Genomic DNA, 52,898 nt, shown 5'->3' with positions numbered 1-52,898 from the left:
TTAAGGTGATTAAGAATCAAAAAAATGTCTGTTATATTTACCTTTATTTTATCCATTGCCAGAGACCTTAATTTCTTTATGTACATCCAAGTTTCTCTTGGATAGCATATTTTTTCTGCCTACAGAACTTCCTTTACCATTTCTTATAGTGCTGGTCTGCTGGTAATAAATTTTCTCGGTTTTTGTTTATCAGAAAAAGTGTTTGTATCTCCATGTTTGAAAGATATTTTTCCTAGGTATAGAGTTCGGGTTAACAAGTCCCCCCTGCCCCAGCATTTTAAAGATATCATGCTGTTATCTTCTGGTCATATAATTTCTGATGAGAAATCTGCTGTAATTGTCATCTTTGTTCTCTGTAGGTAGCATGTCTTTTTCCTGTAGATGCCTTCAAGATTTTTCTCTTTGGCTTTCACAAGTTTGAATGTGATATATTAGGTTGTGTTTGCATGTGCTTATTTATTGTGTGTGTTTATTTATTTAATCTTCTTCAGATTCTGTGGGTTTCTTGGCTCTGTGGTTTAATATCTTTCATTATTTTGGAAAATTATTGGCTATTATATCTACACATATATTTTTTCCCCTCTGTTTCTTCTCCTGGGATGTGAATTACTCACCCATACGTTAGTGCTTGGTTATTTTGTTGTGTTTTTTATTTATTTGTTTCACTCTTTTTTTCTCTTTTTGTTTCAGCTTCAGTAGTCTCTGTTGACCTATCTTCAGTCTCAATGATTCTTTCCTCAGCTGTGTTGAGTTTACTGATGAGTCTGTCAAAGGCATTCTTCATATCTCTGTGTGGATTTTTTTTTAATTTCTAGCATTTCCATATGACTCTTTTTTGATAGTCCCCATTATCTCTGCTATAATTCCCCTTCCGTTCATTCATGTTGTCTACATTTTCCATGGGAGCCTTTCATATTAGTTAAAATCGTCTTAAGTTCTCTGTTAGATAACTATAACATGTTGGTCTGACATCTGGTCCTGCTGATTGCTTTGTCTCTTGACTGTAGTGGTTTTTTGTTTTGTTTTGTTTTGTGTTTTTTTGGTATTTTAAAATATGTGTGTATTATAATTTTTGATTGATATTTGGGACATCGTAGGACAGTAGGGACTGAGTTTCCTATTATTTATGACTGGAAATTGTCACATTTCTTTTTCTGTTAGGCCATGAGTGTGGAGGATTGAGTCAATCTTGTCAGGAGTTGAACTAGGTTTGGGTTTTGTTGTTTCCATGCTTACTACAGTGTCTGTGGCTCCTATGGATTCTTTACTCTCACACTAGCCACACTGGGCCTGTAGCAATCAATAAAAATTTTAGCTGAGCTCCCCTTACCAACTTGGGTGGAGACCTTGTCTCCCTCCTGCTTCACAAGTGAGCCAGTGTCTGCATCCCACCTCTTTTTGGAGGTTCCCATCCTTTGGAATTCAGGTTAATTGGCTGCTCTGCAACCTTAGCTCTCTGATGGGTTTGACAAAAGTTACCATTTTGTAGATTGCCCAACATTTAAAAGAAAAATTGTTATTAGTGTGGTAATGATGCTCTTCCTAGATTTCTCCATCCTAGTCAGAAGCCAGAAGTCTCAAGCCATCTACTTTTTCACTGCTCTTTTCAACTCCTTTGGCCATCCACTTCTGGCCTGCTGCTTGGGTCTTTCTCTTGGGTAACACCCTTCCAGCTTCGCGGCCCTAATTATTTTCAGCTTGGATGTTCCCCCCTCTCCACCATTCTGGTGGCAAATATCTGGTGAAGAGAAGGGACAGAGTCCTAATCTTTCTTCAGGTTGAGCTCAAAATAATCCGTGGAGTCCCATTCCCAGGGATGTTTGAAAATGGGGGAGATGACTTTGGGAGCTGAGCTCTCATCCACTGTACTCCTGATTTGGCCTCATTCTTCTGTGCTAGAAAATGGGATGAAGTATCTACTCTATCCATAAATGAGAAATAAGAATTTCACTGACTAAAATATTTCTTGGAATATGAAAACTACAACAGGATAAACGGGGGCAGGCTGGGAGTAGTGGTTATAAGCACGGTCTCTGGAGGCAGCCTCCCTGGGTTCAAATTCCAGCTCCATCACTTACTGGCTATAGGGCTCTTCCTTTACTTCTCTGCATCTTCACCTTTCTGTATCTATAAAATGGAAATAACAAGAATGACTGGTACATAATAAGCTCTGTAGAAGTGGTAACATTCAGGGCTCACTTCCTTTAATTTCAGAAATTCATGGAAGAAAGCAGTTCCCTCCTTTTCTCAGAACCTATTACAATCAAAACAGCTAATGTTCATTGAGCATATCAAAGTGCCCAAGTCCTGTACTAAGCATTGCATATGAATCTCCTCATAAGAGGTAGGGATTAATTATTCTTATATAATAGGTAAGGAGATCAAGGATCAGAGAAGTGTTTACCCAGCTGGCTAGAGGCAACAGTAGGTGTACAACCCAAGAGGGTCTCACTACAATGTCTGTGCTCTTAACCATCACACTTGTTGCCTCCCACAAACTAGTTTCCAGGCTTGTGAACTAGTGGGAAAGCTGCTTGCTGTATTTATCTCACAGCGTTGTTTTGAGATCCCAATGATATAATGTAAGAGCCAGTGCTTTAGGTATTTGTACACAGTGTTGGTTCCCTGGCAGGGAAACCTGAATGTGTCATGACTTTTCACATCCTCATCCCTCTGCACGTGCCCTTCCCCCACTTCTCTGCTTGTTGAACTCATTTCTTCAAGACTCAGCTCGGATATCAGCGCCTGGATTTTGTTCTAACAATGGAGGATTCAAGCAGCTGGTGCACATAAGACTTGGGTTCTGAAAAGACGGCTAACCACTGTGTGGGGAATGGAGTGTAGCCGGGCCAGAGTGAGTACAGGAAAATCAAATAGAAGGCTACTACAGTGGGAGCCCAAGCGAGAGACGGTGGTGGAAACGGAGGGGAATGGTGGATGCAAAGATACTTAGGAAAGAGAATCGACAGGAAATGGAGGTGTATTTTAATGTGGGCGGCGAGGGAGAGGGAGGTGCCAAGGATGACTCCTAGTTCCTGGCTTGCTCACGGATGTTTGTTGAGTGATCTAGTGACCCCACGACAGAAGCATTCTCAGACAGACCCCGCGCCCCTCGCGCCGGTCCCCGCGCTGCTTCCTGAGCTATGACCACCAGGGGATGGGTATGAAGGGAGGAGGAAGAGAATAGGCACGGAGTCTTGGTCCAGAAGCTGCTAGATTGGGCACTTCTAGCATTGGCCTGAGCGAGGAGGGGCTGGGAAGGGGGCAAGCGTTTGCCCTCTCGGCCTGCAGTTTCCGCCTCGCCCCTCCACCCTCGCCAGGCCGGACCTGCAGCGCCCCTCTCAGCACTATTGAGGTGCTGGCTCCCTGCCAGCGTCTGGGGGCGCGGCGCAGCGGCCCACCCCTTTGGCCCTGACCCGCCCGGTCTCGGCGCCCACCCCGCCCAGTGCGCTGGTAAACTGGGCGGCGGCCCTGCCTAGACCCGGAGCCAGGAATCAGGGGCAGCCGGGTGAGTCCCGGGCTCAGGGGGTCCTCCACCGCAGTGCACCTGCCCTGCTGGCCGGCCCCGGGTCAGCGCCCTGCCGCTCTCCGGCGGGTTCCCAGCGTGCGCCTTCTCCGGCAGTGCGCGCGTACGCGTGGCGAGTGTGGCCGGGAGTCCGGGTGCCGGTGCGGGGCCGCTGCGTGGGCGCCACCAGGACCGCGAGCGCAGCAAGTGTGCGCGGGCGGAGAGCCGGCGCGGGTGCCCGCCGCGGGGCTGCGCGGGGCGGGGGCGCAGCAAGTGCATCTGAGCGTGCGGAGACCAGCGCGCGGGCGTCGGCGGCGAGGGTGGTGTGCCGAGGAGTCGGGCCGCTCCGAGGGAGGAAGGATGCGTGCGGGGAACTTTTTGACCGCCCTGGAAGTACGCCTCGTCGCGCTCCCAGGGGCTGCCTTGGGCCGCTGGGCGAGAGGCGGGCGAGTGTGCCCGCCGCCGCCCCTCCCCCACTTCCGCCTCCCGCCTCTTCCTCGTTCCCGGCTCCCAAGGCCCGTCGGTCCCGGGGGAGACCCGGAGGCGCAGCCCCACCCCGGCCGGCGCGGCTCGCTCCCACGCCCCCGCCGCCGCCTCGCCTCAGCGGACAGTCTGAGTCAGCGGGGGCGCCGGGCGCTGCAGGTAGGGGCTCTGGCGACGGTGGGCGCAGGTGCCGCGGGGGACAGCGGAGGGGACGGGAGCACGAGGGGAACGGCCTGGGGGAGCGCCCTTCTCCGCGCTCCTCCCTTCCCCCGCCGACGCGGCGTGTCCCTTTTTAGGGAATTCTTCCCTCTCGCTTGCTCCAGCGCGGGTGGGGCCGAGACCGAGAGGGAGTTCTCCATTTCACCGGCTCCTGCCCGGGCCCCTGGCAGCCTCCTGCCCCCAGATCTCTTGGCCCCCCTCCCCAGCACCCATCGCCTCGTAAACAACTCCCTTCCTTGCTCCAGCTCGGCTCCGCGGCCCCCGGGAGGGCAGCCCCTTCAATCTCTGGAGACCGGTGGGACTAGGGGGAGGGGAAAAGAAAGGGGGCGTCCCCGAGCCCCTGGTCCGCGTCGGCTCCCCCCACCCTCTGTCTCTCCCTTCCCCGCCCCCCTGCTAGAGCAGACTGCCCCAGGGGCCCTGGGTATTTTTAGCGTTGTGACCTGGGCGGCAGCTCTGAGAGCCTTTCCCAGGAATCGGCGTCAGCGCCTCCCTCCTCCACGTCTAGTCCGCGGCCACACGGTCTCCCCACATCTCGTTTGGGTCTCTCGGGTTTGGGTCCCTCTCGACTGCCCCATCTGGGGCTGGCCAGGGTCTGGGATGCGCCGAGTCTGGATGAGGTGGGGAAGGCAGCAGAGGATGACGACCAGACCCTCAAGCTAGAAACTCCCCTGCCTCTGGCGATGGGCTCAGAGCAGAATGCCAGGAAGGAGATGGAGCGAATGGGAGTGAATGCAGAGGGCCTGGCCTGGCCCAGAGCTCTCGTGTTCTGGAAAGCTCTCAGCACTGGGGTCAGGAGATCTGGTCTGAACTGGACCCAGGACCCGCCCTTCCAATTGTTCCTCACTGACTAATGGGGAGATAAAACAGTGAGATGTGAAACAAAGAGCTCAGAGAGATCAGGGAAAAGATGGTCATCCCCTAAATAGCTCACCTTCCCAAGCAGCGTCTTGTGTTTGAGGTAGGTAGGACGATTATGCCATTTTCAGATGGGGAGACTAAGGCTAGAAAGATGATTTCCTTAGGGGCAGAGCCCAGTGTGGAAGTCAGGTCTGTGACTTCAGAGCAAGGGTTGGAAGGGGATGGGGGGAGGTGTGTTTGCAGAGAAAGAACGAGGAGGAGGAGGAGGAGGAGGAGGAGGAGGAGGAGGAGGAGGAGGAGGAGTTGCTCTAGCTTTTGTCTGAGTTTTGAAGGATGAGGAGGAACCAGAGTTGCAGCACTAGAGGAAGAGGACCCTCCACTCCAAAATCTCTATCCCATCCTCCTCCCTGGCCCTCTGAAGGGAGCTGGATCCATTGAGTGGAGAAAGTACCTCCCCCATTTGGGCTGAACCAGCCCCACCCCTCCAGCCGCTCTTAGAAGGGTAGGACACTGAGAGTTGGCCATAGGCTGTGTTTCCTGAATACAGAGGACCTCTTTTGCGGTGCCTGGAACTGACATCCCCTTTGTGAGGCTAGGGCCAGCTCTGCCTCTGCATGAGATTTGAAGTTTGTGGGATGAACTTGGTTTCAGGGAAAGGGAAAGAGGTAGCCAAGGCCAGAGGTGTCCAGGCTGGAACCATAGGTCCCACTGCTGGGATGCTGGCTGCAGTGCGGCTCCCTATGCCCAGACCCCCACTACCTTCTCTCTTAACTTCACAGCTGCACTTGTCTTGTTTATTTACCCTCCAGGAGCTGACATGGACCCAAATCCTCGGGCAGCCCTGGAGCGCCAGCAGCTCCGCCTTCGGGAGCGGCAGAAATTCTTCGAGGACATTTTGCAGCCAGAGACAGAGTTTGTCTTCCCTCTGTCCCACCTGCATCTCGAGTCACAGAGACGTAAGTCCTGAGGCGAGGGACTGGGGTAGGGTGGGAAGGATGTCTTGTGGGTCTTGAATCTTGGGAACCCCCTCCCCTCTTATTTTCTTGGCCTTCTAAACTCGTCATTTGGGACCTGACAGGTAACTGTCACCATTTTGTTGGCTCCAGCCTGGGTCCTCCTGACTTGCCCCCTTCTTGATCTATAGCCCCCATAGGTAGTATCTCGTCTATGGAAGTGAACGTGGACACGCTAGAGCAAGTAGAACTCATTGACCTTGGGGATCAGGATGGAGCAGACGTGTTCTTGCCTTGTGAAGATCCTCCACCAACTCCCCAGACGTCTGGTATGCCCCTCTGCTTTGGGGACTTGGGCATTAGTCAGCCAGAGCCGGATGTTGGGGCTCTGAAATGAGGCTGCAAGGCTGGGCTGGGGAAGTATACAAGCAGGCGCTGGAAGTGGGTGTTTCTACCAACAAATCAGCTGCCTGCTCTGATTTTAGGGAAGTTGACCCTGAGGGGGAACTGGGTTACAGATCCCCAATTCAAAGTTCTGGCAAGGGTTAATCCTAAGCCTTTTAAATTTTACATTTGTGAAATTAATATATTTGCTTACTGTAATTAAAATAATACAAAAATATAATTTTTAAATTTACAATTTAAGTAGTTTTAGTCATCATAATGATGTTAATACTTACTGATCACTTTACTACGTTCCTTATGTTGTGCTAAAGTACTTTACATATATTATCTCAATCCTTACAATGTCCTCTCAGGGTAGGTGGTATTATCCCCATTTTATATAGAAGGAAATTAGGCTCAGAGAGTTTAAATCACATAGCCAGAAAGTGGAAAAGCTGGGATTCAAATCATGTCTGTCTGACTCCAAAGCCCATATACTTAACTTGTAAGATATTCTCTTATTTAAAACTACAACTCTTTATTGGTAGCCTACTATGTCAGACATTTTCTAAGCATTCTTAGATTTTTATCCTCAAAACCCTTTGGGAATGTAGATACCCGCCCCCCCCCCTTTTTTTTTACAGAGGAGGAGCAGAGTCCTTGAAAAGGAAAGTGACTTGCTCAAAGGTACAAAGCAGCAATAAGTGATGTAGGTAGAACTTGAACTCTTGCATCGATTGACCTGACACAGACAGTGTAGTGACATGGAAGGAGCTGGGATTCAGGAGGCGGAGATCTTAATCCTGGCTCTTTGCTGGGCTGGCAAAATAACTTTGGACAAGTCCCTGCCCCTCTCTGGGCTTCAGTTTCTCCTGGCTGGGTAATCTCTAAGAGTCCTCTGAAGTGCTGTGTTGGCCCTGATCAGTTCTTTTCTCTGGGCAGGGGTGGACGACCATCCAGAGGAGCTGAGCCTGCCAGTGCCCATGTCAGACAGGACCACATCCAGGACCTCTTCCTCGTCCTCTGACTCCTCTACCAACCTGCACAGCCCAAATCCGAGTGATGGTGGAGCAGACACGCCCTTGGCACAGTCGGATGAGGAGGAGGATGGGGGTGATGCAGGGGCAGAGCCTGGGGCCTGCAGCTAGCAGTGGGCCCCTCCCTACAGACTGACCAAGCGGGCTAATCTCCACATGAGGCTGAAGGAGAAGAATTTTCTTCGGGAGCAGACCAGACTCTTTACTTACAGTAGGCACCAAAGGATAGGGAAGGATGGCCGGAATGTGTCTCTCTCTGAGAATTAACCCTTTCCTGCTTTACTGCTAACCTTTTCCTGCTGCAGCCCTTGCACTAGTTTTTGGCTTACTCCTGAGGTAGGACTTGCAAGTAAGGCGATGGAAGATGAGGTAGGACAAGATGCCACTGCTTTTCTTAGCACTCCTCCCTCCCCTGAACTATCCTGTAGTCTTCTAATAGAGTTTCCTAAACTAGTGTCTCTAAGTGGACGTGAACTCTTTCACACGTCGAGTGAGGTGGTACTCCAGCCATCCTGCCTCCTTTACAACCTTTCTGGAAGAGAGCACGGTATAAATAATAAACAAATAATAATATACCAACCATTCCATTTCATTTTTCACATCACAGAGCCTTTAGCTCTCTAACCAACACCATGTCCTCATCACTCATTCACTCCACTGTTGCAGAAATACTTATGGAACATCTATGCTGGGCATTTGGAATGCAGTTTTGAACAAGACAGGCTGATACAGACTCCTGGCTTCGTGGAGTCCACTGTCTTGAAGGAGAAAATCAAGTAAATACCACCGTTTGCAGTGTAAGCAGTGTGAGGAGGAACTAACTACTCCTGTATTGGAGAATAGGGGCATCTTAACCTAGCTTGCGTGGTCATTGAAAAGCTGGTTTTTAAGCTGAAGGATGATTAGGAGTTAGCCAGGCGGGGGGCCATAATCCAGACAGAAGGAGCAGCTTGTGGAGACTTTAAATGGAGAGAACGTAGTCTCGAGGAACTGAAAAACACCGTTTGGCTCAATTGTTGGATTTGAGGAGGAGATGCAGGGGTAAGACTGACAAAGCTCAGGTTGTGAAAATGCTTTGAAGCCTGGATCAGGTTTCAGTCTGACTGCCAGTAAAAGATCAAGACTTAAGATATAAATTTATTTCCTCATATAAAAGAAGCCCAAAGTACAGGCTATATGCAAGCTCCGTAGTTACTGAGCACCGGGCTCCTTTGTGGCTCTTTTTGCACATGGCTCGCGTTCTTTTTGATACTTCATGTCTAAGGTGGCTGTCAGAGCCTCAGCCACCATGACCTTGAAACTGGCAGAAAGCAAGTGGGGGATGGGCAAAGAGGGCACAGCCAGATGTCTGTTCCCACTTTCAGAAGCATTTTTGGAAGTTCTAATTAATAGCACCCACTTTGATCTCATTGGCCAGAACTTGGTAGCATAGGAAATGTTTCATTTGTAGACCTTTTATAGACACAGGGAGACAGCATTATTTAGAAGAAAGGAAATTCTGGCCTTTGGAAAGACCATAACCTTTTCAAGTCACTGAATTATCAATGCATCTGATTTCTGAATACCTGTCAGACCTCTCAGAAGCACCCTCGCTACTGGGGCGACTGAGATAGTCATTTAGAAGGGCACACTGCTGTCTTGTTAGATTCAAGGTTTTGTAATATTAAGGAACAAGAGAACAGTAGTCATTGGGTAGGTAATTAGCAGTTTACATGTTAGAGGCCACGTTAAAGAGTTTGAATTTATTGGGAGTAATGAAGGATTACAAGTGGTTAGATTTGCTTGTTAAACAGCTAATTATGGCTGCTGTGTAGAGAATATACTGGAAGAGGATAGGCTGAAGACAGACAAGTAACACAGTAATCCATGCAAGAGATAATGATAGCCTACAAGACGTTAGTGGTGATTGGCTTAATTGAGTCAAGGCAGAGTATAAACTGATAAATGACATTATTCATTGAATAAATGTCAAATGTAGGTATTTAACATGTGTAAGACACTGAGCATGGCCTTGTGGATGTAGTAGCAGCAAAGAACACAGTCCCTCTTCTCATGGAGTTTACAGTCTAGTGGCAGCCCAAATGTAAAATTGCAACTATGACTAGTGCCAGGAAGGAATTAGTCTATTCGGAGGGGTCACGGGGGTGTTTCCCTGGAGGAAGTGGCATCTGAGCTGAGATCCTGATGAGGAGTGGGAGTAAACTAGGGGAAGAATGACTGGAAGGGCTTCTCGTGGAGTCCTGATTGAAGGGACCAGAGTGGATTCGTGGAAAACAGAAGCTGATTGCAGCCATCTAGATAAGAAATAATGGATGAGGGTGGAGGTAGAGGGATGGAGAACCCTGGAAGGAATGAAGAGGTATTTAGGAGGCAAGTTCCAAAAGATTTAATGGGTGGGTGTGAGAGGAAGGGATCAAGGGTGCTGCCGTTGCTTCTGTCTCCTGCAGCAGGGTGATTTGGAGGGCTCTTCACCCAGATGGGGAGTTTTGGAGAGAACCAGGTTTGGGAAGGAAGACATAAATTTGGTTTTGGTTTATTTATTTATTTATTTATTTTTCTTACAGAGACACTGTTCTTGTACATACATGTTGAGTCTGAAGTGCCTTTGAGACATCCAAGGGGACATGTTGAGTAGGCACTTGGACCTATGAGTGTGGTATTTAGATGAGAGGATTGGGCTTGAAAAAGAAATGATGAGTTATCAATGTATAGATTATAGGTGGTAAGTGAAGCCATGGATGTAAATGAGCTTGCCAAGGGAGAGAATGTTGAATGAAAGGAACATATACTCACTTCTCACATTTAAAAAAAAATCATTCAACCTCCCTTCACACATCAGATAACACCCATGAGATCAGTGACCTTAAGCCTAAGTCCTAAACTGTTCCTGAGTGCTTTTCCTATGGCTAGTGAGAAACTTTTGGGAGCTCCAGGTAAGTAGCAGTGTCCATTAGTCTTTCCCTGTCTCCAGGAAGCTTGTGGAGTAAATACCAAAAGCCCTGCGTCCAAGTTGAAGTCATCCACTAAGCTGGGCCAGGGCCCAGTCTAATGTAAACCTCTGGGGGTTTTCTGGGTTGCTTGATTTCGCTGCACACAGAAGACATGATCTCTGTCCTCTTGTGCCTTCTCCCATTCCTTCCTTTAGAGTAGCAAGGCTCTACCTCCTGTCTGACCGTGGCTGAGTCTCCTCTTGGGCAGTGGCCCACGACCCCAACAGCTTTGCTATGCAGGGCTTCTGAACTCCCGAAATCACCCCACTTCCTTCCAGGGTGAATGATGGGAAGCTAGACTGGCTTGGTGTCAACATGTCAATAAATCTCTTAGTACCCCCGGCACACAATGCTAAGATTGTGGGGAGCTTGCCTGGGGAGAGGGATTTACAGCCTTCTTAAGAAGTAGAATTGTTTGTGAGCCTATGGGGAGCCTTCAGTTTGGCTGCTATGAGCCCCGGCCCTGCCTGGAAAAGTCTAGGATCAGCTGAGACCCCGGGACCACTTCCTGTTTGGGACAATGACCTTTTCTCCTGCCAAACCACAGGGGCTTGGCTGGCCTTCAGTGCCACCATCTCCAGCTGACAATTTTTTGGTGTTTAAACAAAGTAAAAAACTTATTATGAGGGTTTCAAACATAAAACAAATATAGAAAGAAAAATATCCCTTGTTCCCATCAAACAGCTTCAAAAATTATCAAAACAATACCAATATTGTATCATCGATCTACCACATACTTTTTTTTCATGGAAAGATATGATAATTATTGAGAGAAAAAGTAGATTACAAAGCAGTGTATCCAGTATGGTCACTTTTTATAAAAGATAATCTGAGTATCTTCAGGATTCACCATTTGATTACAGTGTCACATTAAAATTAAACAATGGTTTATGCTGGCCCAGAGTCTAGCTGTCTGTTTTTTGAGGCCACACAGTCCCCTTGGAGACGGGAGGATGATTTGGAGCCAACTCTGAGTCAGGAAGCCCAACTTTCAGTCTCCAGGCCACAGTGTGGCTTCTGACTATTGCATAGACTTGTCACAGGGTGGAAATCCTGACAGACTCTGGAGAGGAGGAGAGAAGACAAATCCATCCCGGTAGAACCCTATGCTGCGGAAGAAATAGGAAGGACCACAGCTCAGGAGAAGATTCCCTGGGAGGCTCACACTGTAGCATCCCCAGGAATGCACAGAACTTGACACTGAACAGCATGGCAGTGTGGGGACAATATAGAACTGTTCTATGATGTTGTTAGTTTGTTCATATATTCAAACACTACTGAGCACCTACTTATGTGCTAGCCACCTTGCTTAGGCAACAGAAATAGTAAGGTGACCAAGAGCTCTTCCAGGAGCAGACATAGCCACAGATAATGGCAGTATAATGTGATGAGGGCTGTAGCAGAAGTACACAAAGGACTGTAGCTTCCTAGAGAGGGAGAAAGTAAGTCTTCACAGAAGGTGGCTGGGTCTTAACTGATGGGGACAGGCAATTCAAAAGCAAAGCATAGAAGTACAAAATCACAATCATAACGATGGAAGCTCTACCTTTTAAAAAATTATTTTGAGGTCAATAGTGTAGTGTAATCTTAGGAAATTATCTCAGTTTCTGTACTTCAGTTTCCTCCTCTGTAAACTGGACATAATAGTACAACATGATGGAGTTGTTTGAGTAAATGTTATTATTTGGCACTTACTACATTCCAGATTCTACATATACATAATTTCTAATCCTAACAACAACCCTGAAAATAGGTTTCTCCATTTTACAGATGAGGAAAAGTGGCACTTGGATTGCTCAGGTTCACATGGCTTAAAGGCTGGCACAGGGATTTGAACTCATGTCTTTCTGACATCTAAGCTCATGGCCTTCCTACTATTCCATGTCTAATGAGGCAGAAACACTGAATTTAGGTAGAGTGAAAAAAATGAAATAAAGACATCTTTTTGACATTTCCTTTCTGGTTGGTTGGAGTATACCTTGGCAGACCTGCCTGACACCAAATTTGGCTCTTCATAGAAGTATGGCTGTTTTACCAAGAGACTGTTCATGAAATCCTTCATGAATGTGTTGCCCATAAGGCAGGTAGAAAAACCAGAGCATAAATGTAACATTGGAACTCCTACAACTTAATCATAAAAGGGCAAACAAGCCAGTTAAAAAAGGGGGTACAAAAGATTTTAACAGACCTTTCACAAAAAATATATCAATGGCCAATGAGCACATGAACAAATGCTTAACATTGTTAGTTACCAGGGAAAAGCAAATTAAAACCATAATGAGACACTACTACATACACACCCAAGTTGTAAAACTAAAAAGTCCAAAAAAATTAAAAACACCAAATGTTGACCAGGATGTGGAAGAACTGGAATTCTCACACGTTGTTGGTGGAAGCACAAAATGATACATTTTGGAGAGATGTGTGACAGTTTCTTATAAAATTAAACATACACCTATCCTCTGACCCAGCAATTCTACTCCTAAATATTTGCCCAAGGGATACAGTAAGTATGTCTTCAAAGTAATTTGCGCAGACAGCAGCCTTGTTCATAATAACCAAAAACTTTAAAGTACAACAGGAGAATGGATAAACTAAGGTATATTCATACAACATAACACTACACAGTAATAAGAAAAAACTGCTGATACATGCAAGAATGTGGATGATTTTCAAAAACATTTTTCCTGTGAAGAAGCCTTACACAAAAAATATGCACGTAATGATTTCATTTATATTTAGTTCTAAAAACAGATTAATCTACAGTGGAAGAAAAATCAGAAGAGTGGCTGCCTCTGGAAGGTGGTGTGCGAGCAGGGATTGACTGGAAAGAGTTACTAGCCAACTTTCTGGGGTTTTAGGAATGTTATGTATTGTGACAGAAGTTGGGGTCACATGGGTTGGGTGCATTTGTCAAAACACAGTGAATGTGCATTTCAGATTTGTGCATTTCACTGTATGTTAATTTTACATAAAAGGTAAACAAATATCGAATTCTAACGATATATATGCTGAACTATTTAGAAGTGTACAAACTACATCTGCAATTTACTTTGAAGTGCATCAATACATAAGATGGATTGATGGACGTATGGGCAGGTATGTGATAAAGCTCAAGTATAGTACAATGTTAATGGTAGAATCCAGGTGATTGGGAAACAGGTGATCATTTTTTCAATTTTAATGTATGTATGTTTGAAAATTTTCATAAGTGGGCCAGTTATTTGAAGGTTTTGCAGGAAAGCCCTGCCACTAAGAGGAGCTGGATAGCCTAAGCAAATGGAGACACCAGAAGCTAAGGGAGGCACGAGCCCCGCTGTGTGACTTCGCGAAAGTAACTGACCTCAGTCTCTGTTTCCTCAACTATCAGATGGGCAAATGGCAGTGGCCGCGCTCCGTATTATTAAGCACTTTCTGGTGGGTGGAATCACCTTGAACGGGGTGAGTCGTCAAGGCAGCCCCTCGACCCGCCACACGCCCACTCCCTTTAGTGTCCTCTCCGTGCCCACTTAGCCCCACCAGCCCTGTGCAATATCCGCGGCCAGGGCGGACAGTGGCTCTGATAACAGCACCTCGGCTTCCGGGACGTATCGGAAGTCACTTCTCATACGCCCTTCCTATTGGATGCCGGCCTCTCATGGGGGCGGGCGCCGCCGGGGGCGCGGAAGCAGCCGCAGGCATGGCGGCGGCCGTGCCGCTCGGTCTGGTGGTGCTGCTGCTCCTGGGCCCTGGCGGCCCGGCCCGTGCAGAACCCCCGCGCGACACCCTGCGAGAAGAGCTTGTCATCACCCCGCTGCCTTCGGGGGACGTAGCCGCCACATTCCAGTTCCGCATACGCTGGGATTCGGAGCTGCAGCGCGAAGGAGGTCAGAGGGCGGGATCTCACGGGAGAAAGATTTCTGTGGCACCTGCTGGGGGGAGGGTGGAGGCAAGTCGGGGGGGGCGGGGCCTGATCCCCGGGGGGAGTTCTGGACCCTGGGAGCGGTTCCCAATGAGGTGGGGATCATAACTCACCTGCTCCCTCTTCCCCAGTGTCTCATTACAGGCTCTTCCCCAAAGCTCTGGGGCAGTTGATCTCCAAGTATTCCCTACGGGAGCTGCACCTGTCATTCACACAAGGGTTTTGGAGGACTCGATACTGGGGGCCACCCTTCCTGCAGGCCTCATCAGGTGCAGAGCTCTGGGTCTGGTTCCAAGATACTGTCACTGAGTGAGTGCCCACCGTGGGTCCTGTTCCAACTATGGAGGGAGTGTGGCAGGGGAAGGTGTAGTCAACTTGACACTGCCCTTGGGGGCAGCAGTTTCAGTAGGCAGCGATTCCACCGTGGGTAAAACATTGTAAGAAAGAAATGATATTACCACTGAGTGGCATTCAATTCTAGTGCTTATTAAGTTTTATGCTTCCTATTATTAATACAGAGGCAAATCTCTTTGATATTTCTCTGAAAAATGAACATCTAATTTAATTTGATATTTTTTGTGAAGTCCTAGAATAGTTGTCTTTCCCTTTTTCAGTGAGCTTTTTTTGGTTATAAGACTTCCCACCGTAGAACCAGGACTTACCTTCACATCCAGGGTATTCATGGGGCAGTGTGTGTTGCTTTGCCCAGCTGAGCAACTGAGGGAAGATCAGTGAGCTCATCTCAGCTCCAAGGTATGGGGCACTTTCCATGGTGTTGTGGGAAGTACATAAATGACCCAGACTTGTCCTTGTCCTTAAGTTGCTCATAGCCTAGTTAGGGGGAAAAGGTGCTTAGGACAAGATGCTGCCACTACCTAGCAATCTCCCAGGACAGACCTAATGAGTGGCTTGGATGGTCAGAACCGCAGCAGCACAGAGGAGGCTGTGCTCAAGGAGGGCAGGAAAGGCTTCCTGGAAGAGAGGGCAAGGACTGGAGCTGGACCTTGAAGGTGGGAAGAGAGGAGTGAGCAGAGCTTCCCCAGGCAGGAAGAATCACCTGAGCCAAGGGGACGCAGGGATGTCTGGAGGAGAGTGAGGAAGAAGGGGCTGCATAGAGTGAGACCCAGGAAGTGGGGTGAATGGGAGCAGTGATGTTCCAGTCATCAACTGCCCTGTCTTAAGGTTAAGAATACAGCCTCCTCCTACCGTGGGTTTGGTGGCCAGCTGTGGGCTTTGAGGGAGGAAACAGAGGCAGTCTCAGTGAGTGGTTTGTGTCTCCATCCAGTGTGGATAAATCTTGGAAGGAACTCAGTAACGTCCTCTCAGGGATCTTCTGCGCCTCTCTCAACTTCATCGATTCCACCAACACGGTCACTCCCACTGCCTCCTTCAAACCCCTGGGGCTGGCCAATGGTGAGATAACCCCTTGTCTCCTTTTCCCCTCAGTTTCCTTCCTCCTCAGCCTGGGCTAGATCCTAAATCCCCTGGGTGTGCAGGCCTCAAAAAAAGGTTTCCCAAGGCTGTGCTGTCTCTGCATTGCCTTCTCCCACAGGGAGGAGGGAGCCCCACCCCCACCTGGGAGTGTCTGGGCAGTGGTGCCAGGGAGTGGCGCAGGTCATCCCTGTCTCTGGAGTGTGTGTCCTGAAGGGTGGGGCCCCAAGGCCCACCCCAGGCAGACCTCTGTCTCCCTCAGACACCGATCACTACTTCCTGCGCTATGCTGTGCTGCCGAGGGAGGTTGTCTGCACTGAGAACCTCACCCCGTGGAAGAAGCTCTTGCCCTGTAGCTCCAAGGTGAGGCCACACAGCCTGGCAACCAGGATGCATTTACAGAGATCCTGTGCCCCATGCCAGGTGCTTTACACAGGGTGGTGACCTGTCATCTCTCCCCACCTCCTCCAGGCAGGCCTCTCTGTGCTGCTGAAGGCGGATCGCTTGTTCCACACCAGATACCATTCACAGGCAGTGCATATCCGCCCTATTTGCAGAGTGAGTCATGGGGAGTAGGGGTAGGTGTGATCCGGGGGCTCAGAGAGAAGATACAGGTAAAGCTCATAGCCCAGTGTCTGGCTCAGGCTGAGTGAGTAGTAAGTGGTAGATGACGATTATTCAAGGCATTGGCCAAACACCAAGGAAACTGAGTGGCTGCCTGGCGAGTACTCAGTAAATCTTTGTCATGGAGCAGAGTGGTTAAGAACAATAGCCGTGCGGGTACAACTGCTAGCTCAGTCACTTGCCAGCTGGCATGATCCTGAGTGAATCATTTTATTTCTCTGAGCCTGGTTTCCTCATGTGTCACATGAGGATAATAATAGAGAGTCAGCTCCTAAGGTTGTTGTGATGATTTATCAAACTGATGTACAAAAAGTGGTTGGCACGGAGCATGGCACAGGGTCAAGCGCTCAGTAGTAAGTGGTAGCAAATCGATGGGTGTGAAGATTGATAGGTGAGGGATTGCATCCAGGTGGGAGTCCTTGAGGCTGTGTGGTTGGTGAGCATGATGCTCCTCACTGCTGCCATCTGGCCTCTGTGGTAGAATGCACGCTGTACCAGCATCTCCTGGGAGCTGAGGCAGACCCTTTCGGTTGTATTCGATGCCTTCATCACGGGGCAGGGGAAGAAAGGTAAGCTGCCTTGGCAACCCATCTCCACTCACCTGCCCCGGCCCCTCCCTGTCTGTGCGGATCAGGCCTAGCCCCAGCCCCTGCTCTCTGCTCCTCAGACTGGTCCCTCTTCCGGATGTTCTCTCGGACACTCACAGAGCCCTGCCCTCTGGCGTCAGAGAGCCGAGTCTATGTGGACATCACCAACTACAGCCAGGTACCAAGGTCTCCAGCCACACATGCACCCCCCTCTTCCCCAAGGCCAGCCTGCCCCTCTGCTTGCTTCTCAGCCCTGCTCTGTGTCTCCAGGACAATGAGACAGTAGAGGTGAACCCACCCCCAACCACTACATACGAGGATGTCATCCTGGGCACTCGGAGGACCTATGCCGTCTATGACTTGCTTGACACAGCCATGATCAACAACTCCCGCAACCTCAACCTCCAGCTCAAGTGGAAGAAGCCCCCGGAGAATGGTGGGTGTGGTGAGTGGATAGGTGGGTGGGCTGCCAGGGTCACAACGGGCTACCGAGATTTCTTCTCTTGGGAGAAGACTCACGATCCTATGTCTTTGCGGTACGATCATGGGGTTGTGTTCCGAGCCAGATCTCTGGAGTCATGGGCTCCTTGTTCTGACTCTACCTCTTCTAAGCTCTGTGACCTTGGGCAGGTTCCTAACCCCTCTGAGCCTAGTGTCCACATCTGAAAAACAGGGACAGTAATATCTCTGGATGAGGTAATTGATGTAAGAAATGGAATTTGTTCATGCATTTACTTCATCCATCAAATATTTTTGAACTGGTACTATGTGCCAGGCGTAGAGTGGTGAATAAGACAGAGGACACTGCATTCAAGAAACGTAATGTCTCCTAGTTGAGGCAGGTATCAATTAATTACAGTTGTGTTCAATGTTACCGAGGGAAAGGGCAGAATGTCCTAAGAGCACCTGGTTTGAGTTGGGAGAGGGCATAGTGTTGGGCACATGAGCACTTGGTAAATAATAGTAATCCTACTATCATTGTCATTGGTGGGCTGGGAAAGACAGGGGCGATTCCAGAGCCCAGGTTGCCCAGGTCTGATGAATGGCAGGACTTTTCCCCTCTACTCACGGGCTTGGGACTCTGAACATGGCCCAGGGAGTTGGCGTTTAAACCCTTTCCTTTAGCAGCAGCTAACCGCTGACTTTTCTTTACATAGAGGCCCCTCCAGTGCCCTTCCTGCACGCCCAGCGCTACGTGAGCGGCTACGGGCTGCAGAAGGGGGAGCTGAGCACGCTGCTGTACAACACCCACCCCTACCGGGCCTTCCCCGTGCTGCTGCTGGACTCCGTGCCCTGGTATCTGCGGCTGTATGTGCACACCCTCACCATCACCTCCAAGGGCAAGGAGAACAAACCAAGTGAGGAGCTGAGTCCTGAACCAGGCCCCCCGGCCCACCTGGCTCGTTCTCTCTCCAGATCCCCCAAACTCTCATTTTTCAGGATACTGCCTGAGTACCTCTGAAAATCTACATAGGCATAAAGAGTAGGAATAGTTTGGAAAATGGAATGGGAAGACTCACCATGCCAGATTCAGAAGTAATTTATAAAGCAAAGATCATTAAACACAAAATACTGGTGACTCTTAATAGGCCTGTAGGAAGGCAGTAGCTTTCTGATCTTTTTCACTCACCTTCTCCTTTCTGGAGCCTCAGGCACAAGCTCGTGTTTTGTGATGACTCATAGACTCTTTAAGGTAGAGAAAGGGTTGGTAATTTTGGGTTTTGGAAGCTAAGCTAAGCTTAGCAGAGCTGGGATAGACAGTTTTTTTGCTTCCTTGGGAGGGGTAAAGACATACAGTTTTTAAAATTTATTTTTATTTTCTATTATTTTTCTAAGGGGAAATTAATATTTACTGAGTACTTTCTATTAGCATAACACTAAAGCACTTATTTTTCTTTGGTGTAGGGGGAGACAAATAATAGAGAAAAAGATATTAGGAAGGTGTTATGTGACATTCCAAACAGCCGGACTTAAAATTCTTCTTTGCATACCTCTGTTGTTTCCCATGTTTTCAAGCCTGTGGTTAATCGTTGTACTTATTTTCAACACCATTATTTGTACCACCTTCAAAATCTCTATTTCAAACATCTTACCTATGTATTCTGTAGGCTTTTCTGTTTGGTTTTGTTTTTTTACCTTTTTCTTTGGAAAATTTCAGACACTAACCCAAATAGAATAGTGTACTAAACTCCCATATGTATACCCATCCTGCAGCTTCCAGTCTCTAGCTTCCTGTCATTTTTGTTCATCTCTCCCCTGTTTTTTGCTTTTTCTTTTTTCTTTACTGGCTTATTTTTCTGCTGGAGTATCTTAAAACCAATCTTAGACATTGCATGAGTTTGCCTTTAAGTATAGTATATATGTCTAACAGAAAAGGAACTTTAAAAAAATATAACCATATCATTATCCCTGCATGTTCATAAAAATGACTTTTTATCATTGGTTTGTTTGAATTGAGATCTAAACAAGGTCCTCACATTGCATTTGCTTGATACGTCTCTTAAGTCTCTTTTTTTAAGATAAATAGACTTTGTGTTTTAGAACAGTTTTCAGTTTACAGGAATGTGGAGCAAAAGTACAGAGTTCCCATAAACTCCCCCTCTCTCCTCCCACAGTTTCCCTCATGATTAACGTCCTACAGTTGGGGTGCTGCTCTTCTTCAGTCTCTTTTAATTTATGACAGTTCCCATTTTTTGATAAGCTATTTGTTGGAGAAACTGGGTCAGTTGTTGTGTAGAATGTTCTACCTTCTGGATTTGTCCTTGTGCTGGTTTTTAACATGTTCCTCTGTCTCCTATATTTCTTGTGTATTGGTGGTTAGATTTAGAAACTTGATTAGATTTATGTCCCGTATTTTTGGCAAGGAAAATTCCCCCGTGGCTCTGTGAACTTCCTCTTGCATCACATCAGGCACTTGGTGTCTGGTGCCCCAGTTTCAGCGATGTGAAGATTGATTAGTGGCCTGTAGCACTCTGACAGCCTCTCTGGACCACGTCCTGGGATCACTGCCCTGGAAACATCCTCTCCCTTTCCTGAGACCCCATTTCCTTTCTTAGACTGCCTGACTTCTGTGATCCAGAGCCCACCACCTAGGCACCCAGATTGAGGCCCCAGGGCAAGGTGGTAGGAACCCGAGCGGTAGGTAGTCTGACCCCAGGAAAGAGGTATGAGTGGCCTTTGCCTGTCTCCAGGTTACATCCACTACCAGCCTGCGCAGGACCGGCTACAGCCCCACCTCCTGGAGATGCTGATTCAGCTGCCAGCCAACTCGGTCACCAAGGTCTCCATCCAGTTTGAGCGGGCGCTGCTCAAGTGGACCGAGTATACCCCGGACCCCAACCACGGCTTCTATATCAGGTGGGCTCCACCCCCACAGGCTGCCCCCCACCCTCCTGATCCCCCCTCTCTGCCACTGATCCCTCGGTGGGGGAGCCCATTGGGAACACTGGCCATCTGTCTGCTTTTTCGCAGCCCATCTGTCCTCAGCGCCCTTGTGCCCAGTGTGGTGGCAGCCAAACCAGTGGACTGGGAAGGGAGTCCCCTCTTCAACACCCTGTAAGTGTAACCGCACCCTCCTGAAAGTACATCCTCAGTGGCCCTAACACAGATGATCCGGCTCCTGCGGGGTGGAGTGGGGTGTATGTCACCTCTTCCAAAGCAACGTGTGCATTTCACTCACTCCTATTGAAAGTCCTAGTGGTCTATGATATTTGTAAAGACTTTATAAAATGACTTTAAAGTGCTTCTAGAAAAATAAATAGGTGAGAATAGCAGTAGTTACAGCCTACATTTAGTCAGTGATACTCTTAAATATTTAATCGAGCACTTATCAATGCCAGTGCTTCAGAGAGCACCGGGTATACGAGAGAAAACACAACAGACTCATCCTGTCCTCCCTGTGCTTACAGCTAGAGGGAAGTTCTGTTCTAGAGAGTAACAGAATGGTGATTTGGGTGGGGTAGGGAGTAATTTAGTGGGTCATCTAGGAGTGCTTCTTGGAGGAGGTGGCAGAGACCAGGGGAAGAAGGGGCAGCCAAGCGAAGACAGGGCTCCTTCTCTCCACTTCAATGCAAGGCTACTCTACTTTTATCGGGTTTATGTGTTGAGCTTTCATGTAAGATGCCTTCTGTTGAGAGGTTTTGAAACTAAGAGAACGTTGCAAACTCTGACCATGTAGCAGTGGCCCAGTGCAGCCCGGGAGTGAGGACAGGGGCGCTGGGGAGGAGCAGCCAGTGCTGTGTCACCACTCCTTCCCTGACCCCCAGGTTCCCAGTCTCCGACGGCTCTAGCTACTTTGTGCGACTCTACACGGAGCCGCTGCTGGTGAACCTGCCGACACCGGACTTCAGCATGCCCTACAATGTGATCTGCCTCACGTGCACCGTGGTGGCCGTGTGCTATGGCTCCTTCTACAATCTCCTCACCAGGACCTTCCATATCGAGGAGCCCAGCACGGGTGGCCTCGCCAAGCGACTGGCCAACCTCATCCGGCGCGCCCGAGGTGTGCCCCCACTCTGAGGCCCGTCCTCTTCAGCAGCTGCTGTTTCTCTTTGACAGGCATGGTGGGGACCCCAGGGGGCTCTTTCTGCCACTCACTGTCCCCAGAGTTGGCTTTTGAACCAATTGCCCCTGGACCACGCCAGGGCCTAGAGCTGTGTTGTCTAGTCCAGTAGCCACAGGCCAAATGTGACATTTGAATTTAAATTAATTTAAACTAGAAATTCATTTCCTCAGCTATGGTGGCCACAGTTCAAGTGCTCAATAACCAAAAGTGGTTACTGGCTACCGTATAGGACAGTGCAGAAAAGCATTTCCGTCACAGCGAGAGGTGTTACTGCACAGCAGTGGCCTGGGTGAGAGGGTGTGCTGAAGTCTGTGTCGCCGTGTGGTAGGTGGGATTTACTTGTTGTGGAATAAAAAACAGCTGCTTCCTTGGTTCTTTGCCTCCTGTCTTTGAGGCCTGGGAAGAGTGGAGGACTAGGGCCTGTTTGCTGGGTGCCTGAACAGGACCTCCGAGCCTACCTCCCCACCTAAAAAGACACCCAGCAACTCCTTTCACCCCTGCCAAAAATTCCTTCTCTGCTCCTCCCTCCTCCCCTCCTCCCTCCTCCCCATCCTCATCTGACTGTAATTCCCAGAACTCCCTTGGTTTGGCTGGGAGTGTTTTCTGTAAGCAAAATCATGACCATGGAAATGAATCATCCTGCCTTTTGGGGTCTCTGAGAACCAGTCCACATCACCGAAGGGAGAGGGGAGAGGCAGGAGAGCTTGAGCTTATAGTTCTTTAGCTGTAGTGTGCATCAGAATTATGGTGGGCACTTATGAGAATAATGCAGATTCCTGGGGTCCAGATCCTATTAATTAATTCAGTTGTCCAGGTGTAGCCCACTTTCAAATGTTTAGCAGGCTCTTCAGGAGCCTGTGTTGCAGGTGGTCCTTAGACCACCCACGGGCTTTGAAGCCAGGCCCATTGGATTGAAGCCTGCCCCTGCCTACCTCCCCTGCTTGTTATATAAGCCTCATTCCTGTAAAACAAGCCCTTGGGCTGATGTCTCCTGCTACCCTCATCTCCCGTCTTTTCCTCTCGCAACTTGGCATCGACTATGTAAGTTATTTGTGGTTCCCCCCCACCCCCCAGCCCACTCAGTTCTGCAGTAGCGGTTTAGCCTAGAATGCCCTGTTCCACGAACCACACACACCCTTGAGCTGCCTGCTTCATTACAAAACCAGACGAGAAGTTGCTTCCTCCAGCAAGTGTCTCCTGACACGCCAGGCTGCTGTAGGTGCCCCTCCTCCAGCTCCCTGGACTTACCATTACGTGTTCCTTATCACCTGGCTGCTGTTGTCCTTTCGCTGCCATTAGACTGTGTGCTTCCTGGAGGCACAGGGGCTGTCTTCCACCGAGGCCAGACCATCTCAGGACATGTAAGTGCTCAGTCAGCAAATGGTACTGTGACTGGGTGTGGGCTATTCCGGCTTGGGATCTGGGCTCCAGGATAGGGCTGGGGCGAGGGGCACCCTAGAAGCTTCACATGTCAGAGTGCAGCAGACTAGCAGTAGCGGCATTGGTGGTGTCTGTACAGCCAACACGGGGGATTTAGGTTGCCTCAGAGGGTTTTCCGAGAGCTTCCAAAATATGCAGGTGATGTGTGTACATGCATAGGAAGGAAAGGTGGTGGGCTAGTCTAGACCATGGACAAAAGCAGCTTGGTCAAGGTGCTTCACTTGCGTTTCCTTCCAAAGCAATAAATAAGCAGGCTGAAAATGAGACAAGAACGCAGGTGGGTGGACGTCCGAAGCTAAGCGGTCTACACGGCGTGCCATGCATGAGATGCAGCCGGCACAGTGCAGGTTGTCTGCCGAGTCAGAAGAGCAAGGAGTTGTGGCCTGGCTGTCTTTTGTATACCCAGCCATGTCCGTACCTAGAAGTGACCTCCACTGCCATGCCATATGAAACCTGTGACAACACCCACTATCTCTCCTCCAGACCTCCGCCCTGAATTCTGGATTCGTTCCAACTGCCTCCTTGCCATCCCCGTTGGGATATCTCAAGGCATCCCAAATTTAGTATCTCAGAAACTGAGCTTCTGATGTTCCCACCCCTATGCCAAACATCCTCACCCATAGTCACCTCATCTCTGTTGATGCCAACTCATATCTTTCCAGGAGCCCAGGCTCACAACCTTTGAGTCATCCTTAATTCTCTCCCACACCCTGTATGCCACCCATCAACAAATCCCACACCCTGTGTGCACCCTACCTTCAAATAGATCCAGAATCCCACCCCTTTCCACCTCCACTGTCAAGTTATTCATGAGGTCGAATTGCCGGCCTGGCCACAGGCTTCCATCTTTCTTGTTCTGTTTATCTCTGTAGCTCTTATCACCATCTCATGTACTGTGTGTCTTACTTATCTTGTTTATTTATTATTCCTCCTCACTAAAACATAAGCTCCATGGCCGGGCGCGGTGGCTCACACCTGTAATCCTAGCACTCTGGGAGGCCGAGGCCAGCGGATTGTTTGAGCTCAGGAGTTTGAGACCAGCCTGAGCAAGAGCGAGACCCCGTCTCTACTAAAAATAGAAAGAAACTATATAGACAGTTAAAAAATATATATAGAAAAATTAGCCGGGCATGGTGGCACATGCCTGTAGTCCCAGCTACTCGGGAGGCTGAGGCAGTAGGATCGCTTGAGCCCAGGAGTTTGAGGTTGCTGTGAGCTAGGCTGACGCCACGGCACTCACTGTAGCCCAGGCAACAGAATGAGAGTCTGTCTCAAAAAAAAAAAAAAAAAAGCTCCACAAGGGCAAGGATTTTTACCTTTTGTAGCTGCAGTGTCTAGACCAGTGCCTGGCATGTAGTTTGCATTCCAGTGATTGATGAATGAGAGAAGGAATGTATGACCATCACAGTCATTTTGCTGCTAGGCAAGACACGTCACCCAAACGTCTAGGTTCTGAGCCTTGAAATTCTAGCTGTGCCAGCACTGGGACAGTCGTGCCTTATCTCTGCATTCAGGGCTAGAGCAGTTCCTTTATGCTTGGTTAGGGCTTCTCTGAGTGGAAGCCTGGGATGGCCTTCTCCAGGAGCATTGGCACGAGGCAGTGGCATCTGGGGAAGGGCCAGAGGTGCTGAAGGCCAAGTCAGTCAGCCTCCTGGGGCATTGTGAGGTGGGCTTTCCATTCACACAGCCCAGGCCTGTCCCCAGCTCCGGTGGGGTGGGAGTTGGGGTGGGAGGGGGGAACTTCTATCCTCTGAGGGCTGCCAAGAACAGGAAGTGAGTAGAGGAGGGGGCTTGGAGAAACGGAGTTGCCAGCAGAAGAACTAGGGTCTCCATTGGAGTCTTCTCTCAGCACCTGGGACAGTTCTTGTTTGTGACTAACCGCTATCCTATTCACCGGCCAGAACCTGCCAACACTCGCTGCATGGCTACGAGCACACTGCAGAGGGTGCCCTGTGGATTCTAGGAGCAGATGGAGAACCGAACCCTTGGGGAGCCCCTACAGATTTAAGAACATGAGGCATGTTCGTTGGTAACAAACCTGGGGAGTCTGTTATACCCGAGACTGTGTGCCTAGGAACAGGAGAGTCGGGCAGGGCGCGGCAGTTGGCGAACACTGATACCTACTATTTGTTGAGTCCTCACGATGTTCCCAGCACCGTGTGCCAAGCACTTTGCTAAGCATATAGCCTTTGTCCTCACAACAGCCCAGTGATGTAGCTGTCATTCTAATATCCATGTTACAGATGAGGAACCCGAGAGTTTAAGGACACTTAGCTCGTAAGGGATGAAGAACCTGAGGCTCAGAGAGGTTTGGTAATTTTCCAAAAATCATAAAACCTGCAAGTCGGGACCTGGGATTTAAATCCAGATCCAATTTCATATCCCAAGCTCTGCAGCCTGCTGCCTCTCCTAACTTAATAGCAGGATGTTTCTTGTAGCCTTGTTTATAATTTAAAAAAGGAAAAAATGTAAGTGTTCACTAGGAGATTGACAGACTACTGTGCAGGTATTGAAAACCACAGTGCTGGTCTATGTACATCAATATGGCTCACATATTTGTTGAATAAAAAATCAAATTACAAAAAAGGAGCTGTAGTGTGGTCCTATTGATATAAAATATATGTGTGAACCCATACAGTGGCAACTTGAAGGTTGGTCCCCAGTATATTTAGAGTAGTTATCTCTGGGTGATAGTTTAGGTGGTCTTTATTTTCTAAAAGTTATCTTTAGTGTTGTTTAAATGACAATGAACAAGTATCACTCTTATAAATAGGAAAAAGGTATTTACATTTTAAAAATCTTTAACATCCATGGGTGATGAGCAAATAAAGAAGCTGCTATCTTTTATTGAATCACTTATTTTAACTCCTTTCCCATGTGGATCTGGATGTCACAAAAAGTGATTTATTAAAATCATGTGCGCACAGACCCCCCTCAGCCACGGGACACTCAGGAGCCCAGTGTGCCCCTTCGTGGGATGTAAGACGCACCACTTTGATACATCCATCTTCCCCAGTAAGGACAGCAGCCCTCACTGATGTGTGACTCCTCCGTGGGTCTGCCCCTGCCATGCTGCACGTACTGGGAGAGCCCTAATCCTAGAAGACGGAAGCCTCCGGCAGCACCTGCTTCCCGGAAGCAATCTTCAACCTGGGTGGCACATGAGAGTCCCCTGGGGGGCTTGAAAAGTCCCGACGCTCAGGCTTCACCCCAGACCAGTTAAATCAGAATCATGGAGGGTGGGACACACAGGTCCCCAGGTGACACCAATGCGTAGCCAAGTTTGGGAACTTCGTCTCATTTTTAAAGTAGTATGAAAACTTATTTTCTCTGATAAGCATTCTAACAATGGATACCTCTGGGGAGTAGGACTGCTGGGGCCGTTCAAAAAAGGGGACCCACTTTTTAACTTTACCCATTTATGTACTGTCTTCTTAAAACAAAAATATGTATTGTGTTTATCATAAAAATTAAAATATGGTGATGATTTAATTAAACCAAATAGTCATCTGGAAGGTCTGGCCGCAGATCTTGCCCAAGGCTGGATGGTGACCACAGGTGAGCCCCTTTCCGTATCTGGGTCTTGGGCTCCTTCTGAGGTAGAAGTGACCAGGTGGCTTGTGGGAGCCAGCCCTCCTCACATAGGCTGTGGGTTTCAGGAGTCCTTTCTCTCAACACCTTGGCTCACTTGAAGTCTTCTCTGAGCTGCCCACCCAGCGGATGGCAAGGCAGAGGGCAAGGGGGCTGCTGGGCTCCATGGTGCCAGTGGCTGAGAGCTATGGGCCAGGGCTGGAGGCTGGAACTTGAACCTGCAGCTGAAGGCGAAGGGGCCCTATTTCTCTGGCTGAGGGAAGAGGAAGCACCCTGGACAGGAGCCGTGATCCCAGATGTCCTGGACTCCTCGTCTGGAGGTAGTACCACTCATCTTGGAGGGGCTCACGGGGGCTACTGAACAAGTCCCCTAGGTCAGTACTCCTGCCTCATCTGGAATGCCAGTCTTCAGCCTCATATACTGCAGACTCAAGTCCATGAGACCTTACACTAGTAAGCAACCCTCTAAGGCCTCAGTTTCCCTCTCTGTAAAACAAGTGGGCTGGACAATGGTCCCTAAGAGAGACCAGCTGATCTCCATTCTATTATTATTGGTTTCCATCCAGAGCCTCCCTGCTAGTTGTCTCAACAGCCCAGGAGAGAAAACATAGTTCTTTGTCCATTGGTTTATTTATTTAATTTTGGAATAACGAGTTTATTGTTTTATATGAATAATCATACTTATTTTAAAAGATCAAGCTATGCTGAATAGTACAAACAAGAAGCACAATCTCTCCCCCAAATTGTACCATGGTGCTGTGCAACAGAAATATAATGCAAGCCACAAATAGAATTTTAAATTTCCATGCTCGCTTCGGCAGCACGTATACTAAAATTGGAATGATACGGAGAAGATTAGCATGGCCCCTGCATAGGGATGACACGAAGAAAAGAAAAATAAAAGAATTTTAAATTTCCCAGTAGCTACATTTTAAAAAGAAATAGGTAATATTAGTTTAATAATAGTTTATTGAACTCAGTACAGTATATCCAAAATATCATTTCAACATATCATCATGTTGAATAATTAATAAAAATTAATGCGATATTTTTTTACTTTTCTTTGTACTGTCTTTGAAATCTTGTGTGTATTTTAACACTTACAGCACATCACAATTCATACTAACCATACTTCATGTACTCAATAGCCACGTGTGGCTGGTGGCTACTATATTGGATAGTAAAGCTCCATCACAGGAAGCAACTTTCAGTAATTTCAGGATAACCTCATAAACATTTCGTTAGATAGACAAAAATAATTCTACAAAAATGAAGAGTTTACAGATATTGTTTTTCCTGGATTTTTGCCTATTGCCTTTTTACTTGAAGGACAATTTGATGGGGTAAAAGATCCTGGGTTATGTTTTCTTTTCCCCAGGACAATTGTGGACCTGGCTTCACTGAACTCTGCCAGTGAGTTTTGTTATAAAACAGCCTGAATGTTTTTCTCCCTTAGAGGTGGCTTTTTCTCTGCATGAAGGCCTAAAAATATTTTGCTTACTGTCAAGATTCAGTAACTTAAGAATATTTTGGTGTCATTCTGCATGATTTTTTTTTTTTACTGGAACATGGAGTGGTTTTTCAGTCTGCAGATTTTTTTTAAGGGAAATTTTCTTGTATTATATCTTTGAATAAGTTTTCTGTTCTAATTGTTGAGTTTTCTACTTAAGAGACATTAATTATGTCCGATTGTCTTCACTTATAGGTAGTTGTTAAAAATGTGGACACTGGAGACCCAAGAATTTGAATTCCAGCTTTGCCATTTACTATCTGTATGACCTTGGACAAGTTATTTAACCTCTGTGCACTATAGTTCCTATTTGGAGATAGTAGTGGAAACTGCCTGTTTGGAGTCCCCAAGACCATACTCAGGCTCAGTTCCTTACAGGGACTCACAGGACTCAGAAGTTGTTATACTCCAGTTTACAGCAAAAGGATACAGAATAAAATCAACAAAGGGAAAATGTGCATGAGATGAAGTCTGGGGGAAACCAGGCACAAAATTCCAAATGTCTCTTCCCAGTGGAGTCACATGGCTTGAGTGACGTGCTTAGTTCACCCAGTAACAGTGCATAACAACACATGCAAAGAAGTCTTGCCAACCAGGGAAGCTTGCTCAGGCCTGGGTGTCTCAGCTCTTTGTTGAGGATCAGTGACTGCGTGACTGACCTGAGTCAGTGAAGCTCCAGACCCCCAGAGGGAAAGGGGGCATTCATCATAAATCACACTGTTAGTATACACTGTCCAGACAAACTGGTACCGCATGGCCCAAGGTCTCAGGTATGCAAAAACACTCCTCAACCAGAATGCTCTACAAGCCCAGTTCCCCGGAGCAGATCAAGGGTCAGTCCTGAAAACAGACTTTTCTTGGGAATGTGCAGGGTTTGAACACCCCACTACCTTTATAGGATTGTTGTGTTCATTAAGATAGTTAATACATGTCAAATGTTTAATGTCAATAAGTAACATATGACACATAATAAACTGATATTTTAAGAACTAATTTGCTTTTTAAGAAATATAAATAGAGAGTTTATTTGGGCAAAGTTTGAGGATTGCAAACCAGAATCATAAACTCAAGTTGTCCTGAATATAAATAAATGCTCCCTCCCCAACCTTTCTTCTAGCTGATAATTTGATTTTTAGCTCTGACTCATTTCTACCTTGATATGTTCCATTTATTTCCAAGTCTTTTAGTGGTACTACGCAGATCTTCCATTGTTTCTTTAACACTCATTTTTAACATCTTGTTTTGTTAAAGTTTTTTAAGCCCAAACTCCTGGAAAGTTACCCATTTCTTTCTTTCTTTCTTTTTTTTTTTTTTTTTTTTTTTTTTTGAGACAGAGTGTCACTTTGTTGCCCGGGCTAGAGTGAGTGCCGTGGCATCAGCCTAGCTCACAGCAACCTCAAACTCCTGGGCTCAAGCGATCCTCCTGCCTCAGCCTCCCGGGTAGCTGGGACTACAGGCATGCGCCACCATGCCCAGCTAATTTTTTCTATATATTTTTAGTTGTCCAGCTATTTTCTTTCTATTTTTAGTAGAGAGGGGGTCTCGCTCTTGCTCAGGCTGGTCTCGAACTCCTGACCTCGAGCGATCCGCCCGCCTCGGCCTCCCAGAGTGCTAGGTTTATAGGCGTGAGCCACCGCGCCCAGCCAGTTACCCATTTCTTGAATTAAATTTTCTCCTAAATTGAGTTTTTTTCTTTGTGTCTGTTTCTTTTCTCTGATGCCCTTTCCTTTTGCATTTTCTTTCTTTTTTCCTTCCTTCCTTCCTCCATTTCGGAGGCCCCTTCCCCGACTCACCAGTGGGCTGCAAGCTTTCCAGCTGGGTATTACGACCCAGTCCCGAGCGCTCCGGGCTAGGGCGGGCGGATGCTTTCAGTTTGCAGCTCCCAGAGCAGCCCCGGGACGTGTGGCCCTCGCAGACGCCGAGGATGCCCGGACAAGGCCCAGATCGGGCCACGCGCGCGGCCCGACCTGGGGTTTTGCCGCCCCCGCGTGGTCGGACGTGGGAATGGCAGCTGCTGAAACTCCCCGTGAGTGGCGCGCTCCGGGGACCCGCTAGGAGCATCAACCTTCGTGGGATCACCAGTGGTCTTGCCTCCACCACAGGCTAGTGTGGGCGTGGGCAGGTCGCGTCTCTTTTTTTTTTTCCAAATCTTTGGCAGGGGTTCCACTCTTTCCATCGGTGGCTGATTCCGTGGCAGCTCGGGGGGTAAGTGCGGAAAGGAGGTTGGGTCTCAGCGCTCTGAGCGCAGTCCTGGGCTCAGAGAGGCGCAGGTAGGGTCTAGGGCTCGTAAGGCCTGAATTCCGTCTAACCCTCTGCTTCCTCCTGTTCCTACTCTGGCCTGAAAGGAAAGGGGGATTCCTTTACAGGCCTGAGATCCGTCTCAAACTTTCCCCCTGGGAGTTGGGTGGATAATGACTTTAGTAGGAAACCTGAGTTATTGAGCATTTACTGCCCAGGGGCAGAGAGCTCAGCATTCTACATTCATCAGTCTCAAAAACCCTTCACAACAACCCTAGGAAATGGGTGACGATTTTATAAACAGCCCCATTTTACGGATGAAGGAATTGAGGCCCAGAAATACTATTAATAGGTCCATCTCACCGTGAAACGTGCGGTCTTACCCACTGCAGTGCCCTGCACACTCAGTTGAGAGTTGGCTTCCAGCTTGAGACAGGACTCTCCCAGGGGTATTTGTAACTTGGGTCTAGCAGGCAGCTGGGTGGGGTGACACTGGAATGACAAACCTTACTAACTTGTGCACACAGTGTGGTGTGGTCCAAGTGCATTGAAATCTACTCAATCTTCTGAGAGGTAGCTGTGGAGACTCATTTGCAAGAGAAGTCAAGTGACTTGTACTGTAGATGCAAAGAAGCCTCTTAAAGGCAGAGGTTCAGGCTCAGCAGCTGACCAGTAGGAGAGAGACATGGGGTTCTCTGGGACTCACCTGTCCCTGATCTTGTCTCTTCTGCCGCATTCCCCAGGTTCCCCAGGGCCCCATAGTTCCCCTGTGTTGGGGGCACAGGCAGCATTCTCTCTGCCTGCTCCTGCTTCCCCTTTGTCCGTCCAGATGAAGTTTCCTCCCATCTTGCTGCTTAGAAGTATGGTTCTGCAGACCATTTTACTGCAGGGGAAACTGAGGCTGGGGAAGCACCTCTTTGAAAGGCAGCATCTGAGGCCTCGCCCCCAGACATGCTGAATCAGAATCTGCATTTCAACAAGATTCACAGGCATATTAACATTTAAAGGCACTATCGCGGAGCGGGTTGACCCCAGCAGGAAGCCTGGGCAGGTGGGGAGATTATGCAGCGAATGGGACTGACCTCAGTTGTTCCCCTTCCTCTCTCTGCTCTCTGTCGCATCAGTTTGCATTGTGCAAAGCTCTGTCAGCCCCCAAGGTCCCACAGGAGCCCTCCCTGGGGCCAGGAAGATGAACCAGCTCTGCCTCTCTGCAGCTCTTCTCGTCCTCCTCGGCACCCTGGCAGCTGGTACCCAGCGGAATGAGACCAGCACCCTTTCCCGAGGTCGGTCCAGGCTCACCTCTCCTCTGTGGTCGGGGGGCAGAAAATGAGGGGAGGCTGTCGGGTGGAAGGGGCTGAGCGAGCTGGGGTGGGGGCTGGGTGGAGTCAAACCTCTCCCTGTGGATTTCTCCTGGGAAGTTTTAACTCAGGGACATTTCCCGACTAAAAAGTTCATCATTATGTTTTCAGCTTTTAAAAAATTGTCATGTCAAATGCTCATCCGACAGCTCTGGCGGGTCCTGGGCCCCATCTCTGAGACTCTATTCCTGGTCTTCGCCTGCCCCTGAGCTCAGCTCCTCCCTGAACCTCACTGTGGTATAATTAAATAAATATTTGTTCTTTATTCCCTGTTCTTGGAACTGAGCTCCTGAAACTCTTGGCATTTGCTGTCTTCTGTACGCCAATGACATGCCCCAAGGCAGGGCCCTCGATGGGGACCAGTCCCCTGAAAAACCAACCGGGTGATTAGAGGGTTAGAACTGTCAGCCCCACCCCTACCTCAGTGGAGCAGAGAGGGCCTGAGACTGAGTCCAGTCACCATTGGCCAGTCACTTGATCAGTCATGCCCACTTAGTGAAACCTCAACAAAAGCCCCTAAACAATGGGTTTGGAGCTTCTAGGTTGGTGAATACATGGATGGCTGGGAGGGGGGCACTGTGGAGAGGGCATGGCAGTGCCCCCTCCCCAGCCTTGCCCTGTGCATACCTTCCATGTGGGCTATTCCTGAATTGTATCCTTTAGCGTAAACTGGTAATAGTAAGTAAAGTGCTTCCCTGAGTTCTGTGAGTCATTCTAGTGAATTATCCATGCCCTGATGGGGGTTGTCGAACCCCAAAATGTATATAGCCAGTCAGAAGTCAGAAGTGTGAGTGGCCCCTGGAACTTGCAACCGGAGTCTGAAGTGGGGACAGTCTTGTGGGACTGAGCCCTTAACCTGTGGGGTCTGCACTAACTCTGGGAAGTGAGTGTCAGAAGCGAATTGAATTGTTGGATGCCCAGCTGGTGTTGGACAATTAGCTGGTGTTACAAATGACACCACATATTCAGTGTTAGGATAAAATCCTCCAGGGTCACTCATCCCTATTCTTTGGTGGCTGGAGTGAGGCCTGGGGACAGGAGAGAGATAAGTTTGGGCAGTGCCTGGAGACCTTTACCAGTTATCTGCATTTTAAGAATTTCCTGTAGAAGCCGGATGTGTCAGTGACAGAGCTGGGGCTTAACAGTAACATGTCCTGGCTTCACCACTTACCGGCTGCGTGACCTTGGGCAAGTCACTTACCCTCAGTTTCCTCCCCTCTAACGTGGGGAACCTGCCACACAGGTTCTTTGCCCAGTTTGCACTAAGATGTCTCATTCTCACAGACTGTCTACCCGCTTCCTTCCCCCAGGAAAAAATTCAGGTGGCAAATAATGATTCTGTTTCCCCATTATAAAAACCAATCAGAAAAAGCCTGAAACCGCAGGACTGCCTGAGGCATCTGCAGGCAGAGAACAAGAATGGCTTTCTGAATTCTGTGAGTTCCCTGGAGCTTTGCCCAAGGGCCCAGGCGTGCTTCTCCCGGGCTGTCAGGATATACAATAGCTCAAGGCCCTTCCCCTCACCCACATCCGCTATCCTGGAGATCTTAGCGTGTCATTCGGGTTGGTGGGTCTCACTGCACTCCCACGCCCCATCCCGTGTCTCTTCTGAGTTTCTGAGGTCCCTCTGGCTGGTGGTTCTGGGTTGAAACAAAGACGTCTGGGCTGAGGGAGGTGTGGGGAGCTGAGGTCTCCCGCTCCCTCTTGCCCTGCTCTCTTAACTAGACATTCCGATCGCTTGTGCGTCTGTGGTGCCCACACCCTTCCTGCTTCCATCTTCACGGGCTTAGGCTGCTCTGGAGAAATCCTCCCTGAGGTGAAGGAAGTGATGGGCTGTGGGGAGAGGCTCTGGGGGCCTGAAATACCCCCAAATGGAAGGAATCGCGCCCTAGGTCCCCGCGCCCCCTTGCAGTCCCAGTCCTGCCTGGCCTGCGGGGCTCACAACCAGGGCCACTGCCCTGGGAAACTTACCCTGAGTCTCTGGGTGGAGAGAATCGTTCTCTCTTCTCACCTGCCCTGTAGACCTTTTGTAGAATGTTAGTGCTAGATTCCTAATAATGTAGAGGTGCCCTTTGACCAAATCAACATTTTTCTAGGGAATTTAGTTATCCTCATTCTGTTCTGACTGCACCCTCCCTGCCCCACCCCAGTGAGCATTAGCTGGGCAACTAATTCATTTGACAAATATCTGTCAAGTGCCTGCAAGGTATTTTTTTCTTTGAGGACACACAGCCATAAACAAAACATAGCCAATGGCTACACCCTGTATGGGAGGCAGGCAATAGACAAATAAGGAAATAATGTGTCTGGTCATGACAAGGGTTTCCAAGACAAAGTCTGGAAAAGGACAGGGAGTAACCGGGATCCAGGAGGTGATGTCCTTCTATATAGAAAGTGAGAGCGAGCAGCGTGACCGGCTGGGGAAGAGCCATGTGCAAAGAGGACAGGGTAAGTGCAAAGGCCCTGAGGCAGCCCTTGAGGGATGTGTGTGAGCAGCAGCAATGAGGCCAGAGTGGCTGCAGCTGAGTGGGTGGGGAGTAGTGGGGATGAGGTCAGAGAGGCTATGGGGCAGGCCTCGCAGGACTTGATAAGAACTTGGACTCTGTCTCTGAAGGAGATAGGGAGTCCCTAGAGGGTGTGGGCATGGGAATAACATGATCTGATTTCAAATTGTAACAGGATCCTTTTGGCTGCAGTGTGGAGCGTGGCCTGCAGGGGGCCACAGTGGAGAAAGAAGGCCAGTGATAGGCTACTGCACCAGTCCGGGCGAATACTGATGGCCTGTGTACAGGTGTTGTTCCCTCCGCCTGTCCCAGGTCTCTTGAATAGCAAGAATGCTTTGCTCTGGACGCGGTGGTGCGCGCCTGTAGTCCCAGCTACTCGGGAGGCTGAGGCAGGAGGATCGCTTGAGTCCAGGAGTTCTGGGCTGTAGTGCGCTATGCCGATCTGGTGTCCGCACTAAGTTCAGCATCAATATGGTGACCTCCCGGGAGCGAGGGACCACCAGGTTGCCTAAGGAGGGGTGAACCAGCCCAGGTTGGAAATGGAGCAGGTCAAAACTCCCATGCTGATCAGTAGTGGGATCATGCCTGTGAATAGCTACTGCACTCCAGCCTGGGCAACATAGCCAGACCCCATCTCTAAAAAATAAATAAAAAATAAAATAAAATAAGAATGCTTTGCTCTGTTGAGGATGAGTCGATTCATTTCTAAATAATTAAATGTCTTTCCTTTACTGTTTTCTGATACATACATGCAGTAATATACCTGAAATATGTTTTCATGATAGAAAGCTCAGAAAATAAAGAGAAGAATGAAAAAGTAAATGATTTCCAAATGCTACAACCCAAGATAACAGATAAACCATTCTGACTTATAGCTCTTAATGTACACGAACTGATTGATTTGCTCATCAGAAGGTGAAGGGGCAGTAGCAGCAGCCCCGGGAAGCTCAGCCTTCCCTTCCTAATCATCTCCACTCTGTGGCGTCCACTCTTCCCTCCTCAGGGCTATGGGGGTACCCTCCATCCAGGTCCCATCAAACCTGCCCTGAGCTCCAGCTCACAAAGACAGCCCGAGAGATGGGCTTCACCTCAGCAGTGTGGCTAGGACTAGGGTGCAATGAATGAGGCCTTGGGCACAGAAATTAAGGAGAGACAAAAGACTCAGTCATCAAGATAAATCCTATCTGAAGCCTGAGCAACATAGTGAGACCTTGTCTCTACAAAAAATAGAAAAATTAACTGGGCGTGGTGGTGTGCGCCTGGAGTCCTAGCTACTGGGGAGGCTGAGGCAGGAGGATCGCTTGAGCCCAGGAGTTGGAGGTCACAGTAAGCTGTCTCTCAAAAACAAACAAACAAAAAAAGGTAAACTATTGCATTCAAATATGATTTAATAAGTCAAAAGTAATGTGAAAATTCCATGATGAACAAAGTATCAAAATTTTAAAGACCAGATCCAATCCTGTACAAACCTGATCCAATCCATGCACAAACCTGCCTCATTCCCCTCGCCCTAACCCAGCCTTGCTCAGCCCAAGAGCTTTCCATTCAGACCTGAATACAAGTCATTCAGATTTTGAGTTCAAGTTAAAATGGTAATCGTCTTATCAGAATGTGATTTCTAGCTTCAAAAAGGAAAATCTAGAAAGCAACTTCCACATTGATGCAAAGGTTTTCTGATACACGAGAGCTTTCCTTCTGCTCTCTGGACAGCTCTGCAGGATTGCTGGTCGGCATCTCACAGGGTTTTTTACCTAACCATTTATTGAAGGGGTTAGGAAGTCTGTGGCCGAATGAACATATTGAATAACTGCAGAGATTTTAAATTCCAATCTTAAATATTCCTCAAGATATTTTACATTTTGACAAGTTATGCCTAAGCTAGATGATATTTTTCTTGTTCCTGGATAAATGCACATCTTAAAACTTTACACAGCCTAAGATATGTGGTTTTCGTACCCCACAACCCTGAGAAGCAAGTCATTTACTTAGTCCAGTGCTCAGAAAAAGCGGCAGCAGCTTGTCCCAATGTTGGGAAATCTGGGACTTACCAGGAGATGCTGTTGGCATTCGGGGTGTCCGGCCAGCGGGGCCACGTCCACGTCTACTGTGCTTTGGTTAAAGGGATTCATAGGCAATTTTGTCACAGGTGATTCATGGTTTGGATGCTGACCTGAAACATTAAATCAGAATTTATGGAGGGCACCTCAGAACAAATCTAATATAGTAACTGCCATTTACTGAGTATTGATTAATTACTACTTAATCATCTCTAATCCTCTCAACAAGTCCACGGGGCTGGGATTATTATGCTTATTTTACTGATGAAGCTGCTGGCTCAGAGTGGTTAATTTTTTTTTACGTAAGGTTACACAGCCTTTGAGTGGCATCACTAAGCCCGTAGAGAACACGCCCAGGGGTTTCCACATGATGTTTCTTGACCCCTGGGGGTACTGGGTGGGAGTGATGAGGGGTAGGGAGACAGCTGAGAATGGGGCTCGGGATGCCTCGCCCAGGGACCTACGAGAAGAGCTTTCTTTTGGTAAGATTTCGTTTGAAAGAGGAGTCTACCGCTAAAAAGGATTGACAGTCATGCCCTCATGGTATGTATTTTATTCTTTGCAAAAAGAAGATGTCACTGGACATGGTACTTAGTCCACAACACACTGCTGTTAGGTCTCTGTTGATATTCCCTGGGCCTCCGTTCCCAGCGTCAAGACTGTGTACTGGCACCGAGTTGAGCCCATGCCGGAGCGATCACACATGCAAAGCAATCCCACACAGTTTGTTACAGAAAAGAAAGAAACTATACAAAGTGAAAGTAAAGAAGGAAGCCGCCCGAAGTGAAAATACGTTCCAGAGAGGGGAACGGGTCAGTCTCCACCAGTGGAGAAAGGCGTTGAGGACTCCCAGGTGTTTCCTTTTATTGGCCTGGTCTGGGGGAGGGCTAACAGGAGGTGTGGGATGTTACCAAATGATTGTCAGGTGTTCTGCATTTTCCTGCAGTCCCTTCCCCTGATTGCCACCCCCCCACACCTTCTCTGCCCCTAGGAATCACCCTCCTGGCTACACCCACCACCTAACGCCGCAACCATTTTCCAACGTCTATAAACATTCTAGAATATTATTTATTTTTCAATTTGCAAAACTGATGGTGCATTTCATTTTTGAATGTTGATTTTTTGAATTACAAAAGGATATATGCTAACTAGTGGAAGGATATAAAGACGTATAAAGATGGTTTTGACACTCCCCCTCAATATTTCATCATTTCCATCTCCACGGGATAAGCAAAGTTAACAGGCTGGTATGTTTTCTTCCATGCCTTTCAACAGGACTCTTTAAGACCTTTTTCAAACATCCACAAAGCTACAGAGAACGGCATAATAAACCCCTATGTACCCATTGCCCATTCAACAATCATTAGCATCTGGAGGATGCTGTAATCATTACAGTAGCCTGAACCCCAGGGAACATCATTCATTTACTCTTTCATGTATTAAGCACCTGGTTTGTGATAGGCACCAGGGAAACAATGACCCAAACAATAGCCTTCAAATGTATTCTATCACTTACACTCTTATCAGTAAAAAGTTTTAGAGTGTGCAACTCCCATATAATTATTTACAATTATAAGCACACATTGGACTAATATATATAAGTATTTAGTAATGTGGTTTTTAATAAAATATGGGCTAGAAAAAAATAAGCAGAAGTTCCTAAATATTTTCTTCCTGTACCCAATGCATGCCACTCCAGAGTCGGCTGGACCAGGACAGTCTTTATCCTCAAAGAGTTCCCTGGCCTGAGTTCCCTGTCTCGAGGCAGAGGTACAGAGTTTTAGCAACCTAAGTCCTGTGGGAGCTGAGGTGGAGGCCAAGGTCCGCTGCCCCGAGGAGGCAGGCAGTGTTTGAGCTGAATTTGGAAGGGTGAGTTGGATTTTATCAGGTGGAAAGAAAGGGAAAAACATGGCACCTTTGGACATGGCAAAGATTGGAGATAGGAAAAAGATTCTAATTCCGTCCATCCCCTGCCTCTCGGCAAGGACCTTGGCGTATTGCCACAGTCTCTCTTATAAACGAATTCCAGTTTTCCTCAGAGGTCCCTAAAGCCCTCTTGCTGCAGGGATAGCCTCACCCGGGTCCAGTCCCTGGGAAAACCCGCCCACTCCACCCTGCCCTTGATTTGACCCTCTGCTCTCTCAGAATTGTGGTGGAGAGGTGAGGGCTACTCCTGGTTCTCTTTGGACCAAAGATGCTGCTGCTTCAGCCCCTAGAAGCGACTCTTTACGAAAGGCACCGCCTGCCCCTTGGTGGCAACAGAGGGAAGTGCGACCTTCACCTGCACCCACACACCCTCTCCCTGTGATACAGGAAAATTTAAACTATTTTGGTACCTACTTTTTAAAGACTTCCCCCTACCCTTTTTTAGTAGAGAAAGTGAGTTTATAAATTACAAATTAGGCCGGGCAGGTTGGCTCACACCTGTAATCCTAGCACTCTGGGAGGCCGAGGTGGGAGGATCGCTCAAGGTCAGGAGTTTGAGACACCCCTCCCCACCCCCCATCTCTACTAAAAATAGAAAGAAATTTATCTGGACAACTAAAAAATATATATAGAAAAAATTAGCCGAGCATGGTGACACATGCCTGTAGTCCCAGCTACTTGGGAGGCTGAGGCAGAAGGATTGCTTAAGACCAGGAGTTTGAGGTTGCTGTGAGCTAGGCTGATGCCACAGCACTCTAGCCAGGGTAAAAGAGCGAGACTCTGTCTCAAAAAAATATAAATAAATAAATAAATAAATAAATTACAAATGAATATAAATAATGAATATAAAATATTTAGCAAGCACCTGTAGTAAACAGGACAGACACAATCTCTACTCTCACGGAGCCCACTAGGTTGCAAGAACGTTCCTAGGATATTGAACAAGTGATTGATAACCACGTGGCGGCTGTTGGCGAAGGGGAAGTGCGGAGTGTGACGGAAGAGTTAATAGGGGACCTGGCTACTGTGGCGGTGGCTGGTGGGAGGGCTTCCCGGAGGAAGTCCAGTTTCAGCTGAGACCTGACAGATGGGTGAGCCTCACCAAGAGGAAGTGTGGGAACAATGTTCCAAGCAGAGGGAAAAGCAGAAGAGATGGGTGAGGCCAGAGAAGAAGGTCTGTGAGGATGATTGGGATGATGGGACAAGATGGTACAGGAATGTACAAGCAGAGATCAGAGTCCCACAGGCTCAAGCTAAGAGTTTGGGGCTTTATCTGAAGGCCAGAGGAGGGACCTGGACGTCTTAGGAGAGTCTCTGGCAGAGTGGGGGGATGGAGACGAGCCACTGTGGCCTGGAAATGCACTCAGCCGAGAGCCATGGGGTGGAGAGGGGATGAGGAGAAAGCACATCAACAGGCGTTGCTCACAGATTGCTCCAGCAATAAAGATTCCAGGACAATAACGATTCCAGGACAACAGCCGGCTCTCTGGCCTGAGCAACTGGCAGAACGCAGAGCTCAGTGTCTTACGCACGGGGTCTGTGGAGCCTGAGGACCGTCGAGGCAGAGATGTTGAGTGGGCGTGGATGCATCCGTCCACGCGCTCCGCAAACGTTTCTCAGGGGGAGCGTGTGCTGGTTGAAAGCACAGACCAGACTGCACGGATCCGACCCTGGCTCTGCCGGCTCACGGGCTGCATGGGCAGGTCACCTCACTTCTCTGTCTTCGTTTGGTTCATCTGTAAAACGGGAGTGGTAATAACAGCTCCTACCTCTCTGGTCGTGAGTGAGGACCAAGGGGGTTAATGCGTGTACGGGTTTTAGAATAGTGCCTGCACGCAGGAAGGACTTGGTGACCAGGGACCGCTCTAGCTACGGCTCACAGGACTGAACGCCTCGCACAGCTCGAGGCCCTCCTGGAGCTGACACTCCGGCTGGGGTGGGGTGTACAAGACCAAAGGATCACGAGCAGTGCCAGATAGTGATGACCGCTATCCTGCTAATAACGCAGGACACAAGGTGAAGAGGGGCCAGCGTAGGCAGAGTGGCTCTGAATGGAGGGAAGGGAGGAGCCGTGTGAATTAGTGATGGGTGCAAGAGAAAGAATGAATGCAAAGGCCTCAAGGTGGGAACAAACTCTTCCTGGGTGGTGGAATAAGATTGTCAGGGGCTTGATCACAGGCCGTGGCAAGGCATTTGGGTTGTCATTCTAGGTACAGTGGGAAACCACTGCAGGGCTTAAAGCATGGAAGTAATGTGATCCGATTTCATTTTCACTTTAAATTTTTAAATTTTTTATTTTTTTCATGTCAGGTGGGTTAATGTGCCCAAGCAGCAAGGTTTGGGGAAGGCACATCTCACACATGAGCATGAAAAGCCAAACGTCACCCTTATGAACCCTTACAAAAGGATCTGATTTAATCTAGAAAAGTTTGCCGGCGGAAAGAGAATGTAACACACCAAGAATGGAGAGAGGTCTGGCTGGAGACAGAGGTAAGATTTTTCACCTAGATGGAAAATGGTGTAACGGGAATGGATGACGTGGCCCAGGGAGTCAATACAGAACAAAAATAACGGGGAAAGGCAGCTGTTGCCTTAACGGGGACCCTGGAGATGTCACCTCCTCCCCAGTTCTCATGTACAACACAAAGTGGTGCGAGGTGGTGCTAGGGATGACCACTCTAACACCCCTTTTTGCACTCATGTAATAATCATGTAATGATGCTGATGAGTCATCACTGCTGTAAAAATCTGTTTTACAGTTTTGCTTCTGAGACAATGTTGTGAAGCATCCACACTAGCTCTTCCAGCACCTGCTGTGCACGCAGCCTGCTCCTGCCCGGCTGCTGCCTGAACTGGGGATTCAGTTCAGGCCAATTCAGCCTTTGTCTTTCTCCTCTGTAAAGTGGGAATGATAAAATCTGCTCTGCCTACCTCTCATGAATGCAGGGAGGATGAGATTAGATGGAGCTGGGGAAGAGATATGGGAGGAGAGGAAAGGGGGTTTCTTTTTTTAAAAATGGGAGTGGGGAGAAGGGGATGGGCATGCTTGTAGCTCCGACTCGGGCGGTGCAAATGCAATATATGTAACCTGAACGTTTGTACCCCTGTAAACATTTTCAAATAAAAAAAAAACTACATCATGGATTTTTTTTTTTACTTTTTGTCACTCTGGTTTTTGGTATTTACTCTATATCTCATCAGATTTCGCCTGGAATTGTCAGTTTGGTAGCATTTTTATGTTTCCTATGATTTTTACTTAACTTACTATTAAAGCGCAAAATATTTGTTGTTGAGCCCCGTCCAGAGAGCACATAGCCTCATGCTAAAATATTTCTCACATGTATGTTTAATCGGTCTTTTATTTTTAAAGCTTTTATTTTTATGAAAGCCACACATACCCTTGAAATTTATAAGGAGTCAAATATAATAGCTCACGAGATTTGACAGGGAAAAGAGTAGTCCTCTTGCTTTCCCTCACTCCATTTCCTTCTCCTCAAAACAAGCTCTTTTTCTCCTCAGCTCTTTTGGCTGATTCTTTTGGTAAAGAATCGTGTGTGTAGATAACAGGCTACAGCTGGCATATTTCTCACTGATGCCAACTGGGGGCTTTCCAGTATTTCAGCTCACAAAAGCCTTTGTTCTCATGCTTGTCACCTCATGTTCACAAGATGGCTGCTGTTGCTCTAGGCATCATGTCTCTATTCTCAGTAAAAAGAAGGAAAAGCCCCAAAGCTTCTTTCTTTGAGTCTTTGTCTTTTTATTTGGATATAGAAGTCTTCCTCAGGAACTTCAGCCTATATCCCATTGGCTAGAGCTGTGACATGTGATCACCCTTAGCTGCAAGAGAGGCTAGGAGATCCTGTACTTTTAGCCGGGTCTTTGTTGCCACACACAAAATTCGCAAAATTGAGCTTTTTTTTTTTTTTTGAAGGAAGAAAAAGGAATAGCTTACAATGAAGGGATCAGGCTGGCAAGACCCAAATACACAAATTAGTGTTAGCATTACAAAAAAGTAAGATAACTAAATGTTATGGCTGACATGGCACAATACGAACTTAATCAAGCCTTTAAATCTAACTGTGAGTGTGGAAGAAATTCAGAGAATATAAGCTTCAATTAAATAATGCCATGAAATCATCTGTAAAATCCAGAACTGGGGCATTCTACAGGATATCCATTCTGATTCTTCAATGAGTCAATAGTAGGTGGAAAATGAGGTGTTTAAGAGACACTTAAATATGGTTTATTACACTCAAATTACTTATTATAGTTTATGAGACACTTAAGAGTCACAACAGCCAAATACAGTGAGTGGAAATGTTTGGATTCTGATTTCCAACAATCCAACTGTAAAATATATACAGTTTTGGCAATCGGGAAATCTGAATAGATATTCGATGATATTAATGAAATATTTTTAATTGAAGAAATTGTTCATTTTGTGAGGTATGATAGTAGCACCACGGTTTATATAAGACAGACAATATCTTTTTTTAATGCAAACTTAAGTATTTAGGGATAAAATGACACGGTACCTGGAATTTGCTTTAAAATAGTCTATCAGAAAAAAAGTTGTGTAAGGAGATACAAAACAAGCACAAAGAAAGAAAAAAAAAGAAAGAAAAAGGAATAGCTATTGGGTAGATACCTGGGAGTATCTGTTATGATTCTGTCCCTGTGGAGACCAGGGAGAGCTGGTCTGATTTTAAACACGACAACATATTTTTTGATATGCCTCTTATTGAGAAGTGGGGTCTATGTCTCCTTCCCTTAGATCTAGGAAGATTTGTGATTGCTTCAGCGAATTTGAGCTTATTCTAATTTTACAGGCTATTCTAATTCTATATAGTCCATGCACAGGTCCAACAGATTATAAAATACTCTGCCAACATTTTCTACCTGTTCCAATTACCTGTTGCTGCATAGCAAGCCATCCTAAAACTGGTGTAAAATAGCAATCATTTTATTATGCTTATGGAGTCTGTAGGCCAGAATTTTGGACAGGGAACAGTGGGAATGGTTTGTCTCTGTTCCATGATGTCTCAGGCCTCAGCTAGGAAGACTCAAACAGCTGGGGGTGACTCAATATCTGGGGGCTGGTCATCTGGTGCCTTCATTCACATCTGGCACCTGAGCTGAGATGGCTGAAAGCCTGGGCTCAGCTGGGATTGCTGACTAGAGCACTACATGTGGCCTCTCCATATGCCTTGGGCTTCCTTACAACATGGCAGCCTCAGGATAGTCAGACTTCTTCCATGGCAGCTCCGGGCTCCAAGAGCTAGTGTTCCAGTGAAAAGGGTAGAAACTGCATGACCTTTTATGATATAGACTTGGAAGTCACATAATAGCACTTCTACTATATTCTATTGGTTGAAGCAATCACAAACCTTCCCAGAATCAAGGGAAAGACACATAGACCCCACTTCTCAATAGGAAGAGAATAAAAAATTTTTTTTTGTCCTGTTTAAAACCTGCCACATCACTCTTGGCTCAAGCTAGGAAGATCTCATGGGTCCCCAGCATGCTTCCCTTTGGGATGAATATGGCTTTCATGGCAATTATGTGAGTCCCCATTTTTTCCATCACAGGAAGGACGAGGAAAATATAGTTGGCTTCCTGCTAACAGATGAATCAGTAACTATACAGCCTCTCCCTATGACTTTATCTAGGGTGGCAGGCCTAATAAATCAGATCTGTCTCCAGATGTGATGGACCAAACAGTACCGAGTGATTCATGATCCTTTCCCTAATAAAAGGAACCACTACTGTCAATCATTTGCTAAGACAACTGCAAACATCCCCTTACTACTGGTCTGGTTTCCATAGCCGTCCTCTTACGATCTGTCCTTCAGAGCAGCCAGAGGGATTTAAAAAAATTATAAATCAGATGATTTTGTCCCCCAACCTTGTAGCTAAAACTAGCCCATGACTTCCCATTGCACTTCGAAGACAAGCATATTGCTTGTCACAGCCCTCAGGGGTCTACATGATGTCCTTCCTGCCTAGCTCTTTGATTTCATCTCCTACAACTCTCACTCTGCTCCGGCTCCACTGGTTTTCTTACTATTGGCATTCACCAGCCTTCTGCCTCAGGGCCTTTAAACTTGCTTTAACCTTTCTCTGCATCACTCGGGGCCCAGATGATTGCATGGATAGAGGTCACACAGTGTTCAACTCTCAGCTCACATGCCACCTCCTCAGAGAGCCCTTTCCTGGTCCCTCTGACCCCCTTGACTTACAATTACCTGACCTTGCTTTAGTAATATTTTTTTATTGCATTTATCTGTATCTGCAATGATATCTTCCATTTGTTAATTTATTTGCTTGTTTTCTTCCCTAGAGAGTATGGTCCATGAGAATAGATACCTTATACATATAATTTATTACTACTGTCCTGGTTATCTATTGCTGTGTAATGAACCACCCGAAGCTTAGTGACTTAAAACGGTAATTTATCATGATCTCTTGTGGTCCTGTGGGTTGACCTGGATCAGCTGGTGATTGATTCTTGCTTAGGTTCTCTCATGCGGTTGCAGTCAGATGGTGGTTGGAGCTGCTGTCATCTGAAGGCTTGATCGGGCTGGACATCTGCGATGGCTCCCTCACAAGACTAGCATTTGATGCTGGCTGTTGGCTGGAAGCTCAGTTGGGGCTGTCTGTGGGAACACTCATATGGCTTGGGCATCTCACAGCCTGGGGGCTGGGTTCTGAGAGGGAATGCTCCAAAAACAAGTGCTCCAAGAGGTGGGAAATGGAAGCTGCCAGGCCACTTAAGGCTGCCCCCTGGAAGTGGCACAATGTTACTACTGCCATATGCTATTGACCAAAGCAGTCAGAAGACTTGCCCAGATTCAAATGAGGAGAGAAATAAGCACCGCTCCTTGGTGGAGATGTCGAGGTCGTATTACAGAAGAGCCATGTGATGGGAGATACGGTCACGACCATTTTAATTTTTTCTAATTAAAAAAATTTTTAATTGGCACATAATAACTGTGCATATTTATGGGGTACATAGTGATGTTGTGGTACATGCAATGTGTAGTGATCAGATCAGGGTAATTAGCACATCCATTGTGTCAAACTTTATCATTTGTGTTGGGAACATTCAATATCCTCCTATTGTTGACTATAACAACCATCTTTGGAAAATACAGTCTGGCTTGTGCCAGTAGTCCCAGCTACTTGGGAGGTTGAGGCAGGAGGATCACTTGGGGCCAGGAGCTCTAGACTCAGGGACGGCTTGTGCAGCAGGGAGTGAGGGATGGGGCTGGACATAAAAGTTGGGATAAGTCAAAAAGGCAGGTCAAGGGGCACAGCATTTATCCTGCAGGCAATGCAGAGCCAGTCAAGTTTACAGCCAGGGAATTAACGTGGAGACAGCAACGTTCTAGGAAGATTACTTGATTTGGCTCAAGACACTTCAAATAGAGAAGTTCTGCTTTTCATGGTTTTTTGCACTGAGACTCCATGAAAAAAATTTTTTTTTTGTATAAAGCATTTGGTTTGAACATTATTGCATTTATGCTGTGAGGGCCTTAATTGTGGGTTAGAGGAGGATGAGGGCTGAGGAAAGTCCATTGGATTTGGAAATTAGGAACTTGGTGGGGACCCTGGTATAGGGAGTCAGACCTCTCTTGGTTGCTATCAACAGAAACCAACTCTGGCTCTTGTAAACAGAGAAAGAATTCATGAAAATGGTGTGGGATGCAGTGGGCATCCATTCTCCCTTCCCAATAATACCCTTAAGTTTGGCTAGGGTTGAATTCTCCTGCTTGCAACTTACTTAGTTTAGCTCACGGAACTGAAGGGAAGGCTAAAGAAGTGTGGCTTGGAAAGGATGGTAAACAAGGCAGAACCAAGGTCTCCCCTGTTGTCAGCCCCATACTTGTCAGGTCTTTAGTCATTCATTGCTCCTGTATGGCAGGTACTTTGATTGACAGTCCCCTTTCTGCCCCACCTGTCCTGGGTGGAGGAAGAGTTATTCCTCCAAAACAGAATCAGGGTCCTTTATCAGAAAAAAAGGACAAATGGATGCTAGGTGACAAAACAAAAGAGCCAATATACACAGAGAGAGAGGTTTCCGTGGAATGAAAGGAAGTTTGACTGGTTCCAATAGTCCAGGAGGAGAGGCCTCATTGTGTGGTTCAAAACATCTTGTTTGTTCCTGGAGATGTCTCATATCTTCACTATTAACTTGTTTATAGTCATTTTAGAGAAGGCACGTTTGGCAGCTGACTAACATCACCTCCCATTATAAATCTTTCCTTCTTTCCTTTCCTTTCTACTTCCTTTCTTCCTTCTCTTCCTTGACAAATATTACTTTTTAATATGTATTCATTTGCCACCCAACGAGGTTCATATGTCCGCTGCCCAAGAAGCCACTATGCTGAGTCAGCAGGGTTTACAGGGCAGAGAAAGAGTCATTATTTCGCATAGCGCTAAGTGGGGAGATGGGAGAAATTTCTCAAATCTGCCTCCCCAAGAACTTGGGAGACAGGGTTTTTAAGGGTACTTTGACAGGCAAGGAATTAGGCAGTTGGGTTTGTTCACTGGGGCAAAATTATAGGGGTGTAGAATTCATCTTCTTGTGTTGTTTCAGTCCCTGGAGTCACAATTCCAGGTGAGTAGGTTTCTGGTCCATTGGGTGGGTCAACCAATCCACTGGAATGCGGGGCCTGGGAGATATCTTAAAAACTACCTTTAGGTTTCAAAAAGGTGATGTCAGCTATGGAGAAAGTTAAGAATCTTTATGGACACGAGCTATGGGGAGAAGTTAAGAATCTTTATGACCTCTAGCTGCATGGCTCCGGAGTGACAATTACAGATATGCAAGCAGAGGGACAGTTACTAATTATTATCATTATTTTTAGCTAGGCCTATGTATTAATTTTAGCTAGGCCCTTCCCACAGTTCTCTCCTTGCACCTCATTATTGATGACTGTTCTGGCTGGCAAGGGACGTAGTCAGGGTCGTGCCCAGGGTAAAGGGCGTAAAACCTTTATTTCTCGGTTATCTGCAAATATTCACGAGTGCTGAGTTTCAGATCTAAGGTTTGCATGATGAGAACATTAGTGTCTTTATCTGCAGCCTTAGCATAGTACTCAAGTGAACAGTGGACTATAAGATAGATAATACCTAGCTTCAAGAGCCCCTATAGAACTTATCCAAAGTTCTGGGGAATCCAAGTGAATCATCCCCAAAACTGATCAGGTGTGGGGTCACTAGTAGAGCCCCATTGTAGCCACACAGCTTGTTGGGAAATTGTTTTCTATTCAGGTTTTAACTTTTCCTGAGGTACAGCAGGTAGTGTTTGACACTGCGCAGACTCCTCCTTGTTTAGCCAACAGAAAATCTAGCCCTGCCTGATTATCTAAGACTACCTGGGCGAGGGAGTTGAGGGACCTTTGTTGAGCCCTAAGGCTTTTTGCAGTTTCTTCTGCAATCAGTCCTGGAACCACAGACAGATTTATAATCGTGTCTCTGTTGGCACATACGCTGTAGATAGGGACAAGTATTTCTAGCAAGCTTGGCTACCAGGTATCCTGGCATCTTCCTGAACCCTCTCTTAACAGGTCCATGAGGAACTTTATCTGGAGACTTGTAGCCAGGAGAGAACTCAGGATTTAATCTAAATTGTATGCAAATATCAAAACCTCAAAAACAGGGCACAAGACTAGAATCTAATAATAGGTGGACTATAGTTTTTTTTTTTTTTTTATTTCTGAACCATATTTTTCTCTCTCCAGTTTCCCATTTTTATTAAAGATGAAGCATAGTAGGATCAATTTAGTTGCCCAGATAAACTTTACTCTTATTATACTTGGCCTGATTATTTGCAGAAAGTGCAGCAAGAGTAATTATTAGCCATCTAGGCTTTTCTTTTCTTTTAAAATTGGCTTTGCTAGAACTTTTTCATAAGGAATCTCAGGTTAGACTTGAAAACCTCTCCAGTCAAGCCAAGGGTTTATCCATGTCATTAGGCACCTGTATGAATGGGGTAAATTCCTCTTTTCTCGAGGTCCCAAAGTAACTTGTGGTTCCTAGACCTGTCAGAAAGTGACATTCTTTACTCACCACAGATCAGGAAATGTTATTGATGAGGTACCTGGCCAGTTGTTCCAAAGGGCTTTTTATTGGCTTTATAAAGTCAACCTTACTTCCTTAATGCAGTCTGAGCACCTCTGAGAATATGCCATTCTAGTCAAAGCCTTGGCAAAATAACCAGTGTCTTCCTGTTGCAGAAGAAAACAGATTCTCATTGAACTTGTGCAAATAACTATACTGCCATAAATTAAGAATACTTACAAATAGTTTTCAAATTCTGAAGGAATCAAGTAGAGAGAAAAATAAATGCTTCAAATTTTGCTTAAAAATATATATTTTGTTGTAAGCTGTAAATAGTTCAAAAGAAGGAAAACGGTTTTCTTGACTTCTGGAAAACAAAATACAAAAAGAATCAGTGATGTTTCAAACAAAAGTCATTAAAAAAATTTAGTTTGGCCTCATGTAATTAATTTCTGTTCTGTTTTGAGGTTGAAATATCGATACTCATGGACATACCAGCTTTCTTTCTTTTCTTTTCTTTTTTTTTTTTTTTGAGACAGAGTCTCACTCTGTTGCCCGGGCTAGAGTGCCATGGCATCAGCCTAGCTCAGAGCAACCTCAAACTCCTGGGCTCAAGCAATCCTTCTGCCTCAGCCTCCTAAGTAGGTGAGATTACAGGCATGCGCCACCATGCCCAGCTAATTTTATCTATATATTTTTAGTTGTCCAGCTAATTTCTTTCTATTTTTAGTAGAGACAGGGTCTCGCTCTTGCTCAGGCTGGTCTCGAACTCCTGAGCTCAAACGATCCACCCACCTCGGCCTCTCAGAGTGCTAGGATTACAGGTGTGAGCCACCTCGCCTAGCCAACATATCAGCTTTCTAACTAAGGTCCTGGGAGTTTGCTTTGTTTTAGTCTAGTGGTATATAATCTCCAAAGTTATAAGAAACCTGTATTCAAGAGAACTTGTCAGTCCTTTCCATGACTTTCCTTGAAGAAGCAAACTCTGGACTTAGCCAGTTTAAAGAACCACTTTCTGAGATGAATCAAAGTAAAAGAATAATTGACCATGGATGACAAAAGTCTTAGACTAGCCATGGCTAAAGAGACAATTGACAAACTTGGTTGTTTTTGTGGCATACAGCAATTTAACATGATAACCATAATTATTACTGATCACATACACCAAGACATATCCATATTTTACAATACTAGAACATATATTAATAACATACTTATACAAATATAATCCAAAGAAAGTTAAACACCATTTCAAATTTGGCAATCTTTCCTGTATGGTTTTAATATGCCGGGTAGGCCTCATTAAGATGTTTCCCTTAGACTTTCAGTGGCCTTAATATATATATATTTATATAAAGCTAGCTTGAGGTCAAATGGCTGGATTTAGAATTTGGGTTTTGGACAGTTTGTCAAATATCAAAGGCTTGAAACATTTGTTCAGATAAATCACAAGCCATGATAAAAAAAGGGTCATTTATTTAACCTAGAGCGATAGTTTTCAAAAGATTCTAAAGGTAATACAGGAAGTTATATGGGTGTAAAACTTAGCCCTTTTAAAGTTTAGTTTTTCTAATTAGTCAAAACCTGACAGAGAACACAGGGATTATCTTGATAAAGCATAAAATCTTTGCTTTTTGTGTAGTGCAATTTTTATTTAATTGAAAAGGAAACAGGTCATGGAATGCAAATGAGTACATTATGTAATTTTATTAACAGCAAATTAATATCTCAAGAAAACTTTGTTTTAACTAAAATTTTTCTTTTTAATTATAGCCAACTGGATCACATAGGAAATTCCTTCATAAATTTCCTTTATAAACTTCATCCCAACAAGACCATCTACAAAACAGACCATCTACAAAACATGCCTAAAAACTTTGTTTTGTCCTCACTTTCCCATTTCTTAAATAACCAGTCATTTTAGGACAAAAATTCCATACAAGATTCTTTCTTTACAGTATTATTCTTCTTTTCTTTAACCTTTCTTACCAAAAATATATTTCTACACTCACTGCCTCTTTTACATCTCTTTCTCTTACTCACAAGTTACTTTCTGTTTTGCCCCATTGTGTGGTTTAAAACATCTTGTTTGTTCCTGGTGATTTCTCGTATCTTCACTATTAACTAGTTTATAGTCATTTTAGAGGAGGCATGTCTGGCAGCTGATTGACATCACCTCCCATTATAAACCTTTCCTTCTTTCCTTCCCTTTCTACTTTCTTTCTTCCTTCTCTTCCTTGACAAATATTACTTTTTAATATGTATTCATTTGCCACCCAACGAGGTTCATATGTCCACTGCCCAAGAAGCCACTACGCTGAGTCAGCAGGGTTTACAGGGCAGAGAGTCATTATTCCGCATAGCGCTAAGTGGGGAGATGGGAGAAATTTCTCAAATCTGCCTCTCCAAGAATTTGGGAGACAGGGTTTTTAAGGGTACTTTGACAGGCAAGGGATTAGGCAGTTGGGTTTGTTCACTGGGGCAAAATTATAGGGGTGTAGAATTCATCTTCTTGTGTTGTTTCAGTCCCTGGAGTCACAATTCCAGGTGAGTAGGTTTCTGGTCCATTGGGTGGGTCAACCAATCCACTGGAATGCGGGGCCTGGAAGATATCTTAAAAACTACCTTTAGGTTTCAAAAAGGTGATGTCAGCTATGGAGAAAGTTAAGAATCTTTATGGACACGAGCTATGGGGAGAAGTTAAGAATCTTTATGACCACTAGCTGCATGGCTCCGGAGTGACAATTACAGATATGCAAGCAGAGGGACAGTTACTAATTATTATCATTATTTTTAGCTAAGTGTATGTATTAATTTTAGCTAGGCCCTTCCCACAGTTCTCACCTCGCACCCTGTTGTTGATTTGTGAGAAAGGCGCTTTCATGACTGATGAAGTCATGTCCAAATTTTTGTATGTATCTTGTATGTTAACCTCAGATTTGTGTGAGCAAATATGTGTGTTTTTGTGCGTGTGTAATATTGAAATAACTGGGATGACATGAATAATTTGGCAAGTATTTTCGTTCCAGTTTGCCGGCTGTGCTTCCTCCAGGAAGTCACTTTGCCTCGAGGAATCTCTTTCTTTTTCTGTTCAATGGGAGTAACAAAACTTAATCCATAAGATTGTTAGATAACAAGCTACCTCTCACTGAACACTTACTATGTGTCCATCCCAGAGGTCACAAATTTAACTGCCCTCCTGGGGCCAGGCTAGTACTATGAATGGAAGTAGTTGGGAGAGGGGCGTGGCATGTGAGACAATAAGGAATGGTGGGGATTATGGGAAACTGGAGGGAATACTTCTTTCATAAAAAGAAAGCAGCTCTACTTAGCTCATGGTTTCCAAAGTGTGGTCCCCTGAGCAGCAGTATCAGCAGCAGCGGGAAACCTGTCAGAAATGCATATTCTAGGGTCCCACCCCAAACCTCTGAATCAAAACTCCAGGGGTGGGAATCCCACAATCTAATTCTGATTTATACTCAGTTTTGAGACCCTCTGCTCTAGCTGATGGTTGCTATGTAAGATTGCAGGACCGTTGTAGCCAGATCTTTTACTTTTTCCAAGAGAACCTAGAGATTTATTTTTATGTGAAATTCCCCACTTTTAAATCTTGGCAACTAATTTAAATTTTTAAAATGTAGTGTATGGGCTAATAATATATGTGTTCCAGCCACATATAGTATTGAAACCTCTGGTTTATGCCTTTGCCTTTAATCCTTATAATAATCCTACAAGACAGGATGATACCCATTTTATGAAGGAAGAAGATGTAGATCCAAAAAAGTCAAGTGCTGCTCTGAGTCACATAGCCAGAAAGTGGCCAACCCTTGATTTGGACCTGGATACATCTGGTTCTAAAGCTTCTGCCCTTTGTACTTCAATAAAGAACATATATATGACTATACCTAGCACAGAGCCTGGCACCAAAAAAGCTAAACATCTGATGCCACTGACCGATAAAACTTTCTTCTCCATCCTTCTACCCCACTCCACCACACTCCCTCAGCCTGGTGCTAAGCCACATTCCTGTAAGAGACAGCCAATCATCAGGGAGGCCAAAGGGGACTGGGAGGGGCAAGGCTGGGCAGTTTCCTGGCCAGGGGGACCGGACAGGTCCTGGAAGAAAGCTGCTGGCAGCAGTGCCCTGGGCTGAATGTCCAGTAGCCAGCTGGATTAGGCTAAAACCCGCTGATCACCAAAGTGTCCTCTTTGTGCCCTAGACTGGGCTTCAGGAGCCTGCTCAGGACTGTGTTTCCACCTGCCTCCTGCTCTCATCGCTGTTGACTGTTCTCAGCTCAGAGCAAACAGCCCCGGCCCCTCCCAACAACGGCATGTCTCCAGTCCCCAGGCTGGACAGGGGAGGCTGGAGGAGGCATTCTCAGCGTCTTTTACCAGCATCCATCTGTGGGGACAGTGGCTGGATGTATTCACACCTCCAAACCCTACTCACCTGTCATCGCCTGTCACTGCCCCAGACCCCCTCTACCCTCCATTGGCAAAGCCTCCTGGGGCTCCCAGGACCTCAGATCACTGGAGCAGGAAGGATGTTTGACGGTACTTCTTATCTAACTCCCTGGGTAACCCTGTTTTGGCACTTACCACCCTGGCTTCCAAAGCTTGGTATCAGTCTCCTTAGTCACAGTGGACACTCATGCATGGAGCACCCACAGCCA

General features: G+C 46.7%; 2 protein-coding genes and 2 non-coding genes across 10 annotated transcripts; 3 read left to right on the top strand and 1 right to left on the bottom strand.

The window, feature by feature from the left end:
• Nucleotides 1-2,780: 2,780 nt before the first annotated feature.
• DBNDD2 (dysbindin domain containing 2) lies at nucleotides 2,781-8,018 on the top strand. Of its 6 annotated transcripts, none has more exons than XM_045529130.1 (4): nucleotides 2,781-2,854; nucleotides 5,875-6,021; nucleotides 6,210-6,347; nucleotides 7,345-8,018. In XM_045529130.1, exons 2-4 carry the CDS (start codon nucleotides 5,883-5,885, stop codon nucleotides 7,548-7,550), a joined length of 483 nt encoding a protein of 160 aa, XP_045385086.1. In that variant the 5' UTR covers nucleotides 2,781-2,854; nucleotides 5,875-5,882; the 3' UTR covers nucleotides 7,551-8,018. The 6 variants fall into 6 exon arrangements, with proteins under 6 accessions (XP_045385086.1, XP_045385089.1, XP_045385084.1 ...); XM_045529133.1 differs by lacking the exon at nucleotides 2,781-2,854 and adding an exon at nucleotides 3,428-3,508; XM_045529128.1 differs by lacking the exon at nucleotides 2,781-2,854 and adding an exon at nucleotides 3,726-4,147.
• A 6,008-nt stretch (nucleotides 8,019-14,026) lies between these two features.
• On the top strand, nucleotides 14,027-21,907 carry PIGT (phosphatidylinositol glycan anchor biosynthesis class T). 2 transcript variants are annotated; one of them, XM_045529126.1, is made up of 12 exons: nucleotides 14,027-14,295; nucleotides 14,462-14,639; nucleotides 15,616-15,743; nucleotides 16,024-16,124; nucleotides 16,233-16,319; nucleotides 16,867-16,954; nucleotides 17,053-17,150; nucleotides 17,243-17,408; nucleotides 18,130-18,330; nucleotides 20,164-20,329; nucleotides 20,444-20,527; nucleotides 21,238-21,907. In XM_045529126.1, exons 1-12 carry the CDS (start codon nucleotides 14,067-14,069, stop codon nucleotides 21,488-21,490), a joined length of 1,779 nt encoding a protein of 592 aa, XP_045385082.1. In that variant the 5' UTR covers nucleotides 14,027-14,066; the 3' UTR covers nucleotides 21,491-21,907. The 2 variants fall into 2 exon arrangements, with proteins under 2 accessions (XP_045385082.1, XP_045385083.1); XM_045529127.1 differs by having other exon boundaries at nucleotides 14,035-14,295; nucleotides 14,462-14,599.
• A 5,465-nt stretch (nucleotides 21,908-27,372) lies between these two features.
• LOC123622999 lies at nucleotides 27,373-27,479 on the top strand. The gene has a single exon (XR_006729727.1). It is a non-coding gene; the product is annotated as a U6 spliceosomal RNA (small nuclear RNA).
• Nucleotides 27,480-40,464: 12,985 nt separating this feature from the next.
• Nucleotides 40,465-40,569, bottom strand: LOC123622976. The gene has a single exon (XR_006729708.1). It is a non-coding gene; the product is annotated as a small nucleolar RNA U13 (small nucleolar RNA).
• Between the last annotated feature and the right edge of the window lie 12,329 nt (nucleotides 40,570-52,898).

Source organism: Lemur catta, chromosome 17 (genome assembly GCF_020740605.2).
Source record: "Lemur catta isolate mLemCat1 chromosome 17, mLemCat1.pri, whole genome shotgun sequence".
Lineage (NCBI taxonomy): Eukaryota > Metazoa > Chordata > Mammalia > Primates > Lemuridae > Lemur > Lemur catta.
The sequence above is the reverse complement of the archived record's forward strand: the minus strand, read 5'-3'. Positions and strand labels throughout refer to the sequence as shown.

Excerpts from the sequence above, each read along its gene's own strand:
- DBNDD2 (XM_045529130.1), top strand. The coding sequence starts at position 5,883 with ATGGACCCAAATCCTCGGGCAGCCCTGGAGCGCCAGCAGCTCCGCCTT. Across the intron at positions 6,022-6,209 it reads GCATCTCGAGTCACAGAGAC|CCCCCATAGGTAGTATCTCG; the intron begins GTAAGTCCTGAG and ends CTTGATCTATAG. Across the intron at positions 6,348-7,344 it reads ACCAACTCCCCAGACGTCTG|GGGTGGACGACCATCCAGAG; the intron begins GTATGCCCCTCT and ends TTCTCTGGGCAG.
- PIGT (XM_045529126.1), top strand. The coding sequence starts at position 14,067 with ATGGGGGCGGGCGCCGCCGGGGGCGCGGAAGCAGCCGCAGGCATGGCG. Across the intron at positions 14,640-15,615 it reads TTCCAAGATACTGTCACTGA|TGTGGATAAATCTTGGAAGG; the intron begins GTGAGTGCCCAC and ends GTCTCCATCCAG. Across the intron at positions 15,744-16,023 it reads ACCCCTGGGGCTGGCCAATG|ACACCGATCACTACTTCCTG; the intron begins GTGAGATAACCC and ends TGTCTCCCTCAG.